At 29.2% G+C, this 71,727-nt stretch overlaps 4 protein-coding genes across 7 annotated transcripts; all 4 read right to left on the bottom strand.

The window, feature by feature from the left end:
• Positions 1-3,620: 3,620 nt before the first annotated feature.
• LOC107455493 (uncharacterized) lies at positions 3,621-8,942 on the bottom strand. Its single transcript, XM_043054220.3, has 3 exons — positions 8,791-8,942; positions 8,385-8,583; positions 3,621-3,888 (listed from the first exon to the last, which is right to left on the bottom strand). Exons 1-3 carry the CDS (start codon positions 8,797-8,799, stop codon positions 3,740-3,742), a joined length of 357 nt encoding a protein of 118 aa, XP_042910154.2. The 5' UTR covers positions 8,800-8,942; the 3' UTR covers positions 3,621-3,739.
• A 5,631-nt stretch (positions 8,943-14,573) lies between these two features.
• Positions 14,574-19,475, bottom strand: LOC107455496 (uncharacterized). 3 transcript variants are annotated; one of them, XM_043054219.3, is made up of 3 exons: positions 19,338-19,475; positions 17,955-18,131; positions 14,574-14,759 (listed from the first exon to the last, which is right to left on the bottom strand). In XM_043054219.3, the coding sequence occupies exons 2-3, from the start codon at positions 18,121-18,123 to the stop codon at positions 14,602-14,604; spliced, it is 327 nt and encodes a 108-aa protein (XP_042910153.2). In that variant the 5' UTR covers positions 18,124-18,131; positions 19,338-19,475; the 3' UTR covers positions 14,574-14,601. The 3 variants fall into 3 exon arrangements, with proteins under 3 accessions (XP_042910153.2, XP_015928565.2, XP_071036068.2); XM_016073079.4 differs by having other exon boundaries at positions 19,291-19,417; XM_071179967.2 differs by lacking the exon at positions 19,338-19,475 and adding an exon at positions 19,181-19,319.
• Positions 19,476-30,002: 10,527 nt separating this feature from the next.
• Positions 30,003-37,569, bottom strand: LOC107455501 (uncharacterized). Of its 2 annotated transcripts, XM_087162244.1 has the most exons (4): positions 37,425-37,569; positions 34,630-34,710; positions 31,433-31,623; positions 30,003-30,244 (listed from the first exon to the last, which is right to left on the bottom strand). In XM_087162244.1, exons 2-4 carry the CDS (start codon positions 34,677-34,679, stop codon positions 30,102-30,104), a joined length of 384 nt encoding a protein of 127 aa, XP_087018370.1. In that variant the 5' UTR covers positions 34,680-34,710; positions 37,425-37,569; the 3' UTR covers positions 30,003-30,101. The 2 variants fall into 2 exon arrangements, with proteins under 2 accessions (XP_087018370.1, XP_087018378.1); XM_087162252.1 differs by lacking the exon at positions 34,630-34,710.
• A 19,074-nt stretch (positions 37,570-56,643) lies between these two features.
• On the bottom strand, positions 56,644-62,110 carry LOC107448116 (astakine-like). Its single transcript, XM_087162235.1, has 3 exons — positions 62,061-62,110; positions 59,440-59,630; positions 56,644-56,892 (listed from the first exon to the last, which is right to left on the bottom strand). The coding sequence occupies exons 2-3, from the start codon at positions 59,627-59,629 to the stop codon at positions 56,744-56,746; spliced, it is 339 nt and encodes a 112-aa protein (XP_087018361.1). The 5' UTR covers position 59,630; positions 62,061-62,110; the 3' UTR covers positions 56,644-56,743.
• Between the last annotated feature and the right edge of the window lie 9,617 nt (positions 62,111-71,727).

Raw genomic sequence — 71,727 nt, 5'->3', positions numbered from 1 at the left:
TTCATACCATTAAAAAAAATTGTTTAAATGACGATTCTTAAAGGCATGAATTTTTGAAAAAGATATTGTTACTGAAAGGAATTTGTTAAACAGAATTCTCGATGCCAGCATAATTCTCGATGGAACGAACTTACTAAAAATGTAATTCAAGAAGAAATTGCTTTGGTGAAAATGCAGTACTTAAATCTAAGCAATAGAAGAAATTCTTGATGAAAATAATCTTTAGTGTTTCTAAATTTTTTAACACAAAAAGTTGCTTCATGTGGTGATTTAATTTGCAAATTCTATAATTCGATATAAAAATGAGTCGATTTATTACGATGTTTTTTGAGAAGTGGAAAATAACATGAAGGAAAAAAAAAAGGCAAACATGTTCAAATTAAAAATAGATTTATTTGTTGAATTCACATTAGGATAATTAATGCTTCATATTTACAGTCAATCTTCAAACGTTATTAAGCCTGTGAAACTGAAAATTTTTCAAAATACAATTTTAGGAGATCTTAAATGGTATTTAACTGAGAAATGTAATTATTTTTGTTAAATACATAATTTCCGAAATAAATAAAACTTACTATATGTTTGTTTCGAGGAATATTTTTTCTTTATTTCCTGACTCTAAGTTTATTTATTTAAAGAGTTTTATGCATATGTAATTATCCAGGAAAGTTAATTCTGTTGCGAAATTATTGGTTAGTACCTGTCAAGTAAAAGTCTAAATTTTTTTCTAAAATCAAATGCCAATTTGTTTTCTACCTTTCAACTATTACATTATTACATATGTAATTTTTAAATTACATGTGTAACCATTCACGACAGATGTAACTATTTGTACATATGTAGCGATCCAGGAAAACGATCTGTTGCTAAGTAAATTTTCTGTAATATCCAGGAATATTTTTGTCTTATTTATAGAAAAACAATGTTACATGTGCATTTTTTAAATTAGCTATGTAAAGATTTACGATATATGTAACGATTCATGCATTAGTCAAGATTCAGAAAGTGTAATTTTGCTGCAAAATTGTGGGTTAGTACAGCTCAAATAAAAACCTTATTTTTTTCCATAATCAAACGTCAATTCGTTTAATACATTTCAAATATAATCAGTATAAAGTGCAAATTAATTTTCTGTTATATCCTTGAATATCATATATTGCTCTTATTAACAGAGAGATAAGTCATCGTTACATGCGTAATTTCGAAATTACATATTTTACGATTTACGATTTATACATATTTAACGATCCAAGAAATTATCAAATTTCTTTTTCATCATCGTTTTTCATATTTATTCCTTTCTTGATTACTTTATGGAAAATAATATCCTATTTTTTCTCCTTTTTTGAGAAAAAGACTTGCTTTTCGAAGAGAAATTGTAAAGACAAAATTATATAACATTTGGTTCAATGTATTTAAAGGAAATCTTAACTAAACATAATCCACTATTTTATGTTACATTTTGTATTCGAAAATTTGCTCTAGAATTCACTTAAAATTAAAAAGAAATTTTTAAAAAAGTCAATTTGTATTGCAAAAAGTGGCAAAAAGTCCGTGGCAAAAAGTTTCCCTTTTAAATATTTTTGGTTAAAATCCGTCAGTTTATTACTTTGAATTTTACATTGGCACGCGTTTTTTAATATTTTAGGGAGCTTTTGAGTTAGATAAAAATGAAAAACGCTGAAAGTTAAAAAAAAAGAAAAAGAAATTGCTCAGGAGTGCAAAAAAAAGTTTTAAAAAATCTGACTTCTGGTGCTGACAGTATGTTTTATTTTTTTAGTTTCGCTGTAAAATTTTGCAACTTTACTGAAGTGATTTTAAATGGTGCTGTAGTGATAATGATTTTCAGTGTTGCAAACATACAATTTAACCTATAAGATTTAGATATTTACTACGATATAACTTACTCATTGGGCTGGTTTTTTATCGCATTCTGTGTATAATTACTTAATAATACTGTTTGTAAACATATATTTTTATCTTTTAACTTGCTTATAAATATCCCATATATATTGAAGTTTTATCCTTTATTTCCTATCATTTTTAGGTTAACCATTTCAAGCATTCTTAATTTTGTTAATCTGAGAATCAAAATACTTTTGTAAAAAAAATAACAATAAGTTATAAAAGAATGTTTCTTTGTTTTATTTGTTGCTGATATTTTTTGAGTTTTTAATTTTTACATAAAATAACAATATTTTTTCAATTACTGACATGTTCAAGATAATTGTCAGCAATTGGAAACTATTTCTATTTCTTGAATAGCTATTTCTTGTAAACAATTGAAAAATAAGTTATTTAAAATCGTGTTGGACTTGTATAAACTTTGGTAGTAACAGTATAAACAATGTGCACCACCAATTTAAAAAAATGACCTTTGTCCAAATGCGTAGATTACATTAGCAAATCTAAAAATTTTAATGAAAATGTATCATTAGAAATACACTAAATGTAATAATATTTTTAATACAAATGTGTAGACAATAATACCTTTGTTTTATCATTCCTTAGTCACATGCGATAAATACACGCAGACAAGTTTCCAAAAGGGCATAACAGAATTATTTATTTATTATTTTATATTTTAAACATTTAAGAAGCTCTTAAAATATTCTTAAAAATGTTTTACTCGAAACTAGAGAAATTATTAGTTTATTTTTATGCAGCTAACAAAGACATTTTTGTTTGTATGTCTCTGACACAGATTTAAAGCTATAGGAACAGTCTTTTAAAGCATAAACATTACTTTAAACCGCAATTAAATTTTTAAATTTTACTTCATAATTTTTAACCCCTTCCCTCCTCTCTCTCGTCAAAATCACGAGGTAAATTTTAGCTCCTCTTTTTCGTGCCTGTGATATTTTCGGGCTGGAGTGATCAATAGTAAGGCACCTAAAAGGTTTAAATATATACTTCTCTTGTACCCGGAATTTTTTTATTTCTCAGTTTACATGCTAGTTGGCTGTATCAGACATTTTTTAATGTAACTGGATATAGTTTACTTCAAACTTGTATCTCATGCTTTGAAATTTATCATACGCAAAAAAATTTACTAATATTTATTAATAATATGTGATTATTAAGTAAAATCTTAATGTTTAAAGCACGTATTTTTTAATTTTCCTTGCCTATTGGGAAACAAGCATTCAATTTCAATAATCCTGAATGTTGACTTCACCTAAAAAATTTAATTTTTCAAATTGCATGCTTAAAAAAATCTAAAAATAAAAAAAATTATACATATTTTGTGCATATACCTTTAAGTTATATGTTATAATGTTATATGATAAAGTCATATAAAAGTTTTTTGAGTTGAATTTTTTGGATAAAAAATAGATATTGCTTTGACTATTTTCTAGAAAACAATAAGATCGTTAAGGGGTTAATGTGCAATTATTATCATGGGGAGTTCAATTGATTCAAAGACGGGATTGAAAATTAAGCAGTATCCATTTTTTGGAAATATCAGTGCTTTAATGTACATCTCGGATGATTTTATTGATTTTAAATAAAAACAACGATTAGTAACAATAGACATTTAACTAGAGACAGTACAAGCTACAAACATTATAGTCTAAAATTATAGTACATACACTTATCATAGTACACTTATTTAACACTTTATATATATTTTAACACTTTATTTACATATTTTAACACTTTATATTCCAAATTTAGTGATCATGGGAAGTGAAAAGAAGTTTTTTGCAATTTTTATCAGTCTTTTTTTTATTATATGTTAGATAATACAGCAGACACAAGTATGTGTATTAGTATCACAAATCAGTGCTTGCCCACATTTAGGAAAACTTACATCAACCCTTGGTTCTGGGAGTGATTTTGTTCTTATTGGTTCAGATCTCTGAATTTCGCAGTGGTCTCCTATGCCTAAAACAAAAAATATTTTTTTACTCATTTTAGGTTTTTTTTCTGATAAGTTGCTAAAAACTAATATTCTATATTTGAGTAAAAAATTAAAGGAATTATTGCGTCTAAAACCCAATTACTTGTCATTTTGCAAGCGCACTCGTGCATTGAAACCCACTGTTTCGATATGGTGCTGTTAATAGTAAGAATATTAATGACATCATGCGTGTATCTCAATACTAAAAATGGATTCAAATACTTTATGCCAAAGTGGTGAGTGAAAACAAATGCATAACTTTTAAGTCTAGGATTTCCATTTCACAAAGAAGTGTTCTTTGACTTAACTTGGTGTATAGTAGCCGCCATCATTTTTGTTATTCAGTTACTCTAAAATTTATAATTTCAGTAAGATATGATACACATAACTGTCAGTAGAGTTATTTTTCCGATATAATATAAAGCAATAACTTATTCATTAATATAGGATGCATGTACTCAATGCTTCTTAAAATAAAAGCAGATTATTAATCGTACACACTTAATGTTGTTGCTGTTTCTAATGCCACGTGCCAATTAACCAGCAAGCCAGCTTGGAAAAACCAAGCGAATTTTAAGCATTTCAGGGGATGTGTTTCCTGTTTATCAGTTGCACCATGCATGGCCAAGAATACGTCTTCACCACTCATATGCGTCACAGTCAGTTTTAAAGAGCCGACCCATTCATACATCCATTTATTCATTCATCCAAAGTTCGTAATTCGGACCTGAGTCAGAGAATGATTAATCTCCAATGCAGTACCCCAGAGGTATTGATTTGGAAAGGGAAATTGAAAGACTTCCTGATCCAACATATTCAACTTGCACCAGTCACCATTTATTATGCGGGGAATCTTCAGCCGGTGGGGATCGAACTCACTACTTTTTTTTATTTATTTTGTGCACTGTATACCTTTTTAAAAAAAACATAATTATTTTTACTATACAACTAAAAACAGATAACTTATTACGACAATTAACTTCAGTATATTTTGAGCATCGTGGTGACCAACTCAAACTAGATTATAATCTTCTCTATTAGAAACAAACAATATCGATCACCTGCCCTCTGATGAAATTAAGACCAATAATGGTGAAAATAATTCATGAATTTAGTAAAAGTTTGGAGTTTAGTGTTAGCTTTATCATTTATTGGAGTTTTTTATGTAACTACACCCATAAGACTGAATTTAAGCTCTCTTTTCGTGTTTAAATTGAAACAAGCAAACAAAAACTCCCACAATTTTTGAATTTTTCAAAGCAAAATTTGGATTGATATTACAATACAGTTTTCTCTGTGGAAACACGCATAAGAATATGCACTATTTACATAATTAGACAGATTCCTGATAGAAAGTCGAGTATAATTACATTGCCCTCTAGTCATAATCTTTGTTGACTATAGGGCAATACAGTTACACCAACTTTACAGTTATATAGTTATACAATACTTTTACCAAAAATTTTATCTATTAATGAAAGGAAATTTAAGTTCCTTTTTAAAAATATTTAAAGTCTTCAATAAAATAATTCTGGAAAAAAATTTATTGTTTAATAGGGGAGATGAGCGCTAGTGTGGACAATTTATGTAAATTTTTGCCGAAACTCTAATTAATTAACACTAATAGAATTTTTCAATATCGTAAATGTTTATGCTCCTTTTAAAATATTGTTTTTTTTAACGGTAGGCATTGAACTCCCGTTCTTAGTCTTGGAGAAACCTGAAGTGCAGCTCATTTAACGTTACCTGATGGGCACCTAGAGGAGCAATATTACACAAACTGCACTGCCTTAGATACCCGTTCATAGGATGGGCCACATTCACACATCACACAACTGAGAACATACCGCAGAGACAAACGTTCATGACCTGAGCGAGATTCGAACCCGCATCCATTGCCTTCACTGTGAAGCACGATAACCAATCAGTCACCTGACCAGTCACTTTAAATAGTACATAAGCTACTTTAGATGTGTACATTTTTATTAATAATAAATTTTTAAGTTGTAAAACACTAGATCCATGTCTGAACATGTGAACAAGTCTTGAACCAAATTATTTATTCGATTGCCTGGATATTGCCGAGACAGCCAGCCTGGCTGATGTGGAGTCGGGCCCATGTCCTGGAGGTCGGGAGTTCAATCCCCACCAGATGAATTTTTCCCCTTTATAAAATGGTGACTGGTGCACGTTAAATCTCTCGTGGCTCTTCCAAGTTTAAACAAATTAATATATCTAGAGGTACTAGATCAGAGATTGATCGCTCTCTGATTCAGACCAAAATTATGATTTACGGATGGATGAATGGTATGTTAATTCTCTCTGTAAAACGGGATGTGACAAATGCATGTTGTCCCCGGATCGTCATCAGGAATGTTTCACAGACCGTCACCAATAGTTCGTTGCACAGCTTTAGTGGACGTAAATAAAAGTGCCAAGTATTATTGCTACTATTTGAAGAAGAAAAAATTAAAACCAAAATTACTAGTTTTGTCTAAAAATACATTCTTAAGTGAATATTCTTTGTGCAATCCTTATAACATTTAATTTCGAAACTTAATAATAAATAGAATACTGCTAGAATGAGAGATTTTTCTGGAATATTAAATGCATAGTACGTTTTAAGCTTTACTATTTAATTTTTGATGTGTTCAATTTGTCTGTCATGACTACTTCAATTTTCAGTTTTCCTTGCATTCGTATTTGAAATATTGGCACCACTAAAGCCCCACTGGTAGCTATACAAATATTGTGCCAAGCCTTCTATAGTTCTTAGAGAAATGCTCGTAAAGTCATTAACTTAAACTGAATAAATTGAAATTTTCGAAGGCGTCTCCTACCTATTATGATGAATATCTATTTAGGCTGACACTTATGAAATTTAAAAGAAAATGGTAACTGAAATAAAGCTATGATTAAAAAATAATTCCGAAGATGTTACTAAAGTATTATTCATGATTTAAATAAAATGTGGTTCAAAATATTTTTTTTTTATTATTTAAAGAGAAGCTACAAGGATTGAACAAAATAATGGAACCACACTTCTGAACTAACACATTTTTTTTCATTTTTCTCAATAAATGATTAGAGAATCATTTTATAACTTCAGAAATGTTTATATTATAGGATTTATCATACTTCTCAATGAGGTTTAATGCTTTAAGAGATTTAAAAGACCTACAATAAATGATCCAAGGAAAATAATATTGTTGAAAATCTTTTGCCTAAAAATGAAGAATGAATTTGAAACTTGTAACAATTGTTTTTGCTGTAACATAAGATAACTGTACAAAATTTCGTAGGCCTATCTTAAATATTTATAAAAATATTGAAATTTTTATAAATTAAAAAAACTAAGTTTTTTGTCTTACGTTTTATTGATATAAATTTAAAAATATTCAATAAAATTCGACAGAACTTTTAGAGAAGTGAAAAATTATTTACAAAATTATTGCTTTAAAATTTTAAAACAATGTTTAAAACTACGAGAGAAATGAGCAATTAAAGTAGCACTTTTATACTGTGCATGAGCGGAAAACATTAGATTTTTTTTCTCATAATCTTCTAGAAAATTTTATTATGAGATTTGAATATTTTAAAAATTTAAGAAGTTTCAAGCAATTTTCTAAGTAGTTTTCGCACTTTCTAAAGGAAAGCTCAAAATAATAAGGCGGGTTTCGACAAATTTCATTTTGAACAGTGAAACATGATTATCAAAAATGACACCGGCGTTGTTGGGGATTATTCCCGATAAAAGCCTATTTTCTTTCGCCTTTTTTCTTTCTTCATACAATCATATTTCGGTGTATAAACGCTTACTGTATAGAATTATCATGTTTTATTTAATTTTGTCTTTTGCTTTTAATTTTTAAGATATTCAAATCGAAATTTTCTCCTTAGTTGCCAAATGCGATTCTTCACAAGACTATGAGAAAAAAAATATAAAAAATGTTCTTCTCATGCGCAATATAAAAGAACTACTTTAACTATTAATATCTTAGGCAATTTTAAACAAAATTTTCTGAAATTTAAAAAAAAAAATCATTTAGTAATTAATTTTAAATTACTCCGAAAATTTTGCTTAATTTTAGGGAATATTTTAAATGTTATAGCAAAAGAAACTTAAGACAAAAAATATAAGTTTTCATAAAAATGTCAATATCTCCATAAATATCTAAGTAAGCTTGCGAAATTTTCTGCAATTTACGCTTACCGTAACCAAAATAATTGTTACAAGTTATTTTTACAATAATAATACATTGTTGCAATTATAATTATAATAAGTACACATGCGATCAAGCATGCAATTTTATGCTTATTGCTGATGAAGTTATTCTCTTGCAGCTTCACTAATATACATATTAAGCAACTCTAATTTGATAAGATATTCTTATTTTGGGGAGAGTTCTTGCCATTATTACTTAATTTAAGATTACAAGTGCATTTAAATTAATAGTTAAATCTTAAGATTAAACATTACCTAAAATCTTTTCACAAGTTGGACAGCAATCACATCCTACATATACTTTTTTAGTTCCTCTCGGACAGTCTTTTAGTTTACAAGTTGCACCAGAGCAGGTAACGCCTTCGCATTGCTCAAATTCATCGCTATTTGCATGAGTTATGGCCAATACAATAAGAACTATCTGAAACATTTTGGCTACACGAAAATAAACAACCTGATAAAAAAAATTTATATTATTCGAACATTTCAAGCACACCCACATATCAAAAATTCATAAAAATTTAGCATTTTTTAAAAATAATTTTGAGCAATTACTTTTCTGAGAAAATATTATGCTTAAAATTCAAAGAAAAATATCAAAATATGATATGATTTGCGTGTTTAAATTAGTAAACATTTTCTGTGAAATATGTTCACTTACCTGTCTCATCTCGTTCTGAGAGTTTAAAAGGAAACTCTTGTGTTTTACAAATACACTTTATAAACAAATATTAAGAACGATGAATTGCATAAAAATCCTACTTAAATTAAAATATGTCAAAAGGGAGGAGCAGGTGTATTAACATAATAAACAGGTTTCATACTCTTTGGGTATATAGAACAATTGTGCAAATACTAAGAAAGAAAAGTATCGTGTCATAAGAAATATGAAGCTGGTGAAAGTGAGGCGTATCAGACCATGGCTACAAATAAGTAAATAAATAAAAATAATTAAATGCGATATTAGAAATTATTAAAATAAAAAATATAGGAATTTGTATTGTTTCACACAAATAATGTTGATCTAGCTAATTGCGTGTACAGGGCGAAATGAAAGTTAAATAAATCAAAAGAGTTGCGTTAATTTAATTAACACGACGAAAACTTGCACAGAACTGAAATATATATACCAATACAAATAACAAAGCTAAATTTCAATTTTTTTTAACTAACTATTTTTTGACTAACGTATTTATTTTGGTTTTTGACTGTATGACTAGAAAGCTCGAAATACTTACCAAACCAACAGCGGATAAGCTGGTCATCGGAATAGACCTTCATAAAAATTAAAATAATTTTCTTCAATAAAAATTTTTTTCTGTGTAGATAAAGCACTTGAATTTTTTTGCAGTTGAAAATTGTTTCAGTAAGTAAAGCTTTTAAGATAAAAATTAAAAAACGATTTGTTGTTCTCTGAAAAAGGGCTTAGCATTTTAAACAGGAAAAAAAAGTTATTTGGCTGAATGGCGATGTTGAAGGATAGCAAAGCAAACGAGCTACTTTTTTGAACTGTGGACTTATTTACTATCATTAATTATCTTTGTGTTAGCAATTATTGTATTTTATTTGTATTGTATTGTATTGTATTTGTTTTGTATTGTATTTGTATTTGTATTGTATTGTATTGTATTGTATTGTATTGTATTGTATTGTATTGTATTGTATTGTATTGTATTGCATTGCATTGCATTGCATTGCATTGTATTGTATTGCATTGCATTGCATTGCATTGCATTGTATTTGTATTGTATTGTATTGTATTGTATTGTATTGTATTGTATTGTATTGTATTGTATTGTATTGTATTGTATTGTATTGTATTGTATTGTATTGTATTGTATTTGTATTGTATTTGTATTGTATTTGTATTGTATTTGTATTGTATTTGTATTGTATTTGTATTGTATTTGTATTGTATTTGTATTGCATTTGTATTCTATTTGTATTGTATTTGTATTGTATTTGTATTGTATTTGCACTGTATTTGCACTGTATTTGCACTGTGTTTGCACTGTGTTTGCATTGTGTTTCTATTGTATTTCTATTGCATTTCTATTGTATTTCTATTGTATTTCTATTGTATTTGTAATTTGAATTACTTTTTCGCCAAAGAGAAATGAATTTCTACTGTTATATATTTCTTTTAATTAAATGAGTGCACGAATCATAATCAGTAAAAAAAAAAATTTAGTTTAATGGCGCTGTTTAAAAACTGAGATACAGCGCAACGAAACTTACGTTAAAAAGTTAGTTTAAATTTGTCTTTACATTTATCTGACAAGCTCAATTGGTAATTTAAATGAACTTTTGCTTGCCGACTTGTTTTAACTTTTTATTGAGTCTATGTGAAAAATTTTTTGCTATTATATATTTTTTTTCTTTTCTTAATATTCATACCCAAAAAGTAAGACCTTATTGATTTAAGTCTTAAATATGAATTCTTTAATTTATATGCATTTTATCTATACGCTGTTGGTGCCCAATCTCTCGCAGTCAACATGTAGTTTACAAAGAAGTTGCTTTAGCGACTGATATTTAGGGTTGTCATAGTATCAGTGTTTAATAATAGTGTTAAATTATAGTGTTTAATAAATTTAAGTCCCTTGAAATTCTATGTGAATGGCCCTGTGAAGAGTAAACTATCATCACTACTTGGAAATAATCAGTCTACCAGTCACCGTTTGAATCTGCTTGTCGTCATCTGTGATCAACACGTGTGATTTTGCCTTTGTTTCGGGTTAGTTGTAACTCACTTCTTCTATGAGTTTTTCAAATAAGAAAATTTGCTTATAAGATTTGAGAGGGCAACAACAAGTTTTTTAAGAATGTTAATATTGTGAAGAATATTTTTTTTAAATTTTTTTATTTCCAATGAGCAGCACAATCGGTCTTGCCGATGAGCAGACCTAGTGCGTTCTCCAGAGGTGATATCCACTCTTTCAGGACCGCCACAATGGGTAAGATACCGTTGGTTATGTGAATTTGGACGTCTATTTGGATGCTAAAGTGCACTAGGAATTCAATTTTGCGGAAATGCCAAGAGCCAATAAAGCACTCCAGGGATCTTTTACAAGCCGCATAATCATACGACATGGCCGCTGAGGATTTTCTGCATCCCGAAAATCCGGTGTCTGGGCAGGGGATCAAACCCGCAAACATTGTGAAGAATATAAGCTCCAGTATAAATAACGAGACAACCAACCCCGTGACGCACACTTTCGACATTCACGCTTTTGCTAGTACGCTGTAATATTATTTTCTTGAAAAATTCTATCTTCTTCCACCTTTTTCCGCTATGATGAAAGCCAAAAATGGCGTTTTCAATAAGTATTTTCCTTCTCTTGCCGGACGGTTATTTGGTGTTATTTTTTTTTTCTTTTTTTTTTGTAACGTTGTGAAATCTTGCTGCGCATCCAATAATATTTTTAATAAAATAAAAAAAATAATTAAGATGATATTTTTTGATGAAACATCTCGAACAATCCTTGTTGAAGGTTGTGGTGAAAATGACATTTACAATTGTACTTCCCATTATACTGTTTTTTTTTCGCGCAATATATTCATTATTTTTCAATTGACTAAAATGCGGATATAATAATATAATTTCACTAATTAAACTTTTCTTATATTTATTGTTAATGTTTCAAATGTTTATTGATCATTTAATCTAAATCGTTGAAATGTTAAACTTTCATTGGCTCTTTGTTCTACTTCTTGCTCCCTTGTGATGCTGGAAATTTATATGGACTGATTCCCTAATAAAGCCATATGAAATAAACACACACACACACTTTTCTCAAGTTGTAAATCACGTCAAATGTTTTTTTTAAAAACACTAATTAATTTCTATTTTTATAATAATTTATTACCTTTTATTTACATTTTCTTTCGGCACAAAAATAATCATCACTTTATGTATATTAATGAAATAACTCAGTGTTGATTGAATACTACACGAAACATTAGTTGAAGCATACGAAGTTGAAGCATTATTTTACTTATTTTACTTTTGATTCCAAAACACTGTTTAGAAGTTCTGAGGGGGGATGAAATATATATATATATATATATATATATATATATATATATATATATATATATATATATATATATATATATATATATATATATATATATATATATATATATATATATATATATATATATATATATATATATATATATATATATCTGTATATATTTATTTATTTATTTTAAGTAAAAATATATTACCGTCGAAAAATGCTTGTTTTAGACTTTTTAATGTTACGTGAAAATGTTTACTTTGCACATTGACCACACTACAACATTAAATTCAAAAGAATAAGATTGAAATGGTTATTGTTTTGTAGACGTATATACATAAGAAATTCTTTCATTTTATTTTATTACCGTCATTGAACAGTCGAACTAATTTTAAGCTTACAACTACCAATGTTCAAATCCGTAGGTTTATAATTTTGAACTGAATCCAGAAGACAAAGGAACTCGTCTTCAGGAATTTATCTTCATGGAATTTATCTACAAAATAACTAATTATCAGAGGAGTTTATCTTCAAAGAGGATTTATTGATGGAACTAACGTTGCATGTTGAGAAAAACCGTGAAAACTCCTAAGTTACTTTGTTGACAAGGGATCTCTAACCCATGATTCGTCTACTACTGAGTATATTTTACTTCAGCACTGTGGTCAGGTATTCAACTCATTGGGTGGCGAGTGCTTAATCCCTTGAGCCACCTCGGCTCGTGAAATACTTTTTAAAAATAAACAAACAAAGAATTCTAAATTTTGGTTAATTTCTTTGAAAAGTGATAAAAATTATAAATGATGGAGTAAACAATTTAAATTTCCATACCAGCCAAATCATAAATAAAATGAAAATAAGTGAAAGTTAATCTCTTGAATTACAAGAAAAAGCGATGCTCTGATAACTTATAAAAGTAGATATAAGTGAAAAGCTTGAGTGCGTGAATACCTGCATAAACATGTATTACAAAAAAAAATGAAATAAAAAGCTTTAAAATTTACATTTTTAAAGTAGACTGAAAAGAATAAAATAATTAGTTTTTTGTAATCCTCAAAGCTAAAAGCATAATTTTTTTACTAAATTTTTGTCAATACCGGAACAGGAAGCTGATTAAAAAAACCTGCATTACCTCATTAAGAAGCGTAATTTTTAAAAAAAAAAATAGTTCTGTTAATAATAGAAATAGTCTTAGTTCTGTTTTGCTGTTTTTTTGGAACTCATACACAGACTCTAAGAGAACACTCATACATGTATTGCAGCATTGCCATCAAAGTTACCCATAGGATTGGCAAACATGCAGTAATAATTTAATTTAATGTCAACGAAGGAAAAAAAATTGACATTAACTTATAATCTCTGCGAACTAATTAACTTGGAATCTCTGCAAAGAGAAAGAAGAATTAAGTTAGTAGGCGAATTTTTCAACTTATCTGGCTGAAGGCTGAAATTGGTTCCCTCTCTTTCAATTTTGATCAATAATTAATTAATTCCTTTTGGCAAAATATATTTTTAGAAGACAAAATCGAAAAGCATTGGAGATATCTCTTTCATATTATACTTCTATCATCAGTGGAAATTCCCCATGCCTTTTGATAAAGCAAACTTACAAATATCTTTCAAAAATAAAATTACTTTCCTTTTTTTTTTTTTTGAAAATTGTAATTTTAATTCCAAAAATCTTCAGTTAGTTTTATCATTTACCTTTTCTGTTCTTTTAGTTTTGCTTGTTTACGATTATTGTTAGATGAGGTAAAGCATTCTAAGCTTTAATTTGCGGTAAACGGCAACAAAGTTTGCTTGCATTGTATAAAATTTATTGTTTTCAGACGTAGATCTCTAACTGAAATTTGAATACTTTAGCTAGGCAAAATTTGGTTTTGCCTCAGTAATTTCCTTTTGGTGATAATATAAAGATGTGTTCTGCCTGAAGAGGTTACAAAGAGACTAGAATCATTTCGTCATCTAGAATAAAGTTCCAGATAAAATGTTAGCTCACTATCTATTAAAATATTTGACGGCAACTTCAGTTTGGCTGTAAAGTGACAATACATTCAAATCGTAAAAGCACGGAAGCGATTGAACTTGAATTGTCGTAAGAATTATAGTTTTAAAATCGAATTTTAACTCAGTATTGTAATGTGCAATACATTCAAATCGTAACAGCTGGAAAGCGATTCAACATGAACTGTCGCAAGATTTCTTATAACTTTAATTCAGGATTTGTTCCTTTAAGAGATAAGTCTGCGAATTATGTTTAGAATCCTTGTAGTGCTCAGATGTTGAGTGAAGATTGTATCGCCATCCCGAAAAGAGCTTGAAATAAAAATTTGAGTACTCTAGAAAGTGATCTTTCCTCCTATTGACGTAAAAGTCAGTTAATGAAAACGTAACAAAATGGTAATGAGAATCACTTAAATAATCTTTGCAATATTTTTTATTTTTTCTTAATCATTTTTTTGACATTTTTTAACACAAGGGTCGCAAGTAAGTCCTTTACCACATTGAGGAAAACTCTCCGATACTCTTGGTGTCAATCTATTGTCAGCTTCAGCAGAGATTTCTTCTTCCGGTTTAGGTCGAGGATCGCAATCATCCCCTTCATCTGAAACAATGCATGGTATTTAAACTGAGAAGTAACAAAAGTAACTCAACAGTGAAAAAATTTGGCATGTATAGTAACTCAAAATGTTGAAATGGAATAAAATCAACCTTGAATTAATAAAGTTGGATAAAATTTCAGAAGAACGAAAATAACTTAAGGTGATAAAATGGATGCCTCATTACAACTCCCCGAATGGCAACACTAGAAAATCGACCAGTGATTGCCGCTAAAAATGTCACATGCCAAATCTAGCTGAAATGGCTCAACATAGAGCGCTTTTAAGAACGGAAACTGAAATAACCAGAGAGAGCATTCTCACCAAATGTAATCTCTTCCGAAATTCACCCTATCAGCTGCGGCAATCTCATACTATTAAGCTAGGCAGAAGTGAGTAGTCTTTGTGGAAAGATCTCCATTTTAGTATTTTGTCGAAAGCGCTTTTTTTTTTCACGAACTTATATGTTAGATATCAGTTTTAGAAATTTTATCTTAATATTTTATACTAAAGCACATTTCTAATAAGTTTAACGAATTACATGTCATTTATTTGAATTCAAATTTATTTTAATGACTTAGTATTTACTAAAAAGATATAATTTTTTTAAAAAGAAAAGTTGTTATATGGATTTGAATGATTGTTTTGAATTCTTAGAATTTTCTGCGTTTGCAATGTACCCAAGTTAGTAGCGAGCGAAGCGAGCTTGGTTTGCGAAGCAAACCATATAAGATTGCGTAGCAATTTTCGGGGTTGGCGAGCGTTAGCGCGCAGGGGGCGCAGCCTAGTAAGATAATAATATTTTAAAACGAAAAAAGATAATAAATACAACCTAAAAACTGTACAATATAAATGCATTAAGATAAAGGATTCGAATAAAGTACAGGGTGCTTATAAAGTCCCGGACCCATTTCGATGTTTAATAACTCATAAAATAATAAAGATAGATTAAAATTAATAACATAAATGGTTAGAAAGACTCAAAAAGTTTCATGACTCTTGTCAATGAACGTCCACGTGTGCCCCCTTCGTCGCACGGAGAATATCAAGTCGATAGTCAATTTCACGCCAGGTAGCGGCCAGCATGCCGGCATCCATAGAGGCTATTGCGGTTTTAATTCTGGCATTTAGGTCATCAATGTTCGACACGATCCTCCTGTAAACATTGTCCTTTATAAATCCCCATAGAAAAAAGTCCAGCGGCGTTATATCAGGTGATCTGGGTGGCCAAGGAGTTGGACCTCCTCGCCCAATCCCTCTTCCTGGAAAATGGTCATTCAAAGAACTACGAACGATGATACCCCAATGAGGTGGTGCGCCATCTTGTTGCAAAAAGACATGTGGCCGAAGCTCTTCTAGTTGTGGAAATAAGAAGTTTTCCAACATGTCTAAGTATATAACTGATGAGACCGTTTTTTCTGTTAAAAAGGAAGGCTCAATGACTCGGTCATGCATTAGTCCACACCACACATTAACCTTTGGGGAATCCTTTTGTGTCTCACGGTATTCATGGGAATTTTCAGATCCCCATATGCTCACATTATGGTGATTAACAATGGCAGAAACATGAAAGAATGCTTCGTCGGAGAACATTATGTGCTTCAGAAAGCCTCAATAGCCTCTGTGGATGCCGACATGCTGGCCGCTACCTGGCGTGAAATTGACTATCAACTTGATATTTTCCGTGCGACGAAGGGGGCACACGTGGAAGTTCATTGACAAGAGTCATGAAACTTTTTGAGTCTATCTAACCATTTATGTTATTAATTTTAATCTATCTTTATTATTTTATGAGTTATTAAACATCAAAATGGGTCCGGGACTTTATAAACACCCTGTATTTTACAATTCTAAAATGAAATAAGAATACCTGAAAAAGATACAAAATAAAAAGGTCTAAAAATGTTAAAATACAAGTGTTGTAATTGAAATAGTGCTAAAGTGGCCCACAAGTACGAAGATTATTGACATACTCAAACAGAGCATTAGGGCAATTGTAGATGTCCCTATGTGCAGAGTATATAGAACTATTTTTTTATAACCGACGTTGAACAGTCGACCAGATTTTTGGTTTACGACTACTAATGTTCAACTCCGTAGCCTTGTAATTTTTAACCAAACTGACGACTTTTCAAAAATCAATATTGTTTTAAACGTTTTCCTAAATTATAATGACGCTCTTTAAACTTTTTTTAACAGGAAAACAGTTAGGGTTGAGAAAATAAATGCGAAAAGACATATTTTTTCCAAGAAATTAGTTCAAAATTTGGCAAAGAATGACACTGGAAGTCAGTTGTACCTTATTTTTCTTTTACGTCTTGATGCATAAATTCATGCATACTGATGAATATTCATTGTCGTTTGATTATGGGTAATAGTGGTCAGTTCGAAAATATAGTAATGTGATATTCATTTATTGAAAAAGTTTGAAAAAATTAAAAGCTGACTTTCTTTTATTTACGATTTCTATTATTAACAATTTGAAGCACCATCTCTTGAAGCATTTTTGAACTAAATACAAAATTTTAAGAAATATTTATACTCTGTATATATTATCTTTTTTAACCTTATTCCTACTATTTTAAATAGTTAAAAAAATCAGTATAATTTAGAACACCCTGTATGGGAAGGGTCACAAAACCACAAAATCAATTAAATGTATGATGAAACAAACTGAGCTATAAGTTGAGCAGAAATGATAAATTGAAAAACTATTGTTCATTTTAGCAAACATACTGTTTTGAATTATTATTTTAACTATGCCTATATATCTAAGTAACATTCACCATAATTTACGCTGGTAAGATAATAATTCAGACCATATTCTTTTCTTATTCTTTCTTATCTGGTGCCACCCATGAATGTAATAAACGCATTTGAATTAGTCTAAGCTTTGTTAAGATTTATTTTAGTTGTTTTTGATTTAACTACACCCTTTAAAATGTGTATGGATGTTCGATTCGGTACTAACCTGAAATAATACATAATTTTTAGACATTTTCAACACTGAATTCGGATGAGTATTATGCAAAACTTTTTACTGTGTACCGTAAGCAAATACTAAAAGGTTATGTTAGACTTGAGTAAAAATGATTAAACTTTCAGTCATTTCGTATCTTTAGTAAAAACTACATAAAAAAGGATGGTTATTACTTCTAGCACATATAATGCATTTTATTTTATGGTAATTCATAACTTACCTAAAACTTCTTCGCAGCTCCCACAGCATGCACAGCCTTCTAAAACACGCCTTGTATCAGCCGGGCATACAGCTGGGGGGCATTCTTTTACCACCTTACATTTGGGCTTACAAAGAGCAGCATGCCCTACATAGGCAATGAGAAGAACTAAAAACAATTCCTTATACATTCTTCTGTCTGTAAGTAAAAATAAAATTAGTTGTATATTATTAATAAATAAATCATTATTAACAATCCAATGTATGTTATTGGATTCTACTTAACAGAATAAGTAAGTGCGTGAGTATTATAGCTTGTAGATAACTATATTATAATAAAAGAAGAAAAGTAATAATTTTCTGCCTTACAAAGTTAATGATTATTTTTAATATTTTTACTCTTTCATAAAATTCTAATAAACTAAAAATGTTTTCTCAATTTCAGTATTGTTGATAAAGCTTGTGATTTTTAATTTTTTGAAATTTAAGAAGAGGAAAATACCGACTAAAAACTTAAGGAATCAAAAAATTTTTACATTTAATTTTGAAAAGCAGAACACTTATTTTAATGAATTTCAAAGATATTGTTTTCCTTAAAATGTCTAAAACTTTCGATTTCTGCAAGTTAATATAAAATAATGCGAACTGAAAATGATACTCCTTGCATAATGTTTTTATCTCCCTGTTTGTTTTTCGCATAAATGCTAAAATTTATAATTATTGAAATTATAAATTATGCAAAGAGAGAAAATTATCAAATAAAACATTTAGCTTACTCGAATAGAGCAAACATTTTCCTCGTAAAAACTAAATTAATTTTTAATATCTGAACCAAAGTGCTTCCAAATACATTGTTTGAATAAGTTAATATTTGAAAAAATGCTACGCGCAGAACACATTTTTCTTTTGAGGATTCAAGACCTCCTGGGCATAGACTAGCTTGCAGCTGGATTTTCTTTCTAAACTTAGCTTTTAAATATGCTTTTTAAACCTTGAGGAATAAGCCGCAACATTAACAACATATATGAAGATTAATTTATGTGCCATAATGAGATTATCAGTTCTTAAAATTGCAAAATTCTTAAGATAAAACACACAAATATCATTTAAAAATTAAAACCATATTAAATTTCTTTCTTTAAAAATATAAGTCAATAATTCCAATAATATATTAATCATCTTAAAGTACTTTAAAAAGTTTTATTTAACAATAATTTTCAAACAGCAATATTTTTTAATATTGTTTACATTTTTATGGGCAAAACAGCCTAATTTCGAAACTCTTAATTATAACAAAAGAAAGACCAAATAAACGCATAAGCAAGCAAATAAAAAAGATAATAAATTAGATACGATACGTTTTAGAAGAGCTGAAATTTGTTAGATATTGAAGTATTATACTAACTCGTATCTGGTCTCAAATTTATTGAGTCAGTCTAGTGGAAATCGTGACCAAAATAAATTGTACAAAGAATTAATCAAAAATAATGACATTTAAGATGAAATCATGAGACAGGTGAACTCACTTACGAGAATTTAGATACTTAAATACGACAAAACTGAAATTTCATATAATCATGAATATTTTGTTTATCTAAAGCTACTTATTTCCTTTTTGAGTTAAAAACTAAGGAGCTTTGAGTTAAAAAAATTTTATTGCTTCGTGATCTTTTTTCGTGTGTTGCTTACTTAACTTCGAAGGATCTTTTCCTTGTTGTCAGTTTTTTTAATGTTTATTTTTCAGTTAAAAAAAATAAAAGGTAACTGTATTAAAGGTAACTGTATAAAGGTAAAAAATAGAAACTTCATTTCTTCTTTTAGAAATTCACAAATTGTTAGATTTTTTTTTATATTTTTCAATTATAATGTGAAATTTCAATTCTAGGCTTTCTGTAAAGTGTAATTAAATATTCTGTAGGATTTTAAAGTTTGGAAAGTTTTAATTAAACTTTTTTAATATTATATTGAAGCAAAAATTCTCAATTTAGATCAAAAATTAAAAGCATTTATTGTTTCTTTTTAAACTTAAGAATGACTTATTGAATATTGTGATCATTTTCTTTACTATTTTTAAGATAAAAGAATGCGTATAAATTAAAACATTACGTGATTTTTTTAAAAAGTTTTAAAAATGATTTCTGGACCACATTAATTTAATAAAATATGCTCGTCACCCACAATTAGCACTACAATACTTAGAAACTTAAAATTAACGCTATAATTATGAAATTATTGATCTGGATATACAATGCTTTGTTAACAAAAACGCATTTTCTTTATTACCTGAAACAACGGTCAGAACTGGTTAGAAAGTTTTAGGTGTAAATTAAAATTAAACAATGTTAATTCTTAATATTTTCCATCGGTTTGCCAGTGTTAGTCACATAAATATTGATTTATGACCAGTTATGTGTAAACTATTTTAACTTAATTTATGACAAGAATTTTAAAAACTATATATTATAGGAGGTAGTAATGAAATGCTTACAGAAATGTAAGAAATTTTTGAGGTTTATTTGAGGAGATTTTGAAGTGCCAAGTTTGATTTGAGGCTTATTCGAAGTTGATTTCAAAAACAACCTCAAAACATGAACCTCCCAAGGTGTATAATCAACCTATATGATGTTGTCTTATTCTCACTTGAGGTTGTTTTGAGGTAGGAGAAAATCTACGTCGGAGCAGCCAGCTTATGGTGGTTGATTTTGAGTTATAAGGATTATTTTTTCTACACTTCAAGCAAATTCGTATATTTAAGGAGCGAATAATTTCATAGGATCTAAATTAAAATTATTTCTGAGTTATATATGAGGTTGATTTTGTGAGATGCAAGTGAAGTTGAAATTGAGGTTTATTAATGAGGTTATTTTTGGGTTAAAACATAAGCTAATTTTCTATTTCAAATGTATTTTGCTACACCTGTCAACCTCAAAACAAGCTCAAAAACACCTTATATTTTTGTTAGGGCACCTACATATAAAAAAATAAAATCAGTTGTAAGCTCTATGAAAATTTCAGTTGTAAGAGAATCTCTCTGTTAAAAATTGAAAATAAATCTCATTCAATACACATTTTAATATTATAGAATAAAGGTTAATTAAAACAAACGCTTACAATTCTAAGGTACACTAATGGATACAAAATTGATTTATTCATTGGAAAATGCAATGTTATGCTCATATGAAATACTTTTTCATACAAAACATATTCATTTATATTAAATAAATGCTAAATGTTTAATCACAAATTCAATTTGTCTACATAAATAATATATAAGGTTAATATAAATGTGTCTAAAAATTTCTTATTAACAAAGCAAATGGTTTTTGCTTTATTAATTTGAAATGCGTTATAAAAATTTAATTTGATTTGATGGTGCATGCAATCTCAAAAATATACATTTTGGAAAAAAATCAAGTTAATGACAAAACTTTGCTAATAAAGTATGAAAATTAACACAGGATAATTCCGGAAGGGATAACTGTTTTTGGACGATAACTCCAGAAGTTTTTTTAGTATTAACAAAAACTTCGTCTAAAACTGTTCAGAACAAATAGGAACATTTAGTAATATTAAAAAACTTGTTCACATCTAATTGACCGCTGTACATTGTTAAAATTTTCATTCTAAATTTATGATAAAATGACTGGCAGTAGTCTGGTCATCCAATTAACCGCAAAGTTTACGGCATAGAGCATGTTTTATTTTTACAGTTTTGAAGCTTTAAAAAAGAAATTTAACTGTACACAGGAGCTAGGCTAGACTTTAGGTACTGGGCATTGGAGAGAGAAAGGCTCAAATTTAATAACACTGGAAACTCTTCAAGTTTTGAAGGATATTTAAGATATATTGTGGTATTAATGATGGTACTCAAACCCAAATTCTGTCTATCATAAGACTGACAGATTTACCTTTTCAGCTATAACTCTTGCAAGGAAAAAAAAAACGGCTGCATTAGGGTGGCTTAGTTGGTACGATAAAATTATGATTATTTTACCGTATTAAGAAAAGGCAGTTAATGAAGGGTTTTCTCCCTATTAACACTTTAATTAGCATCTTGTTTGTGCTTGACTATTTTGTTTGAATATGGTAACATAATAATTAAATTAATTGTCATTTAATCATTATCTCCGAGAAATTTCCAAAAATGTGACATACAAACTAAAATTACTGAAAATTCAATTCTTGAGTTTTTTTTCTTTCAAATTTTGAATTTCGAGAAACTCAAAATTTTAAATAATCCTTCAGAGACTGTCACTATTTTGGAAACAAATTAAAATATATCACAGAAAACATTCAATTTCATTACTACCATAACATTAAATTTTAAATACAGCATCGCAGTAACATTTCAAAGTGCATGTAAGAATTATAATACATTTTAAGGATATTAAAATTTTAAAACGGAAATTTAACTTTTTGTGCTTAGCATACCGAAAAACAATTAATAAAGCTCATGTTTCAGCATACACGCATGTATTAAATTCATGTTGTTGAGTTATACAAAGACAACTACTAAATTTGTAATGAAATTCCTCTTTTATGATTTATTGTGTTATAAATCATATATAAGCCAAAATACTTTTTTTGAAATGATTGTTTAATACATGAAAATTAATTAATCAAAAATGATGGTGGATGGAGTAAAAAATGTTTTATTTCATTCTTCTTCTTTAATAGCCCCGTATGGCCCGCTTTCTCAAGCGTTTTCCTAAAGGATTCCATATTTTTGGCCATGTTCTTCCAATTAATTCCTCATAAATTGGCGGCGTCTTTTTTTAGGCAGTCGACCATCTGAGGTTTCGTCGACCCCAAGCTCCTGCTTCAGAGGAATTGGCCAATGAATATTTTCAATGTATGGCATTCTTTGTTCTCTCTAATAACATGACCAGCCCATTTAACTTTTTGGATTTTTATGTATTTGAAGACGTCGAGCTCTTTGAAGGCACGATAAAGTTGTAAATTGAGCGTCTGTCTTATAAAACCATCAGTAAGGAATAAAATATTTAATCAATTTTGAATTTTTATATATATTATATATATATATATATATATATATATATATATATATATATATATATATATATATATATATATATATATATATATATATATATATATATATATATATATATATATATATATATATATATATATATATATATATATATATATATATACACTAAAGAGCCAAAAAAACTGGTATACCTGCCTAATATCGTGTAGGGTACCCGCGAGCCCGCGAGTAGGGTACCCGGGATATCTTCTGAACATCACTCTTCGGAATTTAGATACTTCCGCTGGCCACCAAAATCCTCAGACATGAACATTATTGAATACATTTGGGATGCCTTGCAACGTGATATTCAGAAGATATCCCCACCCTCTCTTACTCCCACTTATGGACAGCCCTGCAGGATTCATGGTGTCAATTATCTCCAGCACTACTTCACACATAGATCGAATCCATGCCACGTCGTGTTGCGGCACTTCTGCGTGCTCGCGGGTACCCTACACGATATTAGGCAGGTATACCAGTTTTTTACCAGTTTATGTTTGGGGATTTTGGTGGCCAGCGGAAGTGTCTAAATTCAGAAGAGTGCCGCTGGCCACCAAAATCTCCAGACATGAACATTATTGAATATATTTGGGATGCCTTGAAACGTGATATTCAGAAGATATCCCCACCCTCTCTTACTCCCACTTATGGACAGCCCTGCAGGATTCATGGTGTCAATTATCTCCAGCACTACTTCACACATTGACCGAATCCATGCCACGTCATGTTGCGGCACTTCTGCGTGCTCGCGGGAACCCTACACGATATTAGGCAGGTATACCAGTTTTTTCGGCTCTTCAGTGTATATATATATATATATATATATATATATATATATATATATATATATATATATATATATATATATATATATATATATACACTACCGGTCAAAAGTTTGCGAAAATTTTGAATTCTGCAAAGAAAAGGTCTTAATTCAAATGCTCATAGAGCTGCGAAAAATCACTCAAATTGCATGAAAATTTGGTATGTTTTAAAGTGAACCCTCTACATTTAGTTACATATGATCAAATTGCAATACTTTGTTTTTTGCGAACTGAATTTAGCTTTTCATCATGGATTGTTTTTATGGTGAAAAATTTGTTTAGTTTGAACACTTGCCAAACTTGCACAAATTTTTTTTTGAACTTTTTGTTAATGGAAAATAGTTATTTTAACCGTTCTATGTAAGCCTTCAAAATTTCATATCTATTTGATTCTTTTTGACGAAGTTATGGAATTTTTAAAAACATGTGTACTTTTCTCGATTTTTGAGCATTCCACATATGCAGTCTTTTGGTCTATACATCTTCTACCAAAGAACTTTTTAATTTTAATGTTTTCTATATTTTCAAGTAATTAATATTTATTAGAAAAAAAATATTCTTAATCATTATTGTAATTATTGTTATTACAAAGAATTTATTATGAATATAACTAAAACAATATCTTATAGATGTCACATTTCATCTAAAATTTGTTTGTTCTTGCAACGATTAGTTATAACTTGTAGTTATGGGACATTTTACAACAGGAATGGAACTCTATATCACTTGAAGCGATTAATGGTTTGTTTGAACGAATGCCTCGCATATGTAAGGCTATAATAATATCAAAAGGTGGATGGTTTGAGGAAACTAAGATTTAAATGTTAATTTATTTAATTACAAAATACGAATAAGAATATGTTAAATATTTGACCTGTTGTAAATGAAATAATTTAGAAAAAATGCAAATTTTTTATACTAATGTTTTTTTTTTTTTTAGAATTATTTATGTAATTATTGTTATAACTTTTTATTTTAATTTAATGTAAAGTAAAAATATCATAACAAAACTAATACATATAAGCAATAAATATAAACAATAAGTATAAACACTAATAATTACAATAATGAATAAGAATATTTGTATTATAATAAATATTAATTACTTGAAAATATAGAAAACATTAAAATTAAAAAGTCCTTTGGTAGAAGATGTATAAACCAAAAGACTGCATATGTGGAATGCTCAAAAATCGAGAAAAGTACACATGTTTTTCAAAATTCCATAACTTCGTCAAAAAAAATCAAATCGATCTGAAACTTTGAGGGCTCACATAGAACGGTTCAAATAACTATTTTCCATTAACAGAAAGTACAAAAAATATTGTTTGAAAGTTTGGCAAGTGTTCAAACTTAACAAATGTTTTCACCATAAAAACAACCCATGATAAAAAGCTAGATTCAGTTCGCATAAAACGAGGTATTGCAATTTGATAATATGTAAATAACTGTAGAGGGTTCACTTTAGAACATATCAAATTTTCATCCAATATGAATGATTTTTCGCAGTTCTATGAACATTTGAATTTAGACCTTTTCTTTGCAGATTTCAAAATTTTCGCAAACTTTTGACCGGTAGTGTATATATATATATATATATATATATATATATATATATATATATATATATATATATATATATATATATATATATATATATATATATATATATATATATATATATATATATATATATATATATATATATATATATATATATATATATATATATACTCACTTGAAATGAAAGAGTGAAAATCACTCAAACTTGAGAGATTTTCAGTCGAGTTTGAGTGATTATATGTATCACTTGATTGGGTCCTTTTAACTTGAATTTGTGTGAATTTCAATCATTTTTTATTCTTAATTAGCAACATTTAAGTGAATATATTTTAATCATGCTATCATTATTTATTCATTTTACTTGAATGTCATTTAAATCATATTTGAATTAAATTAATTCCTTTTCCGACTATTCACTGAATTTTTTAATGCCTGTCATAAATAAGATGAAAAGAAGAATATTTTTAGAATGTGTAATAGGAATAATTTATGAGCATTCATTTCTTTTAAATTTCATCTATGGTTTGTTAGGTAATTAGTAAGTTTTCCTTTATTTTTAAAACTAAATAGTGATAGTTGATAAAGAAGTGAAAGCATAGTAATCCATCTGTATTTAATAATATGCTGAATATAATTGCAAGATAATTCTCTTCGGAGATCGAATGCCTTGTAACCGACGTAGGTACAAAATTTTAAGGATTTTTAACTTTTTGTAATGAAATTTTTTTTTATTAAGTGTTTACATATTTTTTCATTTTATTTAGGTATTTAAATAGTAGTTAAGGTTACTTCATTAGTACATTGAATCGTATTTTACCATTTCCATCCCAGTTCTTGGGAACATAACTTTGATAATTCTTCTACATTTCATTTTATTTGGATGGTAACTTTTCCAGTTATTACTTTATTTATAAAAGATTCGCTATAATATATACTTAGAAAAATATTTTTAGATATGGATTGAAGGCAAGAGCATAACGTCTTTTTAACAGGGTATCTTAATTTCAGAAAAAAATTCCCTAATTTTTTCAGGTAAATTACAGCTAAAATCAATACCATATTTTATCTACATCATTCAATTTTTCTTCAGAAAAATTTGATTATTTTATTTGTTTTGGCAAATATTAGATTTTCTATGTAAAAAAATATATCATTAAATGAGGATGGGAACATTTCAGTTTGACTAAAGTGTAAAATTTTTGCAACAAATAATAGTAATAGATTTAGAATGGTTTAACTCGATTCTCTTTAACTAACTACTGTTACTGAAAATTTTAAGACTGGTTACTTTCCAGGTATAAAATACGAATTCTCCAGGATTTTGTGAAAAAAAATTGCACCTTCCTCTGACTATTCCCTGATTTTTGGAGCTAAAATAAAATTCCCTGACCATGCCAGGTTTTCCCTGTTTTAATCGCTCATTTGTTTAATTTTAATTTACAAATGAATTGAACGCAAATTAATTGTAAAAAAAAACATAATAGCATCTTTGGTAATTTTTAAATTGCTTTTATATAATGTTATATGCATGCGTAACACAACTCTAAAAATCACATTAAGTCATCAATGATAATTATTAAAACTATGTAGCTTTCATGGCAGCAAAATTATGCAGGTCTTAGTTTTTATTTTTTACCACTTTATAACATATCTTCTCGGAGTGGATCAGTCAACATCCTTGCAAAAAGAATTGGTGCCTGAAAGCTATTATACAACTTTTTAACATAAAATGTGAGAATGCATTAGTGAATAAGACAACTTAATTACAGAAAAAAAAGATATTTTACTGTATTTGCTTTCTTACACTTATATTCTTTATGTGTTTTTTCTAAATAGTAGAATATTTAAGTTTTCTATACCGTTTTTAGAAGCACCTTTTTCAACTCATAGAGCATAAACTGAAGAGACGAGAAGAACATAGAGCTTGATTTACTGAGCATTACATTGAAAGCAAAGTGACTCCAAAGCAAAATGTCAATTGCTCTTATGGTGCAACTGCTACATCTACAATCATCTTATCCAATATAAGAAAAAACTTCAAATCCTCAGTTTTCTTTTCCATTTCACAGATGAGCGCACCAGTCAATTTTATTTAGCTCCTCATCAAAATTCACATTTTCTTAAAAAAAAAACATTTACACATTTTGTAGACAATTTTTAAAACATGAATACTAAGTTTGGTACATTCTTTTTCTAACAAACTGACAAATTAATGTTTTTCCACCTTTTCGCACAGGTAAAATACAAACTGTTTAAGTTAAAAATTCGAAATACTTTAAAAATCTTAATCATTTTTGTAAAAAACGTTTATAGCATATCTTTTATTCAAGAAATAAATTATGAAATAAAATTTACATCGTTATTAAAATTCAACAACCAAACAAGACAATAAGCCAGAAAAATGCATTTTATATACATCACGTTATTTACTCCTTTTCCTTTAGTACATAAAACACACTATTATTTATTCATTTATTTCTGTTTAACTCACTGAGCCCCTCCCGTTACTGAGAGGGAAAACAGATTATAATATGCCATTGAAATACACACATTTCAAAAAACTTGACTCAGTTGTGTTGCGCATGCATATAACATTATATAAAAGCAATTTAAAAATTACCAAAGATGCTATTATGTTTTTTTTTACAATTAATTTGCATTCAATTCATTTGTAAATTAAAATTAAACAAATGAGCGATTAAAACAGGGAAAACCTGGCATGGTCAGGGAATTTTATTTTAGCTTCAAAAATCAGGGAATAGTCAGAGGAAGGTGCAATTTTTTTTCTCAAAATCCTGGAGAATTCGTATTTTATACCTGGAAAGTAACCAGTCTTAAAATTGTCAGTAACAGTAGTTAGTTATAGAGAATCGAGTTAAACCATTCTAAATCTATTACTATTATTTGTTGCAAAAATTTTACACTTTAGTCAAACTGAAATGTTCCCATCCTCATTTAATCATATATTTTTTTACATAGAAAATCTAATATTTGCCAATACAAATAAAATAATCAAATTTTTCTGAAGAAAAATTGAATGATGTAGATAAAATATGGTATTGATTTTAGCTGTAATTTACCTGAAAAAATTAGGGAATTTTTTTCTGAAATTAAGATACCCTGTTAAAAAGACGTTATGCTCTTGCCTTCAATCCATATCTAAAAATATTTTTCTAAGTATATATTATAGCGAATCTTTTATAAATAAAGTAATAACTGGAAAAGTTACCATCCAAATAAAATGAAATGTAGAAGAATTATCAAAGTTATGTTCCCAAGAACTGGGATGGAAATGATTAAATAAAAAATAAAAAGTTGTCTTACTTTTCTTAGCTGTAACTTTTAAAATATTCAATAAAATTCTGAAAAAAATTTGTTTTAAAACAAATTGTTTTAAAAAATTTTGTTTTAAAATTTGAAAAATAAATTGCTTAAAACTGAGCAAAATATAAGTAATTGAAGCCGTTCTCTTATACAGGGCATGCGCGGAAAAAATTTTAGAACAATTTTCATAATTTTAGAGGGAATCGTCTAAATATTTCTATTTAATGAGGAAGAGAATACTCTTTGATTTGACAAAAATTCATTTATCATGCTACAAATTTTAAAGTTAATTTCATCAACATTCAGGTTTTTTTTTTAATTCGCCTTGAATTTCAAACCTTTTTCAGTTATCGAAATAAATTTAAAAAAGGAAGACTCTGTTGTCTCAATCATATGTAGCATATGATTTAACCGTAGTGGTAATCCTTCGGTCACGAAATATTTCATACTATGTATAGTCGTAATAACTATACTATTAACCCTTTGCACTCGAGAGTCACTTTGCACTGATAGTCACTATCAGTCACCACTGCCGCCCGTAAATTACCCACCACTCTAATTGTGAATTTTTTTTCCTCTTAATATTTAGTTACCTTTTCATTCAGTGATCACCGGGTATTATGAAGTAAGTTTGTGAAAACTATTTCAAAATGCTAGAGGTTGCGTCCATTTCTTTTTACTGTTAAAAGGACTTCGCGTGCAAAGGGTTAAAAACCTAAAGAAGTGGCACATTTACAGTTTCGCTCCTTCACTTTTATATAATTAATAAGAAAATCTATTAAATATGCTTACACCAGGAAATCTTACCACATTCTGAAGAGAACTTGTTCTGAATCTGAATACTATGTGAGAACTGGAATGTAAAAACAAAATTATTTTTAATGAACTAGTGGGTTGCGCCCCCTGCTCGCTAACGCTCACCAACCCCCGAAAATTGCTACGCAATCTTTTATGATTTGCTTCGTAAAACAAGCTCGCTTCGCTAGGTACTAACTTAGGTACATTGAAAATGCACAAATCTTGAGGGCGAAAGATAAATAAATATTACAGACAAATCGTAAGTTTCTTGGAACAGGCGATTAAGAAAATCCTACACAGGCTATCTTTATAACTTTCGGTTATTTTATACTGATTACAATCAAAGATATCCGGATCTTTGACGTTAATTTAACCCTTCATTAAGTATCATAGTTCAGGACAGTATCATAGACAGTATCATGACAGTATCATAGTTCAAGATATGGTTTAAGGATGAATATATTATTTTCTGATTGTGTAAAGCGAGAAAGGAAACAACATGGAGTTTTTGAAACATTACTTTAATCCAATCAATGGAGGGGAAATTTTAAATTTCCAGTAATCTTAGAAATCCAAATTAGATTGGAACAATGTAAAATAATTAAAAGTTTCTTCTTTGACATGTTCTGGAATAACTGCAATATAGACCTTGGGCACAATGGGGGTAGGTAAAGTTTTCATAGACTACTCCTCCTCTAAGCACTTCGTATTGAGATCGTCTTACTTCGCATTGTTCTCCTTGTTCTGAATAGAAAAAGGAAGAAAATCATAAATGTAATTCATAAAAAGATTATATGGGCAGAAAAATTATTAAAATCTTTATTATTTTTTTTTTAGAGTTTTTAAAAAAAAATTTCTTCAGTGCTAAGAACAGGATGCAATTTGAATGATAATATATACAGGGAGTGGACAAAATAATGGAAAAGCTGCTATACTAATACCTTTTTTCGTATTACTCAATAATTAATAAATGATTTATTTCTTAACTCCAGAAGTTTTTAGATCATGCGATTTCTCAAACATATCACTGAAGTTTAAAACTTTTTGAAGTTTAAGAGACCAACAATAAAACACAAACTAAAAATAGTGTTTTTCAACACCCTAAAAAATTCAGCTGTAATCCCGTTTTATCCCGTAACTTTAAAACTATTCAATAAAATTTAACAACATTTTTAGAGCATATTAAAATTCACTAAGAATTCTGATTTCTTATCTGACATGCCTTTTAACAAGCCAGAAAACTGCTAAAAAAATGCCTCAAACTCTATAAATTGTTTAGACAATTTTTTTTTTAGTTGCCAATTATGATTAACTTATAACTATTTAGATGAAGAAATTATATTATGTAACTGCGAGGAGCGTAATATCGACATATATATATATATATATATATATATATATATATATATATATATATATATATATATATATATATATATATATATAATATATATATATATATATATATATATATATATATATATATATATATATATATATATATATATATATATATATATATATATATATATATATATATATATATATATATATATATATATATATATATTTATATATATATATATATATATATATATATATAGTTTCCATTTCTTTTTCTTACTTCTTTCTTTCCTTTTTTTGTTATTAGCCGGGAGAAATGCACTTACTTCAACGGATTTTCGAGCTCTATTTTGAGAAAAAAAACTACTGTTCTATGTTAATGGTATAAGGAGTTCATACCACGTCCTGGTCACCAGTGTGGGGAGCGTGATATCGACTCCGAAGCTACCACGAAATAGAATCAAGTTTACATGCCTTATATACCAGGGAATTGATATTTAATTATATTAGTGGTAGTTTAGGTCACATAACTATTTCAATTATGTAATAATTAATTTAATGATCTCTTTCCAGAAAGAGATAACTTACGTAGAACTCTTTCACAAGTAAGACAGCAACTACAGGTTGCAAAGACTGCTCTGTAGCCTCTATTACAATTGATTCTAGAGTCCCTTATGCCGCACACGCTAGGATCGCACTCGGCTGCTGAGCTAAGTTGCGAAATTGCAAGAACTAAGAAAATAGTCATATACATGCTAGTCTTTACTGATGGTTTCATCCTGTAAAAATATAATACATAAAGAATGAAAGAATTTATTAGATTAAGCAGGAAAGAATTTGTTCTATAGGAGCAGAAATTCTCTACAGATTTCGGATTGACATTTTTAACTTTAAAAACTTTGTTTTCACTGTGAATGTGTCCAAGTATTTTTAGCTATAATATATTTTACGATAAAAACTGTCTAAAATAAACAACTGGAAATTTTTAAAAAAAAAAAGAAATTTATTTAAAGAATATTTTTGCTTGAAACAGTTAATAAAAAGCAATGTATGCATCTTCGAACAATCTTGTCATTGGCGAATTTCTTTTAAACTATCCGAATACTTTTGTTGTAAACATTTACCATGATAGAGTCAGAGAGTACATAGCTTTGGGAGCTTTTTGAATGAGTTCATGGACTTGATTTAATGCTTCTGTTGGTCAAGTGGGCATAAGCAACAACAACAACATTTACCACATTTATTTTAAAATACAGGTTAATTTATTACCAATGCAAAAACCAAACGTGATATGTGTGTCGATCATTGTATGAAATTTTAATTTTTTAATTCCTTCCGAACTAAAATCTTTCCTTGCCAGTATTTTCATGTAGGATATAAAAAAAATTCTAAATGCCAACAGATTTAGTAAAACAAATTGTTGACAAAAACCATAAAAAATAAAATACTTTTATTACTAAAAAAATCATAAAAACGTTAAGGTCAAGCTAAATATACATCGCGAATGTGTTTATTTTTTCAGGTACTATTCATTAGCATGCATTCCCAGAAATTCGTTGTTCAAAGCTGGTATTATGGAATTTTGAACGAAACTATCTAAGAAAAATGACTTGATGATTTTTGAAGATTTTAGAATTACTTTTGACCTGCGATACAGAGAGTGTAAACACTGAGTATGTATGTACTGCACACACTGCAGTATTTTAATCTGTATACATTGAAAGTATTTTTGTCTTAATATTTAGTATGAACGTAGTAGAAAAAAAAGTAATGGCCAGATTTACAATTCATTTGTTCCACGAAAAAATGTAAAATATTGTGTTTTTCTCAAACTTTCACAGGATTAGTTTTGTTATCACAATACATCGAAAAAAAATTTATTTTGAAAAATTTAAAAAGCAAGTAATAAGTAGGGGAGAGTGGGGTCAATTGTAACAGGGTACGATTTCGAGTGTCGAGTTCTAGATTTGGTTCCTATGTGGCGCACAAGGTGTATTTAATAAATATACATGTACACCCCTGCTGGCAACCATTTTTATGTATTTTTGAAAGAGTTACATCACAAAAGATATTTTCAAGCTACGTAAGTACTTTTTTTGGTATTATTATATTATATTGTAACAAAGTAATTTTGTTTAAACAAATAAAAATTATTAACCGAATATGTAAGTGGACACCTTAATTAACATTTCAATAAAACAGAATTAGTTTTGTTAATTAACTAGCAATGTTTTTAACAAATGAAACTGAAATGGCGTCTTGGGGACGATTGTAACAATAAGTAAAGGGACGATTGTAACAGCTGAAAATAAGTAATCTTATGTTTATAAACCATTACTTAACTCTTTAAGAACCACCAATAGTTTCCTATATCATTTATATTATGTTGCATGTGCATTATTTTATTTGTCACCTTTCACAGCATAAATTAAAATTTTTAACCCCTTAAAGTTAAAAGTTTAACCTTTAGGTCTCTGCTCATTATTATTTTTACTCCTAAAATATCACTACTATTTTGATCAGTAAAAAAATATATCACAACTATCATAATATGTATAATTAACTATGTTTTATTTGAATTTATGAACTGTTACAATTGACCCCGTAAGTGGGGACAATTGTAACAAGTGCACGACTGTCAAAAATTGTTAATAACTAATATAATAACATTTAAAATAAGGTATTTATTTTTTTCTAGTAGAGGATAGTCTACTTTACTCGTCTGTCAATGAATACTAATAATATATTGGATTTTTTGATAGTTAAAAATAGTTAAGTTAAAAATGTTACAATTGAACCCAGTCTCCCCTACTTTAAACGAAGAAAATATCCTAAAAATTTAAACAGAATTAAAAATATTATATCATTAGACAGCAATAGGGCATAGTAATGCAACAAAGTAGTAATTAAACAAATTTCTCTGTATCAGAATTGTAAAAAAGTATATACATCATACGTAATATGTAATTAAAGGACTTACATCAATATTTAAGGAGCATACGTAAAAATATGAAATTGCTATTCAGTATTAACCATAATTCAGATTCAAAGCTAACAGACCACAATCCAAACAATGGAAAACTAAATTTTCAAAATGCTGTGGATATTTTTAGAATAATGCAATATTTATCTATTACAGTTAAATATTTATTTAATAAATATTTTAAAATGCAGTAGACTTAAAAGGGATTAATGAATTGGAGAGAGGCAGACTAAATTTAAAATTAATATTTAATATCCTCCCATTTTCTTTTCGTCTGACATCTATTCGTTTATCAAAGGATAAAAGCAATATTTTTTAGTATTAAAATTGTAATTAGATTTTAGAATTTGAAATTTCGATCATTGCATCTATAAAATCTAAAAATAATAAACCTAATTTTGAAAAAAAAATTTATATTCTTACAATAATTCTGTTAAATCTGATAGGATTGTTTCGTTAGCGGGGAACTGGCCTCACAATAGAGAGGTCCTGGGTTTGAATACCCGATAAGGCATCGGTGTTATTGTTATATTTTTCTTTGTACTATCTGTTCTTACTGTGAGAGCGACGTTGGCACATCTAATATGGTGCCCCTGAAAGAGTGGCTCGCAAATATGCCCTACAGATACCTAAATGACGAGTGTCAATTCGGTGGGCATTGGAAAAAACATTTCTGTTAGTTTTCTCTCTTAACTAACTACGAAAGCACAAAAAAAACTGAACTTCGTAAGTTAATAAGTGGAACTTATACATTCAATACTTAACTAGTTACTTTCATTAATAATATTATAAGTATACTACCATCAACACCATAATCTGTTCCCTGTAATATCTGAAACATGTAACTTTCATCCATAATTATTTACCGTGTTACGTACATGATCTATGAATGAAAAATAAGATTCTGTATGAAAGGAAAATCTGTGCAGAAACATACTGACAGAGCAATTCACAAAAATATTAGAGTTAATGACTTAAATTGGAACAAGCTACATTATTGCGTTATACATTTAGTTTATTTTTTAACAGTATTAACGTACCTATTTAAAACACACACACACATAAATATATATATATATATATATATATATATATATATATATATATATACCTAGAAACTTATAAAAAACTTCTTTAAAAATGATCAAAAATGCTTCTGCTTTAACTCATTTTGAAGCTTAAAATCTCTACTTTTATGTATTCTAATTGTTTCTAATTCATATATTTTGCAACTATGTACAATTACACTCTAAACAATCATAGAAAATTGTATTAATTTGCGAAGTTTGACACGATGTACGGGCACAAAGGGGTTATATATTGTTATTTTTTATTATACCATTGAAAAGTTTGGACTTTTAGCTTTCATTTTAAAAAAAAAATTCCAATAAAACATGTTTTTTGACGAAGTTATTGTCAAATAAAAAAAAGGGTTTTTTTCAGAATTTAATGATTTTTCAGCAATTATAATGAATTCCGCACAGGAACTATTTAGGTTCGTCCTCCTACCTTCGGTCTTCGATCCATTAACCAGCATAAATCATATGTGGAAAGTCCTTCAAGAGCAGTGGCGAAAAATAGACAAGATAACATTAAAAAAGCTGATTGATCGGATGCCTCGAGTGTGTGCTGCAATTATAAAAGCGCGGGGAGGATATTTTGAAGAAAACAAAATATGATGTAAAATATTTTTTCATTATTACATTTTTGTTTTCAAATTTTTTCTGAGAAAAATACGAAAAAATAAATTTCAAAATATTAAATTGTAAACGTTGATTCTTATTTCATTATTATATTTTCCCAAAAAACAGTTAAAATTGTTATAATGAATTATGAAATAATATTATCGAGATTTATTAAATTTTAATTTATTTTAATTAAAAAATTTTCACATCATATTATAATTACACTAAAATTCAATATAATTGCTGAAAAATCATTAAATTCAGAAAAAAAAACTTTTTTTTAATTTGACAATAACTTCGTCAAAAAACATGTTTTTTTGGAATTTTTTATTTAAATGAAAGTTAAAAGTCCAAATTTTTCAATGGTATAGTAAAAATTAACAATATCTAACCCCTTTGTGCCCGTACATCACGTCAAACTTCACAAAAAATTAATACAATTTTCTATGATTGTTTACAGTGTAATTGTACATAATTGCAAAATATATTAATTAAAAACAATTAGAATGCATAAAAGTAGAGATTTTAAGCTTCAAAATTAGCTGAATCAGAAGCATTTTTGATCATTTTTAAAGAAGTTATGACACTTTGAATTTTGCCATTTTTTATAAGTTTCTAGGTGTACTGATACTTTTGAGCGGTACTGTATATATATAGATAATTAATAAGTAAATACAAGAAAACACGAAGAAAGTTAAGAAAAACAATAAGTTTCATTTATTGGGCTTAAGCTGCAAGTAAACAGAACTCATTAGATAAGTTCAAAATGAAGAATAAAACAAAGAAAAATTATAGACATATGGAAAAAAAAGGGGGGGTGGAATAATAAGTAAAAAATAACAAACAGTTTATATAATAAAAAAACATGTTTTATTTACATATTTTATTTGTTGTTATTTTTATAAAAAAAAATTTTGAGTGCTCCTCACACTATTGTATTAATATATTCTACTTTGGCTTTATTGATACAATATCAGAAAGCATTCTGTTTTGCGGATATAATCGTGTGGGCAGAAGAAAAGATTATATCTTTTTTTTCCGGTTTTATTTTTCCGGTTTTTTAAATAAAATTTCATCCTTTTTTTTTCTTTTTTTTTATTATATAAACTGTTGTTTGTTATTTTTTACTTATTATTCCCCCCCCCCTTTTTTTTCATATGCCTATAATTTTTTTTGTTTTATTCTTCATTTAGAACTTATATATATATATATACATATATATATATATATATATATACATATATATATATATATATATATATATACATATATATATATATATATATATATATATATATATATATATATATATATATATATATATATATATATATATATATATATATATATATATATATATATATATATATATATATATATATATATATATATATATATATATACCGTTTGAACGTATCTTTTGCAATATTTAAAAACTAATTTAGAAGCATGCTTGGAAATTTGGGTTCGTTTATTGGATTATTAATATTAATCTTTTATAAGCAAGACAATCTTTTCTTTCAAAATTTTTGAAAATATTAATCCATATGTATATGGTTTTAACATCAGTTAGTTGTATTAGTTGGAATCTATATGGGTACCTAGAAAAAAATATGAACCTAATCTAATCATAAAAGTGTTATTTTTCTTTCCTTAAAGAAACATTACAATATGCTAGTTAGACAGGTTAAAGGTTAATTGACCGACTACGAAAAATATCACTTTGTCTAGTGTTTTCTTTGCTAGAAAACCATTTTAAATCTATATTATTAAGTTAGTCAAGGAATAAGGCATTGGTTAAGGAATAATTAGCTTGTTTTCCAAGTAATTTCTTAGTTCATGAAAAATGATATAGTTACAAAGATAAAAACATTTCATTTTTTTAAAGCAAAATTTCAGAAAATAATCTTACTCTTATCTTATCCGTCTTATCTAGAAAATAATCTATAAGATCTTTTTCAAGTTTTCTTGTAATTTTAAAATTTATCTCAAAACGATATATTTATATATAAACCGTTTTATGCAAAAAGAACTGTTGATTAAATAAATGTTTTTCTTTGATTTTTATGTCACGAACGAACAGTATGAGCAAAGTTTCCTAAGTGCGAATTAGCATACATCAATTCAGTAGCAGTCATTTGTTCAAATTGAAAAGATTATGTTATATATTTGATTAGTGTTATTTATAGAATGCAGAAATAGGAATAAAACAGATTCTAATTTTAATGCGTGATCTACTTCATTTTTCTGATTGCTAAGCTCACGTTTTCGTGAGAATCTATAGCTTTGTTTCATCATATTACAAAAAAATTATATTGAAACATCAATTTGTTATTGAGTTGACCTTCATTGTGCATTGGAAAATTTAAAACGATTCAGTTAGTTTGTAAAAAAATATTTCTTATTTCAAAGTATTGCATAATTATTATGTATGTTCACTAAGCTGTGGCAATAATCCCCCAACAGAGCTATTGATGCTATTTTGTTTACAAGGCAGCTTTGTATTACATGTAAAACTATGATGGATTTAAAAATATCTTTCTTCTAGGGGACTAAACCCAGGGCTCGAAAACCCGCCCGTCCGCCAGTTCTCGGGGTGGTCAAAAATTCCCCGCGGACAACGAATTTCTCGAATCCGACGTCCGCGCGGTCGGACATTTTCCCGTTAATATTCGTGATACATTTTCGATTTTTGTTATTAGAATTGATGTTTTCTCTGTCTGGGAGTACTTCAGTGGTTGAAAGGGACTTTTCAGCCATGAACTTACACAAAAACACATTACGTACTGGTCTTAAACAATAAGTGTTAAACGCAATAATGAACATGTACCTAAATGAAAAAACCTTTTCAGATTTCCGTGCAGAAACCTCTGTAAATCATTGGCTTGATTGTGGAACTGGCAAACGTCATATTTGATTCATTTAAAAAACGCAATACCCTCGGATAAATTGACGTCCTAGATAACTTGACTTTTGTCATTTAAATTATTTCATAAAAGAAATACGAGGTTACTATTAGTAACCTAGTATTTATTTTACTACTGTATAATGTAATCCTAGTAACAATTCATTGTGCAATTTATATAAATGTTTGTAATAAATAAAAGAAAATTATATTTTTATTTATTTAGAAGCTACGGGTTAGTTTCAAAGGAGGACGGGTACATCGTGGAACAAGCGTCCTCGTGGACGGGTAAAATTTCTGAGTTTTTTCGAGCCCTTGAATTAGATGAAAGCGGTTCATAAACTTTTTTCTCACAGGTAATAGTTTGAATACCTTGTTTTTTATTGTTATTTGACTCTTTTATTCAAATATGGTAAAATATCAAATAAATAAAATAATTATTATTTTAACCATTTTTCCCTAGAAATTTTTAATAGTGTGGACTCAAAGGAATTAAATTTTTAAAAAAATTGTGCTTTTTGAATATAATAATCTATAATTTTTAAGTATTTTGTATTAAGTTTTAAGAGACATTTCCAGGCCATAGCTGTCTGAAAATGTACGTAACACTTTCTCAGTCAAAGCCGAAATCTTTTTTTAATTTTTTAACTGCCGATTCTGACCAAACCGTTCATTCAAATTTAATGTCCAGTTGGTGCAAAATTAAATATTCTTTAAATTTTCTTACAAAACAGTGTCTGAAGCATCATTCAGAAGTTTTTAAACAAAAGTGCAAAAAATCCGTAAAATTTTGCATCTTTTGGCTCTGAAACTCACATCATAAAACTCTTATCAGAAATCATCAGGAAATAATATTATTCTTACTTACTATTATATTATTATTATTATAATATATATATATATATATATATATATATATATATATATATTTTCTTTTTTTTTTTTCTTTTTTTTTTTTAAACGGCAGATATAGAATTTTTACGTCCTACACCTGGGAAGATGCCGGCAGTGTTGAGTTGTGCATTTAACGTTACCCAGTGGGCATCGGTGAACCTAAGTCACTGAGGCGAGCAACATTACCCACTCCACACTGCGACAGATATCAGCTCATAGGGTGGGCCACATTCACACATCACACAAAACAAAGGACAACACATAGAGAGAAACATCCATGCGCAGAGCGGGATTCAATCCCGCATCCGTAGGCTTCGCAGTCAGGCACGCTAGCCGGTTGGCTACCAGGAAGGCATATTATTCTATCTTATTATTATATGCCCTACGCCTGCATATAAAGCCTGCTGTTATCGAGGCAAGGTGTTTTTTGGTCTAATTTTACTGGGCTATTTTTTAAACAAGGGAATTTTGCATAAGTTGGAATAGACAAGGAACTAACTTTGCGCCGCACTTCTGCATAAATTATTGGGACCTTATTTTCGAGATTGATGGTACCCCTCGTAATTGATACATCAGGAAATTATTTTTCGTCTACCATATTTAGCAATCTAAAATATCTACTGCACAAACAAATTAAATTAATGTTAAGCCACCGCACCAGAATTAAGATCAAGTCCTAGCTCACTAAAATCCAATAAATAGAAAAAAAAGCTATTAAGGTGTTTTGTGAGCCCTCCACAATGTAGAAATATTCAAAAAGGCAATTTAAAATTGTCTTTCAACATTTTTTTTTAATATGTTGCTGTATCTATGAATCTTTCAGAAAAATAATTGTTAAAAACTTTACATTTCAAAAATAACTTTTAATTGCGAAACCAAATTAATAAATACATTATCATTATTAAGTTCTTCGTGAATTAAAAAAAAAATAGATGCATATTATTCTCTTTTCCAGGCTTTATTTATCCTAAATAAACTCTAAAAGCTTATTTGTTTTTTGTTCTAATTCATGAAATGTTTCTAAAAAAAGACAGATCATTATTGGTAAAATAGCATTTCATCATTTTACTAAATTAAATCAAAATAATAAGTGTTTCAACATCTGAACTTTTATAATTTTTTAAATCAATTAAAAAGGCGTGCTTGATCCATATTTTATACATCATTCCATTATACATTATGCTGGATGACCTAGGTAGCTTTTTCTTTTAACATGGATTTCTTTGGAAAGTAAAACTCAGATGCTCCTCTTGATGTGTTAGGAAGCTCCAACAGGCTGTTAAACTGTTTCTGGGCTCGAAAATTTCCTCGTTGTTTTTAATGTATTTATTACCTCTTCAAAATGCATCTTTTCTACACGATGAAAAAACCTCAAACGAATTAAAAACATTTACCCGTTGTCGTCTTCATTTTACTGGTTTTGTTTTTTCATATAACTCGGATTTCCTTGGAAAGTAAAATTAAACTGCCATTCTTGCTGTGTTAAGAAGTTCCAACAGGCTGTAAGCTTCTTTTTGGACAGAAAAGTTTCGACGTTGTTTTCAATGTATCGATTGCGAATACAATAGCCACTTATTTGCAAAATGAAACAACGGCTCAAACTATTTTTAAACCTATTCTCGTTTGCCGACTTCTTTTTACTCGTTTCAGTCTTGATATACACTCAAGAGCCAAAACATTATGACCACCCCTACATTTTGCAATGAACTCTCCTGGATGACGTGGAAGGCACGTGATCAAGTGGAAGTGGTATTTAACTGTTGCTGGAGAGTTTGAAGAATCATTCTGTCACTTACTTCTGTGTGTGATGGGAAAGGCTGAGGATCTGAACGACTTTGATAGAGGGCAGATTGTAATGGCTCGAAGGCTCGGAACAAGTATTTCCGAAACTGCACGACTCGTGGGTTGTTCGCGATCTATAGTTGTTAGTACTTATGCAAAGTGGATGAATACGGTGAAACCAAGAGTAAACGACATGGTGTTAGACGTCCACACGCTATCAAAGAAAAAGGTCGTTGGAGATTGTCTCGCTTGGTGAAGCAAAACCGGAGCCAGACAGTGGCTCAGCTGACAGCCTAATACAATGCAGGGTCAAGTAGAATAGTATCAGAGCACACTGTTCAGCTGACACTGTTGGATATGGGGCTACGCAGCAAACGTCCTTCTCGTGTGCCTTTGCTGACCAAGCGTCATCGCCAACAACGCCTGCGCTGCACCCGGGAACATCGCGACTGGTCCATGGATCAGTGGGAGAGAGTTGCCTGGTCAGATGAATCACGGTTTGTCATTCATCACGCCGATGGACGTGTCAGGACACACTGTCTTCCAGGTGAACAGTTGCTCCCTCAATGTTCATTAGGTCATACACAGGCCGGTGGTGGCGGTATTATGCTTCGGGGGACGTTCTCTTGGTCATCTCTGGGACCCGTGGTTGTGGTAGAGCAGACCATGAAAGCTGCTCTACCACAACTAGGGTATCTGAACATCATTGCGGACCTGTTGCACCCTTATATGGCCTCTGTTTTTCCAACTGGAAATGGAATTTTCCAACAGGACAACGCCCCGTGTCACAAGGTTCAAATTGTGTTGGAGTGGTTCCAGGAACATGATGCTGAATTCCAGTTAATGTCCTGGCCGCCCAACTCACCGGATCTCAATCTGATAGAACATATTTGGGATGTCATGGAACGGCAGCTTAGAGTTCAAAGGCCACTAAGTCGCAATATCTTAAATTTGTGTGACCGTTGCTTAAACATCTGGTACAATCTGTCTCCGGCCATCTACCAAGGACTTGCGCCATCTACCTAGGCGGGTTGCAGCTGTGTTGCGGGCTAAAGGTGGATCAACTCGTTATTAAGAGGTGATCATAATGTTTCGGCTCTTTTCTATCATTTGCTAAAGCTTAGGAATCATTATCACGATTGTAAACTTAATACTCAACATTTTGCATTGTGTTATGGTTCTTAGATTAAGAAATGTCTTTAGACATATTTCTAAATCAAGCAATTTTATTTTATTTTTATAACCGCCGTTGAACAGCCGACTTAATTCTGAGTTTACGGTTATCAATATTAAACCCCACAGAATTGTAATTTTGAACCCAATCCAGAAAATAAGAGAACTCCTAGTTCAAGTATTCGAAGGAATTTTGCCTTCACGCAAGACTTTTTCGAATCTGAAATCTAATCCGCATTTTGCGTTACATATGGAGAAGAAAAACACGAAAACCTCTGGCAGTCATCCTGTCGACGAGGGGACTCGAACCCATGATTCGTCTACCACTGAGGATATTTTACGTTAGCACTGTGATCAGTGCGAGTCTGGTGCAGAATTCCAAGCAGCTATTACTGGGATTCGAACCTGGGTAACCTCAGTGGTTGGTAAGCTTTCTAATCCCCTGAGACAGCAAGGGGTCAAATAAAGCAATTTAACTTTATTTTTCAATAATAAATGGTGGTTAAAGGCCGAATTAATTTGAGTTTACGGCTGCCAATGATCAACTCCACATCTTTGTAATTTTGAACCCTTCCCAGAAAGCAAGGGAGCTAATGGAAGAAATGATAGAAATTTGTTTTTGTGGTGGACTTTTTGATAGAACTAACCCGCAAACCAAACTCTAACCCCTGATCCGTCTACCAAAGAAAATATTTTACGTCAGCATTGTTGCCGGTGAGCGCCAGGTGCAGAATTCCAGTCGACCAGGGATTTGAACCAGGATCACTTCATGGGGGGACAAGAGCTTTTTCCCTTGAGCCATCACGTCTAAATAAAACAATTGTCTGAATTAAAGTCAGGGGCGAACTATGGATTTATTCCCTAGTTATTAAAATTATAACAAGAAATTGCTGTTATGTAAACCCGCTAAAAAACTAATAAATTTTATATTATGAAGAAATTTACAATTATTATTCAACATTCAATTTCTAGAATTAGAGGTTAATGTGTTATAGAGAACTTTTGTGTCAAATTAGCTTAATTTAAAGAAGTCTTAAAATCCTTTTAGAGGTCAATTGGAGATTATTATGGGATTATAATTAATTAATTATAATTCCGCAATATTAAGAGACTGCAATTAATTTTTTGTAATCAGAGAATAATTTTTAAGTTGCACAAGGGAAAAATTTGTGGCAAAATTACGAATTTTATGGTAATGATAATTTTCAAAAGTCATAATTCTGGTAATAAAACCACAAAAAAAAATTAATTAGTTAAGAAGTAAGAAATACAGAACTTAAACCATTTATTTGGCGTTTCTTCTCTTCGTATGGTAATTTTTTACCAGACATTTTGGTTTCAAAATCGAATTCTTGTTACTACACATTTAGTAAAAATTACAAAATTGAAAAGTGAATTTAACCGTATAAAAGGTTTTTGTTTTTTTTACCACTTAAAAAAATTTTTAAATTATATTTCTAATTACATTATAGTCTGGTTAGTATAAGCTAGTTTAATTTGCTTAATAACGCATAATAATAAGAACACTACATAACAAAAGTTATGGAAAAGCCCCGAACATTTATAGATTTTTTTAAAAAAGTGCAAAAACAGCTTAAAAAATTTCACGAATGTTTTTAAGTTTTTAGCCTGATACGATTACCATTAGTTGCCAAATACGATTCACTATAAAACAACGAACAAATAATTTTAAAAAATTTTCGCGCTTGCGCAGTGTAAAGGAAATATTTCCAAAATTCTTACCTTGCACATTTTCTAGCAACTTTTCTTGAAAATTTAAAAACAATAAGTTTGCACTTAATTTAAATTCCTTCAAAAATTTCGCTTAATTTTACTGAATATTTTCAAAGTGTAGCAAAAAGAAACTTGAAATAAAAGAGTTAGTCTTTTAAAAAAATGTTCCATGCAGTTATTGCAAATAATAATCAAAGTCATCAATATATTTTTATTGCGTGGTTTTCTGGCATAAGGCGTTAAAAAGATTAATTTTTTCTTTCGTAATTTATTGTCAGTACCCTCAAACCTCTGAAAGCTTTAAACTTTGAAGAAAATATTAAAAAATCGCATGAACTGAACTCTTCTTAAGTTACAAAATAGTCTTTCAAGTATCCGTTTGGAAATTCAAAAAAATATCAAAAAATGAAAGTGTCTCTAAATTATTGTATAAAAAACGGAAAATAGTGTTTTTGAAAATCCTATGGCAAAAAATGTAGCCATAAATTTGTAACTCATTTCAGTTATTTTGTTAATTATAAGAAGTAATTGTACTTTCGTAAGCCTAGTTTAAGTATTTACTGGGATATGGACATTTTTATAAAAAAAAAAAAATTATTTTGGTTGTACGTTTTGTTTTGCGATGACGCTAAATATATTTCATAGAATTAGGCATACTTATTAGAACAATCTAAAGAAATTTATAAAATTTTTCTTTAAAACTTGAAAAAAAAATAGTCATAACGGTGCAAGATATAATTAATTAAAGTAGAACTTCCATTCTGTCCATGAGTGGAAAAAGCAAAACATTTTTTTTCTTCATAATTTCGTAGTGAATCGTATTTGGCAGCAAATAATAAAGGTTCGATTTGAATATTTCAAAAATTAAAAGAGTTTCGAACAATTTTCTAAGAAGTTTTTGTACTTTCTAAAAGAAACTCAAAAAGATACGGGATTTCATACAAATATTATCTTATAACAAGAAACAAAGCTAAACAACAAACATATTACTCTACAGCAAACGTTTATACGCAAAACAAAAAGACAGATCTGACAAAAAGATAAAATAAACCCATTCCTGGAGCGGGATTCAAACATTGGATGATCCTGCTGATTCCAACTCCATAACCTTCATACAGGAAGGTCGGGTTGTTTCGTTACTTTACTCTCATTTGTCAAGTTTTCATTCGAGCTAGCAATCTAGCACAATGCACTAGAATGACGTTTGGAGTAGAAGAAACATCAGAAACATCTTTGATTTGAGAGTTCACGTTATCTCACAAATCACTTGATTTCATGATGAGAAGATTATTAAAATTATCGAAATGCTGCTCAAGAATTGCTAAATCGTCAAATGCGAGAGTTTTATTTCTGAGAGTGGTTCATTAAAAAAAGCTACGTATCAGGAAAAAGCAACGTTAACTAATTAAGTGTTCAACTATTTAATTTAATTATATGTCTTAATGTGAAGGAAGCTATCAATGATCAGATAGAGGTGTAAACTTAGTCTAAATCAAAAAACTATTTATTTTTGAAAATTAGATAAAAATGTGAAACAATATTTAAAAATTAATTTTCAAAATTACTCATGATTGTTCTTTTTTAAATATATTGCTTGCAAAATACGTCATCTTTTTAAGGTCTCTTATAAATTATGTCTTTGCAAACCCCTCTCTCCATAAAGAAGAGAAAAAAAAAGGTGTTTTGTGTATAAGTATAAATAAATGTAGCTTAAAATTAAACTTTTCTCAATTATTAAAAATTAAAAAAAATGCCAAAACACATCTCAAAACAAAACCTAAACCTCGTGTGTCACACCTTGTCGCACATACTCTAAAAAAGCGTCAAACTTTGTATTATTACATGATATAAGAAGCTGAAGAGGCGATATTATAAAAAAAGACTCTTGCAATAAACCAACAAAATTTTAACAGAATTTTTTTTAAGTAATATTTATAAAATATTTGTTTAATTCCAGATATACAAACCAGAGGATACGCTACATCCTTAACTAGAAGAAATCAATCGCTAGTTGTGGTTGTGAATGACAACAAGCTGTTTGCAATAATTTTACATTCTGTACTATATTGGAAATTTTTCTGTTTTCTTTTTTGTTCATATTAGTATAAATTCATTAAGTTGTATTTTATTTTTCCTCTCCAGTTCATAGAATAATTTGTGAGTTAAAAATTGTTTAGCAGTTTCTTTTTTTCAAACTACTTTTATAAAAAAAAATATTAATTATAATTTATTCATCGTGATGAAGTTAAGGATTGGATGATTTCAAGATAGTTCTTTGGTTTGTAGTTCCATTTTCTAGATCTCATGATTGAATAATGTAAAACAAATTGCATATATTTAAGTTTTCGAGTGATTCTCTTATATTATGTAAGTATTTTTAATTGTATATCTGCATAATTAGTAACAATTTAGAATCAAAATATTTCTAATGCCTAATTTCTAATGCATTATATTAAAAATTAAACATTGAGCAATTTTACGAGACATATTGTAGTAATAAACCAACGTATACTGCTGACAGCTCTACACGGTTAAAAATGTTTTCGATAAAAAGGCTTAAATAGCAATTTATTTAACTGCTATTGTAGTTGTTGTTATTTGACAAGTGCAGAAAATTACAAGTTAAATGGGACCAAAGGCATGGAGAACAGCCCTTGCCACTTCCCCTACAGCATGGCAGCAGTTGAGGTCGATGTTGAAGAGGGTCGAGGCAACAGACACAAAGCTTAAGAGATGCCTCGGATCCAGCTGAGCACCTGGGCAGTGCCTGCTATCTGCGCAGGTTCTAGAGCCGTCGGGTATGATCTTCATACCTCTCACGTCCGCAATCTGCTGATGGTAGTGGTGATTTCACGGTCAAGATTAAGCTCCGGAAGGCACCATTTCTTCCGAAATCTGCCGCAGAGCTGATGTTTTTGACATGAGCGGGGACCCAATGGATGGTGCTGGTTTTCTCTCTGGAGACAATGGTGGACAGAAGGGCGTTGATGTCTTGGACGATTTTCGTTTTACCCCCTTTAATGGCCCTCAGGGCAGATTTGCAGTCAGAGAAGACGATGATGCCTGACGAGGGGACTGACTGTGAGAGGTAAGGGCATACATGGCAGTACTTTTACTTTCGTTACTTGTACCGCCGGTACAAGTAAAAAGTACGTACTTTTACTTGTACTTCGTTACTTTTTAAATTTAGTACTTTTACTTGTACTTTCGTTACTTTTTTGCGGGAAAAAGTAAAAGTATTTGTAACGGAAATATCGAATGAAATCGTTACTTTTTTCTAAAACTCGGTAAGCTTTCTTAAAAAAAAATAATAAATAAATAAAAAAAAAAGCTGTGAATGCAATATATATGCATTCACAGCTAACTTCGTTTTTAAATACCTTCTGTTTCAACTTATACTGCACATTCAATTATTTTTTACTAGCTCAAAGATCACAAAGCTATATGAAACCCCGTGTTTGCTTTGTTTATGTTTGTGTTTTTAAAACGCGTTTCTAAAGAGTAAAACAATTTTAAATCAATGGTAATTTAATTAAACAAAAATAATAAACTAAAAATTAAAGTCAATAGATAAAATTTCTTTTTCGTGCAAATCCATAAAAAGTTTGATATTAAAATTACATTTGATTTTAAAATTATATTATACGATTATATTATAAAACTATATTATAATATTCCTCCGAATTTAAAAATAAATTAATATCCATAACTTTCAAAATTAAAAATAATTAAATAAATAACAACAATCTTGCAAAAACATTAAAGAACATAAGAATATTATTCAATAAAATTTTAAGTTACTTTGAATTTTCGATTTCCTAAAAATGTACTTTTAAATCGTTACTTTTTTTGTTTAGTACTTGTACTTTTACTTGTACTTTTTACTCGTTACTTTTTAAAATAAGAACTTTTTACTTTTACTCATTACTTTTTTTAAAAATACTAGTACTTTTACTCGTTACTTTTTAAAAGTAACGTTGCCATATATGGGTAAGGGACAAGAGCGGATTTAATGGCGATCAGTTCTCCAGTGAAGTTGGAGGCGACTTTTCCAGCTGCGACCCTATGTTTGAGGGATGTTTGATCTGGGAGGTGAAGGAAGATGCCAGAACCACCTCTATTGCATTCTGAGTTGGAAGAGCCGTCAGTGTATGCGGAGACAAGATCAGGTTTAGAAAGCTTGGCAATAGTTTCCATGCCCTTTCTCTTAGCGATTTCTTGTGGTTCTTTTTTCGAACACGGTTCGAGCAGGTCTAAATTGATCTTAACGGTAGACGGTGGTTTTACAGCTAAAAATGGTTCTTCAATAATATCAAGGCATGAGTGGTTCAGACTGATGTTCTTTCTAATATCTTTGTCGTATTGGAGTGTGGAGGATCTCTTCAACCTTTCCCTGTTGGTCCAGGCCCGAAAAGTAACATTTGAAATGTGTTCCACACTGCTGCTCCTGATCTTATTGGTAAATTTAACCGTGGCCAGTTTTCGCCTGCTTTCAAGTGGTGTGAGACCGCATTCAACCTCAGGACTCAGGTTGTTAGTTGAGGAAACTGCACCAATAATAATTTTTGAAGCTCTGTATTGGACAATATCTATCTTCTTTTTTGATGAGGAGGATGCTGGAAACCCATGTTAGTGCTGCATATTCGAGAACTGGTCTTATGAGTGTAGTGTAAGTATTGAGGAGAGTCTTCGGTTTGGAACTCCATGCAGAGCCACATAATTTCCTGTGAATATTGAGCTTTTTTTAATGCTCTGAGTGAGGTGGTTTCAATGTGCTTGGTGAATCTGAGCACGGTGTCCAACGTGAGACCAATGTATTTGGGGTTAAAAATTTGATTAATGATCGAGTTGAAGATTTTGATGCTAGGACGGAATGATTTCCTGTTTTTTCTGTCAGTGGTAAGGACGCAGAGATTAGATTTATCCGGGTTAATGAGAGCTAGTATTCCAGATGGCAATATCATCTACATAGCAGACTATCTTGGCCTCTCCATTAATGAATTCATGGATGGTATTCATGTAGAGGAGAAACAGCAAGTGACTGAGGATCGAGTCCTGGGGTCTCCTGCCCAAGTGCGGTGCGTCTTTGAGTAGTTTCCATTGAACTTCACGACAAACTTTCTATTTCTGAGGAAGTCGATAATCCAGAGCAGAGAATTTCCAACTATACCAGCACGGTTAATGATCTCAATGAGTTTCTGTTTCCAGACACGGTCAAAAGCCGCAGATTTAACTGCTAATTTACCAGATTGAATCAAATCATTTGATTCAATGTGTCAATCTTATTATTTGATTCAATATGGTAAATTAAACTGCTAATTTACCATATTGAATCAAATTAGTCAAATAACCATAAGAAAAGATGATATTCACACCGTTAAGAGAGAGAAAAAATTTTCATTGATTGTGTTTTCAACTACGGTTAAATAACTAGAATTCTATCCCATCCAACTAGACCCACATTTTAAAGCCATTTTGTTCGGTGCAGTAAGGTAGTACATACTGTAGCTGAGAGGGCTAATCGACCAATCGCATGATGATTGAACAGAGTTTCGAATCCCAGCGTTGATAATACAATATTTCTTTTATTCGTTCAATACAGGAACATATACTAGTGTCCCTTCTGCCACACATTTAGTAAAAATATGAAACTAAAAGTAAATTTACCTTATAAATGGTTTTATACTATGCTCTTTGGTTTCCTGATGAAATTTCTAGATTTTACTACCTTTACAAGCATTCAGCATGGTAATAAAACCCTATTTTCGTATGTTATACCAAAAGTAAGTACCGAAGCTCTTCTGTATAAATCAGAATTTTTTGGTGTTCCCATAGAGTCAAAAACAAAGTTAATCTTACTATATTCTGGTAGCTTTGGCCATACTTAATTTTTCGGTGAACCAATGTCCAAATTCATTAAAATTATCACCTTTAAATAAAACACGTTTTTATGAATGCAAATTTTTTATACATTTTCTTTTTCGTTTCTTCACAATTATATTAGAAAAACTGAATACTGTTTCATAAAACGTCGAAAAAAAGTATATAATGGTTATTAGAAGTATGCCCCAGGATTTCTAACCAGGTGTTCACCTACCTCTTCGGCTGGGTTTAAAAATGAGTTAAAAATTCTTTTGCCTCAAATCTGATCTGGACGAAATATTTAACAACTGCCACACATAGACATTCTCTGACAAATTATTTTATTATCAAAAATACATTGATGACTTATTTTTTAATGTAGTAGAGCGTAATCTAATGGAACGATTACTCCAAACATTCAGTCCAAAATAGTGGTAAAATATTCGCGGGTAGTCAGTCCATTCGATTAGCCATAAAGTTTATTGTAATAAACATTTTTTCACCTTTATAGTTTTGAAAGCATTATCGATTAACCATAAAGTTTATTGTAATGAACATTTTTTCACCTTTATAGTTTTGAAACCATTTATAACTAAGACGGTTAAATAACTATGAAAACAAAACTGAGCGATTTTGTAAACGTTGACTCTTCGTTTAGTTTCTAAAACAATAAAATTGTGCCATTGAGCTAGGCTAGTATTGTGCCATTTTTACGTGAATGGAATTTTCGTATTCTAATGGTCCGAAGACACTGATTGAAAAGTGATGAACTCTGGAAAATCTTTTTCTATTGAAGGAAGGAGAGAAATGTTTTCGTATTGTAGCAAATCAAGCTATATTAAAGAAGCAGTTCTTTTTTATAAGAGCACATTTATTTGCCAACCACACATAGACTGAACAAAATTAAATTAAAATACCCATATCGGATTGCTCATAACCTTGTAAAATAAATGGAAAACTCGTAACGGGTTAACACGAACCTTAAATTCAGAACAAAAACTATATTCTCTTCAAAATTCAACAACTCCCTGATGTTCCATAAATTGTTCAGTACTTTTATTTTCAATTAATCTCTCTATTTGTTTTTTTTATTCATGCTATTGTTGGACAAAAATTTTTATACTTTATAGTATCAATACTGTTTTTTAACCTCTGTTTAACCTTTCATAAGAATGTCCGATTAGCCCCTCTTAGCCACAATATGTACCCAACTAAAAAATTGATTCAAGTCTTGGCATAGATATTTTGGTTGAATATGGTAAAATAACAGTTAAATAAATCGTTATATAACCATTTTTAACTGGAAATTCATAACAGTGTGAGATATAGAAACATAGATCTGGTGTCTTGGATTAAACTCTGATTCGTTATTTAAATATAATTTTAATGTAATAATTTTTCTTGATAACCATTAAGACTTCATCTACAGGTTTATTCTTATAGAATTTGCATTTAATTATTGCTGTTCCTGTTTAAAGTAGTTTTAAAAATAAAATATAGATGGCAGCACAAAGTCACGTGATTAGCAAATGTTTATTTTTTTGTTTTATGTGATTTGTCTCAATAAAGTTGTGTAATTAAAACCGGCATGGTAATTTCTAAGTGATTATTTCCCCGTGAAGAATACCTTTTGCATTTTGTGGAGCCATTACGTGGAGCCTTGATGACTCATGTAAGTGACTTTCACTTTGATTTTGAATTAATATAGTGACTTTTCTTGAAATTTGAACTAATATAGAACGTCACTTATTATTTTTGAAACATGAATAGAATTGAATTTGAATAATCATGTCGGTCAGTGATATTAATGAAACAGTTGAAATTGATGAAACTTGAAGAGAAAATCCATTCAAAAGCGAACGACTTATACATCATTAACAACTAAACTTCTTAATAAAATAGAAGCATGTTTTAAAGACGAAAACTTAGATGATGAGAATAAAACTTGATGTGATCAATTAATTGAAAAGGAAAATGATCTTCTAAAACTTAACGTAGAGATAGAGGCATTTATTTCTGTTGACGGAATTGAAAGGGAAATAATTTCGGTTGATGAATATTCGGAGAAAATTCTAAAATGGAAAGATAAACGTTAAGAACTCAGATGGTGATTTGAATGCTAATTTAAGGAAACTTTTGGAAATAGATGATTTGTTTATTGGGAAAGATGATAATAGCATTTTAACTAGTGATATGGAAATTTTGCGACCCTTTTTGAAAGTGAAATAAAATTTGAAAATTGAAAATATGAGATTAGGTTGCCTTGCAAAGAAAACCTTTATCTTTCTGATTATATGTTTAATGTTAAAAGGAGGCTTTGGAGTTTGACAAAGATGAGGCTCTCTTTTAGAATTTAAATAAAGTGTTTAGAGAACAGTTAAAATGAACCTATTACTATTGAGAAAGGGGTTTCGTCAGACCGTATGTGTTACATGCCTCATCACCCAGTTATCAGAAGGGATAAAGAAGAATTGCGTACTAAACGACGCATTGTATTCGATGCATCTTCTAAAGAAAATTTTTTTTATTCTTTGAATGATAATTTGGAGGCAGGTCCAAATCTTAACCCTAATTTGTTAAATCTTCTTTTGCGGTTTCCACAGAACTTTATTTGGATTATAGCCATTTTTATTAGCCGCTACGGTTAAGCGCCATATTAAGAAATTTAAAGGGTCACACGAGTTAGCATACGCTGCTTTAAGCGATTGCCTTTATGTTGATGACTTAATTACAGGTGTGAATAATGTGGAAGACCCTATTGAACTGTTTAAAGACACAAAGAACGTTGTTATACCCGCTAACATTAGCTTACGTGCTTTTAAAACTAACATCGTAATATTGGTAAGAAACGAAATTCGAAGAACTTTCCAGAAATAGTTTGATTCCTATAAAGGTACTAGGTGTCATATCGGACACAGTGAAAGATGAACTAAAACTGGATTTATCTTCCATATACTGCTCTCTCTGAAGCCCTATTTGCGTGCGATTTTGCAGCTATCATGTATGAATTTTGACCCTATCGCGCTTATAGCTGCATTCACGATTCCAGCAAAGATATTGTGGCAACTTACCGGGCAAAGAGGACTTGGATGCGATGATGAGTGACCTAATGATTTAAGAAGAAAATGGACATTTGATGTTGCGAAACTGAAGGACATTATTATACCTCGTTGGTATTTTCCGAGGTCTAGTCGAGAAAACATCGAATTTCAGATACATATTTTCTGCGATGCCAGGGAATTAGCTTTCGGTACTATAGCTTACCTCAGATACATCAATAAGTCAAAACAGCATGAAGTTAGTTTTGTCCTTGCAAAGGCTAGAGTTGCACCTGTTAAGAGAATTACGTTACCCAGATTAAAGCTTTTATCCACTGTCCTTGGTGCAAGAGTGCTAGACTCACTGCGAAGTGTTTTCCACATAACGAACAATTATTATTTATTGAGTGATTCCGCGGTGACTTTACATTGGATCAAGAAGTGTGCTAACAATTGGAAATCCTTTGAAGGGAACAGAGTAATGGAAGTTCGAACGAAAATTGGAGACATTGCTGTGGTATCAATAATCCTGCTGATTTGCTGACACGTGGGTGGAATGCAAGAGAATTGAAAGAAAGAGATAAATGGTGGCATGGACCACCTTGGATAAGACTTGAAGAGTCAGAATGGAATAATGGTAAAAGTTTTAGCTCTTTGAATAGCGAAAACTTAGACAATGAAATTCTTATTAAGAAACGAATCAAGTCCATGAACATCAATATGAATGTTTGCGAAGAAGAAAGCCAGTCTGATATTATGAACGTCATAAGTTAAATTTCATCATGGAATAACTTGCAAAGAGTATTTACCTGCTGTTACCTGGTGTGATTTATTCTAAATTTCATTCTTTGGAACCTTTACAGCCAGATCTACGTTCCACTTTCAACGAGGTCTTTGCAGAGTGCAAAAAAATGTTTATGGACCTCTGGAGGGTTCCTCCTCCGCATAGTTGGTATTTCAGAAAACGACCTGGAAGTGCCTTGCTTTTTGAGGGACCTAGAAGCCAGCAGACTTGTTTATCTCGCTTTACAAGTGGTCACTTGAGGTGTCTCTCGTATGCTCAGGGGCAAAAGACTTTTGGACTTTGCACTAAATGTAGGACTGTTCAGGCTTCTCCCGAGCATATTCTAAACTGTATCGATTTTAAGATCTACGAGGTTTTTTCAAAACCTTATCTGTTTTTAGACTTCCTGGACATTTTTGGATTTATGGAATTGGTCTAATTGGGATGGACCTCTTGGGGATTAGAAACAACAATTCTAAATTTCAAGTTCCCAGCTACAAAGGTTTTTAGTTGTTTAACTACTACAGAGATTCAAAATAATAGAAATTATCTTTTGAAGATAGTTCAAGAGTATGCTTTTGGTACTGAAATAGAATATCTGTAGAAAGGAAAGACACTCCCAAAAAATAGCAATATGTTGCCTTTGGCACCCTTTCTTGACTCATCGGGACTGCTCCGAGTTGGTGGAAGGTTGAAGAATTCCAATCTTTCTGACCGGCGAAAACATTCAATCCTTCTCTGAAAAGGCCATCGTTTATCAACGATAATAGTGACATATTTTCATGAAAGTGACTATTAATGACATATTTTCTACTCAAAAGACATTATCAGCATTAATACAAGAGTATTGGATAATTGGTGTCAAGAATCTTGTTAAAAAAGACTATCTCCAGTTGTGTAAAATGTCATCTACAAAATTCTAGATTTTTGACACAATTTATATCTGATTTATCGCCAGTAGGAGTCACACCTTCCTGAGTTTTCTCCACTGTTGGCACTGAGTATGCCGGACCTATCCAAATGAAATCCAGAAAAGGAAGAGGTGTAAAGACTATGAAATGCTAGGTTTGTTTATTTGTGCGTCTATCCACAATAGCAGTTCACTTAGAACTCGTAAATCATCTGACTTGTGATGCCTTCCTTGCCTCTGTAAGAAGATTTATATCTTGACGTGAAAAACCTGATCAGATGCACAGTGACTGTGGGACAAACTATGTTGGTGCATATAGAGAGTTAAAACCCCTGATTGCATCACTCTCTTCAGATGAAAGTTTTCAAGGCTATTTTGCAAATAATAATATCATTTGGAATATTCAATCCACCTGCGGCACCTCATCATGGAGGAATGTGAAAATGCACTGTTAAATCTATAAAGTCACATCTTAAAAAAACTGTCGGCGAACAGATCCTCACGTACGAAGAATTACTAACCCTGATTGCAAAAGTAGAAGCTTGCTTAAATTATCAGCTACTTACCCCTCTCTCGGATGATCCTGCTGACTATGAGCCTGGTCATTTCCTCATTGGTACTTCATTGACAGAAGTACCAAATTCTGATCTTTCAAAGGAAGTTATTACACATTTGAAACGATGGAAATTAATGCAAAGAATGATCCAAGAATTCTGGAAACGGTTGTCAACTGACTATCTTTCCTCTCTTCAAAGACGACCCAAATGGCTCAAAGTAAAGAAAAATCTTGCTGTAAATGAACTGGTACTAATCAAAGAAGATGATTTACCACCATTGAAGTGGAAGTTAGGACGTGTGCTTGAGATTTTTCCTGAATCAGACGGTAAAATCAGTGTGATAAGGTTAAAAACTGCAAATTGTGAGTTAATGCGTCCTATTCTTAAACATTGCACACTAACAACAGACTACAAACTTTGAACTCATACTAACTTTGAACTCTAAATTTCAATTTTCAGTCAAATTTAATATTTATTTTAAATCAAACATTTTATGATGATTGCTGTCAGTCCTTGTGTGCATTTTATTTGCTTAATTTTGTTTAATGTTAGTTTACAATTCACATATATTTCATTTAAAGTTGTTTTAATTTTTGTGTAAAGATTCTTAAACTTAAAACTTTCTGTAATTGAGTTATTGCTGCTTTACCTTTGAAATTAAAGTTTGAATGAATGTAATAACATTTTATGAATCCCCTAAGGTTTCATGGCGGGGGAGGAGGTTTCTGTTTAAAGTATTTTTTAAAATGAAATACATGGCAGCACAAAGTCACGTGATTAGTAAATATTTATTTTTTATTTTATGTATTACGTAGTTTAGTTCTCTACGTGATTTTCTCAATAAAGTTGTGTAATTAAAGCCACCATGGTAATTTCAAAGTGATTATTTCCTTGAAAAGAATAATTTTTACAACTGATTTCTCTAAAATATCGTTAAATGTTTGTATTAAAGAGACTATACATGAACAGTAAAGTGCGGAAAGTAAATTATTAATGTAGTTTTACAGTTTTAAATGTTTACTATTTAATTCTTAATTTGATCGCTTATGTTAATTGACTACTTCTTTGCATAAATTTTATTATAATATTAAACATAGCTCTTTTGCTTTTTTTATTAATTTTAAACGTATTTGTCATGAAATGTTGTATAATCAGGTAAATTCACAGCAATACTTTATAATAAATAAAGTTCATTTTTAATTTCAAATACTTTCATTTTGAATGATCATTAAAATTAAAAACGTATTAATAGCAGAGAATAATATTATGGACGGAATATTATAGATAAATGGTAAATCCCATTGAGCAGGGGATAAAGAAAAACCTATACAGGATGTCTTTATAACTCTCGGTAATTTTATGTTAATCAAAATCAAAGATATCCGGATCTTTGAAATTAATTTAACCCTTTATTAAGATTATATGCAATTTTGACTATATTCTAGTTCGATTTTTTTTTCTGACAGTGTAAAAGAAGATACGAAACAACATGGAGTTTTTTAAAACACTAATTTAATTCAACCAACTTTGGAATAATTTTACATTTATAGGATTCTAAGTCATCCAAATCAAATAGAAACAATGTATAATAATTAGCCAGTTCTGCGTTGGCATGTCTTGGTAGCCGAACTGCAAACCAGACCTGGTCCACAATGGGGATAGCTAAAATTTTCGTAGATTATTCCGTTTCCATTGTCATATTCATTTTGAGGCGCTCTAACTTGGCAACTGTCTCCTAGTTCTAAAAAAAGCATAAATGTAATTGGTAAAAATATTATCTGGACAAAAATTATAAGAAAAATATGACATTTCTTATGTTCCTCTTTCCGTACATTCGTTTTGAGGCGGTGTTACATCGCAACGTTGATCTAGACCAGAATGGAAAACGAAAGAAAGTCATGAAGGTAATTGATAAAAGCATTATCTGGACCAAAAAATTAGCAAAATCTTGCTATATTTTTATATTTTTTAAAACAAAATATTTCTTCAATATTAAAAACATAATACAATTTGAAGGATAATATATACAGGGGATGCACAAAATAATAAAGCGATTTTATACTAATACCTTTTTTCGTATTTCTCAAAAAATAATTAATGATTTATTTTACAATTTCAGAATTTTTTGAATCATGTGATTTCTCATACATGTCCATGAAGTTTAAAACTTTTAGATGTTTAAGTGACCAATAGTGTTTTCAAATACCCTAAAATATGTAGCAAAAACATTTTTTTTTGCTATAACTGCAAAACTTTTTAAGAAAACTTAAAAAAAATTAGACCATATTAAAATTAATTAAGAATTCTTTTTTCTTATCTGAAATTTGAAAAAAAAATCGTTAAAAAGTGGTATGTAAACTAGTACTTTTATTCTGCGTAAAAAGTATAACAATATTTTTTCATAATCTCTAGTGAATCATATTAAAAATGAAAAAGAAATCCGATTTGAATATCATGAAAATTTAAAAAATTTTAAAAGTAGTTTTTTTTTTTTTTTAAATAGCTCAAAATGATAGTAGAACAGTACAGAAAACTTAAAATGATAAATGCATTTTTAAAAAAAGAGTGAAAAAAATATCCCCTGCCATAGCAACCACGATATTGCGGTACTATATTTTCCATTTTACCTTTTGTAACATCCTAGTTTTTGTGAAGAATAATATTTTTGTGGAATTTTCATATTTAATATGTGTTAGATGATGAAATCATGTATCTATGGCATCAACTATGCCTACCTCCATCTATCAAAAGGTACCTCTATATAAAATCAAGCTAATATGTTTTATGCACTTTTTATTAATCTTCTTAATTGGTATTTAATAATCTTAGTGGTCGTTACACCACATTACTTCCCCTTCAGAATTTTATGTGTTATAGAATTCGATGAACGATCACCACTAGCTGATTAATGCTGTTAATTTTTTTCGCTTATTATGTATATCGTTATATTTTATTTTGTTTCTATTTCTTTTTTTCTCTTTCTTTCCTCTGACTTTCTCTCTTTTTTGTTGTTATAGGCCACGAGAATTGTATTTCACTTAACCGGTATTTTGAGCACTATTTTGAGCAATTCAACTGCTCAATGCGGACAATCCATCGATGGAGACGAGTTCATACCACGTCCGAGTCACCAATGTGAGAAGCGTAATATCGACTATGTCAGCCTTCATTTATCAAAAGGAACTAGGAATTAGAATCAAGTTAACATTTCTTATAATTATTTTTGGTAGTAACGCAACTTAACTATTTCAATTATGTAAGAATTAGTTTAATAATCTCTTTCCAGAAGCAAATAAATTTACCTAGAACTTCTTCACAAGTAGGACCGCAACTACATATATATATATATATATATATATTATAATATATATATATATATATATATATATATATATATATATATATATATATTATAATATATATATATATATATATATATATATATATATATATATATATATATATATTATAATATATATATATATATATATATATATATATATATATATATATATATATATATATATATATATATATATATATATATATATATATATATATATATATATATATATATATATATATATATATATATATATTATATATATATATATATGTGCGTGCGTGTGTGTGTGATATTTCGGAAAATCTAATTTCATGAAATGTGAAAAATATTGTTATTTACAAATTTTTACTTTATTATGAGCTCAGAAAATTATTAAATTCTTTTTCAACTTTGCATTCCATTTTTTTAAAATTTAATTTCAGAAGGAAGAAATATGCAAGTTTTATTCTGATACCTTTCATCTTAAACTTTGCTGTTTAATACTTCAAACTAACCATGATTAGACAAAAATAAAGAGTAATTTTTGCTATACATTTTAAACAAAATAAACTTAAATTACTACTTAAGAAAGAAACATAATATTTTCAGTTTTGAAGCTAATATTAAATTCAATAATTGCTTAATTTTGAAATTAAATAAAATTTGTTTAGGTGTCTAATATACTATTCATAAATCTAGTTTGTTTTCTCATTGTATAGTTGAACAGAACGAAAGATTTACAGGCATTTTAAAGAAAATTGCCAAAAATATTTCCTGCATAAACGACATACATTTTTATCCCTTTGTGATATCTCAGTTTTTCCGAAAGTAAATATTTTTGTATAATTTATGTATTTTTAATGTGTTAAGTACCTTGAGAAGCTCATATCATGACATAATGTCAACATTACAATTAAGTTAGAATTAATTTAAGAATCTAACTCATAAAGGAAATTAACTTACCTAAAACTTGTTCACATTTAATGCAGCAAGTGCACCGTTCATAGACTGCTCTATAGCCTTGATAACATAGGATTGAATAGCCGTTATCTCCACACTGATCAGTAGAGCAGTCCGCTGCTGAGCTAAGTTGCGAAATTGCAAGAACTAAGAAAATAGTCATATACATGCTTGTCCTTACTGATGGTTTCATCCTGTAAAAAATATGATATATAATAGAATGAAAGAATTTATTTGATTAAGTAGCAAAAAATTTGTACTATTGAAGCGGATATTCACTGCAGATTTCTGATTGACATTTTTAACTTTAAAAAACTCAGTCTTCACTCTGAATGAGTTCAAGCATTTTTAACTCTAATATATTTTTCTATGATAAAAAAATGTCTGGAATGAAAAATTTTAAAAATTTCAAAAAAAAAAGAAATTTAGTTAATGAATATTTTTGCTCAAAATAGTTTTTTAAAAAAAGCAGAGTATGCATCTTCGAACAATCTTTTCATTGGCGAATTTCTTTTAAACTATCCCAACACTTTCGTTGTAAACATTTGCCACTTTTATTTTGAAAAACACATTATTTTATTACCAATACAAAAAAACTTGATGTATGTGTAGATTATTGTATGAAATTTTCATTTTTTAGTTCTTCCTATACTTAAATTTTTCCTTGCCAATCTCTTCATTTAGGACATAAAAAAAACAAATTGGTGACCAAAACCATACAAAATAAAATACTTTTATTACTAAAAAATATAAAAATGTTAGGGACAAGATAAATATATACCGCGAATGGATTTATTTTAAGTACTATTCATTAGCTTGCATTCGCAGAAATTTGTTGTCCAATGCTGGTATTAAGGAATTTTGAGCGAAACTATCTCAGAAAGTTGCCTTTTTTTGAAGATATTAGAATTACTTTTGACCTACCATACAGAGAGTGTAAACACTGAGTATGTATGTACTGCACACACTACAGTAGTATTTTGATCTGTACACATTGAAAGTATTTTTATCTTAATATTTAGTATGAACGTAGTAGAACATAAATGATGGTCAATTTCAAAATTCATTTGCTCCACAAAAGAATTTAAAATGTTATGTTTTTCTCAAAATTTCAGAGGATCTTTAGTTTTGTCTTCACAATACTTCGAAAAATTTTTTTTTGAAAAATTGGAAAAAAAGCGCAATTAGTACTATAAATGAAGGAAATATCCTAAAAACTTAAACAAAATTAAAAATGTCAATTTGCTAACCTTAATTCTTAAAAGGTTTTTAAGGAAAATACGAGTTGATAAATCCCCTCAATATCATAGTATTACGTAGCAATAGAGCAAAGTAATGCAACCATGTAGTACTTAAACGAATTTCTCTGTATCAGAATTGTAAGAAAGGACATACATTAACATTTAAAGAGCATGCACAAAAATATGAAATTGCAATATAATATTCACCATAATTCAGATAAAAAAGCTAACAGATCACTACCCAAATAATGGAAAGCTAAATTTCCCAAATGCTGTAGATATTTATAGAATAATACAATATTTATTTATTACAGTTTATTTAATAAATATTTCAAAATGCAGTATACTTAAAAGAGTTTAAAGAATTAGAGAATAGCCGACTAAATTTGAAATTAATTATTAATTCATTTTCGTCTGACATCTATAGGTTTGACAATACAGAGGATAAAAACAATACTTTTTAGTATTAAAATTATAATTAGATTTTAGAATTTGAAATTTCGATCATTGCATCGATAAAATCTAATAAATAAAAACCAAATTTAGAAAAAAAATAATATTCTTACAATATTTCTGTTAATTCCGACAGGACTGTGTAGTTGTTGGGGAACTGGTCTCACACCAGAAAGGCCCTGGGTTTAAATCCCGGACAAGGCATTGGTGTTATATTATTATCTGTGCTATCTGTCCTTACTGTGAGAGTGACGTTGGCACATCTAATATGGTGCCTCTGAAAAAGTGACCAACAAATATGCCCTACAGATACCTGAATGACGAGTGTCAATTGGGTGGACATCGGGAAAAATATTTCTGTTAAAAAAAAGCTTTCTCTCTTAACTAAATACGAAAGTACAAATAAAAACACTGAACTTCGCAAGTAAATAAGTGCAACTTGCATATTCAATGCTTAACTAGTAACTTTCATTAGCAAAATTATAAGTATATTATCATCAAGACCATAATTTGTTCCTTATAATACCTAAAACATGTAACTTTCATTAATAATTTACTATGTTACGTGCATAATCTATGAACGAATAATAAGATTCCGTATAAAAGGAAAATCTGCGCAAAAACATATTGACAAAGCATTTCTTAAAACTAAATTAGAACAAGCCACAAGAAACATTACAATATGCTAGTTAGACAGGTTAAAGGTTAATTGACCGAAGCCTGAAAATATCACTTTGTCTAATGTTTTATTTACTAGAAAACCATGTCTTATCCATGTTATTAAGTAAATCGATGAATAAGGAATTTGTCAATGAATAATTAGCTTGTTTACTAAGTAATGTCCTAGTTTATGAAAAATGCTATAGTTACAAAGATTATTATAATTTCATTTCTTTAAAACAAAATATCAGAAAATATTCTTACTCTTACCTTATCTATCTTATCTTGAAAATTATCTATAAGATTATTGTTCAAGTTTTCTTGTAATTTTAAAATTTATCTCAAAACGATATATTTATATACAAACCGTTTCATGCAAAAAGAACTGTTGATTAAATAAATGTTTTTCTTTGATTTTTATGACACGAACGAAAAGTATGAGTAAAGTTTCTCACGTTTGAATTAGCATACATCAATTCAGTCTCAGCCATTTGTTCAAATTGAAGAGCTATGATATATATTTGATTAAAGCTATTTATAGAATGCAGAAAAATGAACAAGACAGGTTCCAATTTTAATGCGTGGTCTGTTTCATTTTTCTGATTGCTAAGCTCACGTTTTCGTTAGAATCCATAGCTTTGTTTCATCATATTACAGAAATTTAAATATTGAAACATCAATTTGTTATTGAGTTGACCTTCATTGCGCATCGGAAAATTTAAAAGTATTCAGTACGCTTATAAAAATTATTTCTTATTTCAATGTATTACGTAAATTATTAGGTATGAACACTAAGCTGTGGCAATAATCCCCCAACAGAGAAGTGATGCTATTTCGTTTACAAGGCAGCTAGGTATTACATGTAAAACTATGCTGGATTTAAAAATATCTTTCTACTAGGGGGCTAAGCCCTTTTTTCTCTGCCGCTGATAAACCTAGTCGATTGCTTTGCAGAAATTGTTTTTTCTTGGAAAAAAACTTTTTCTCTACTAAAGTTGACTTAACATATATGTACTAAAATGAATTCTTTTTGCTTACTCTTGCGCCTCCACTTCTCACGCCAAAATATTATTTTATATCAGTATTATAAATATTCAAATCTATTGGTGCACGGAGGTAATTTTTCGAAGTAATCAATTTTTAAAATAACTTCTATATTGTTATAACATTATTTTGTTCAAACAAATTCGGGGAATTTAAAACCGTAATTTAATATTTTCGCTTACCAAACGGGCGGAAATATAAAATACTATTTTTGCTTGCATCTCCTTGTGCTTGTACCTGGTCGTTAAGTTCTATATCATTTAACAGATCTCTTTAATTTTAATTTATAACAGTATATTAATATTATTTGTGCAAAAATATTAATGGTAAAATTGATAATGAGATTAGACCTCCTTTCTAAATTACTTTATCTTAAAATGTAGTGTAGGGTCGCATCGTAATAATAATTAACAAACTACAATCCTCTTAGATTTAAACTCTTGAATTAAAAGCGTGATAATAGCAGTGCAGGTTGGTACAGGTAAGTAACTTTAAATTAGAGATGAAAAAATATTTATAGAATAACAATACCTTCATGACTTTTGTTAATTTTATGCTTATGACAACCAAAACAATATGGAAATGAAGGAGGAAAACCTCGATCCAACAAGTGATTTTCCGGCCAATGAAAATGCACAAACAACAATGGGAAACTGCGGTACCATCATTAGAATTTTATCGATAGTAAGAAATTGCTTAAAATATGAATCTTTGTGAAAGAGATTTAAGCAATAAAAGAATATAAGTTTACGACCGAAGGACTTTCCGAAAATATATTCATTTTTTTAAAAAAACTATTATTTTGGAATGGTAATTAAGTGAATAAATAGTTTTAAGTTCATAATTAAAGCGTAGATAATATAGTATTAGGTTGCTGCATTATGAAAGTTATTTATATTTCAAAAAATGGTTCAAATTTATAAATGCATTTACGAAAAATTAATAATTCATTTGCCTTGCTCATTCCTTTAGAAAAATACTTGCCTTTGATAAAGTTATTCAAATAATAAACTATTTTTTTTAATAAAATTTGATAATCTATTCATTTTTGGGGTATTTAATTATTTAAGAATAAAAATTACCTTTGTGAAATTAATTAAAATATCAGAAGATTACTTTTTTTAATTACGGAGTTGATATTCTATTACTCTGTCTTAGTAATGAATTTTTGTGAAATGGATTAAAATAAAATTTTATATAATTTAAAAATACAGAAATTTATATTTAAAAATTATCTTTTTCGCTTTTATAAAGGCAGATTTTACCATCTATTGCAATATAAAGCATTTTTTTTAACATTTATTCTTGAAGGGCAACTTTTTATTCCATTTATAACAATTTATTTGAAAAACATGGATAAATAATAGATAAATAAACAGATATAGATAAATAAAAGAAATTTAAACTTTATTAGTAGTACAAAATGTAATTAGTATTTCTTAAGCAAATAGATCATTTATATTATTAAATATAATGAAATGATGTAAAAATTTAAGCAATTATGTTTTTCATGCGGCTTATGTTTTTTGTGAAAAATAAAGAAATATTTTTTTACGCTTTAGTTCACTTGGGTAAACGTAGATTTTCTTTTTTTTTAATTCTATATTTTATCTAATAGTTTATTTATTTCGAAAATCTGTTAAAAATGTCCATCGGCAATTAAGGTACAAATGTAATTAATATGATAAAGTGAGAATTCAGGCTCTAATTTCCAATTAAAGTTTTAAATCTGTATACTGTTAGAAATTTCATCGTGAAAACGATTGAACGTGAAATAAATCGCTAATTAAATAAATCGCTATTCGTGCAACGAATAGCGATTTATTTAATTGTTATTTTACTGTACTCAAGCGAAACAACCAACTAACCATAGAAAAAATAATAGTCATACTGTTATGTGAGAGAAAAAACGTTTATGAAATGTTTTTTGTCCAATACAGATTCATAACCAGAATTCTTAGACCATCTAGGTCCAACTTATGAAACCCTTTTTTTCCATGAAGATGGGTACATTCTTTAACTGACAGGTTAATCGGTCGGTCTAATGAACGACTTAATAGGTGTTAGAATTCCAGCGTTAATACTGCAATATTATTTCAACAAACAAAATTTTCCTTCTGCTCTGCCCTCTTCAATCGGCGACCCCGGACTATTAGAATACCAAAATATAATTCACCTCACTCATTGAGCTCCAATTTCCATTTAAATTCTATTTTTATGGTTTTATAATAGTTTTAAGTCGTTAGAAAACCTTAGAGGTTTGTATTCTCGGTTTCTTTAACCGTGGCAGTTGTAAACGGTTTTAAAACCGTAAATGTAAAGAATTGCTTCGAACTATGATCTTTATGGTTAATCAGATGGACAGACTGATGCTGGTTATTTCACCATAATTTCAGAATGAAAATTCTAACAATTTGGCTAGTTCTGAAATTGTCGACATTTTTGTTTGTATATAAAATTCTATGGACAAAGCTAACAATAATTATGCAATCTTATGAAAAAAACTCTATGATGACCTTTTAAATACGGAGTTAAATAGTGAAAATTTTAAACTTAGTAATGTAAAGCATAATATTGTCATTAAAAGAATTTTAGCTTTAAGTAAGAGCTTAAAAATAAAAATTAGCACTATACAATTTCCTCACTTAATTTTTAACCGTAAATTTCATTAAATTCCTATTAAATTTATAGCAATCACTTGTGGGTTAAACACTTACCTAACATACTCTGGCACTATTTTCTCTAACAACTTAAATGAAATTATTAACAATATTTTTAAAGAAGGTTTTTCTTAGCTTATCACTAATAATCAGCTCATTTTAGAATTTATTAAGCATAATAAAATTAATTCTATTGCGACTTTTGATTTCCAGGATCTTTTCAACAGTATTCCCCTTTCTAAGCAAAACGATGTTCTTTTGAGTTATTACTATTATTTTAAAAATATTCTTAATTTCGATTTTTATTATGAGGAAATTCTAATTAATTTTTGTCTTTTTAATAGTTATCTGTACAATGTTAAAGACATTTTTCTTCAAATTGATGGAATACCACATGAATCTAAATTTTCATCTCTCTTAGCTAACTACTTTTTGCACAATTATGAGGAAATTATACTCTTAGTATTAAATTTGTTTTTAAATTTATTGATGATTTAATTATCTTTAATTTTCAGGATTATACAATTCTATTAAATAATATCTAACCCGAGGAATTAATCTTGCTTCGGAATCATGATGACAATATTAATTTTAATTTTTTGGATTTGGGTATTATAAAGGAAGAAAATATCTGCTCTGTTGATTTATACGATTAAAAAAATGATTCTAATTTTAATATAAATAAACTAATTACTCGGAATTCTGATATAACCGAAAACATCCATTTAATTACCATTTTTAAACAGATGAATCGAATTAAAAGAATGTCTAGTAATGTTTATTTATCCAAAAAACAAGTAGACAAACTCTTTCAAAATTGATTGAAAAAATGGATACCCAAATAAAATAATTAAAATCTATACAAAAACATTGAGTTTATAGTACATTATTGTAGATAAATTTACTAAAAAACTTCTTTGTTAATTTATAGTATAATTTTTACCATGTGCAAATCCCTTCAGGTCAAATCCATGGCTAAAAGTATGTGCAAAACAGGCAATTCATGTCTCTTTTCCCCTGTCTCTCTCTCACTTTTTTTCTTAAATAAAAATTAATTTTCTAAAATTATTAATTGTAAACTTCTTTAAAATATCCAGTATAATATTACCTTGCACACATCCATTTTCGGCCCCACCCTTGGTAACTAACGAAACAAAGGCGCTTCAGCACTGCAGTAAGAACGGCACTTTAAAACAAAACTCCTCAAGTTACGCTCAATTTGCGCTTTTGTTTTCATATTTTGCAATCTGGCAATCTTGTTACGAAAATATTTTAAATCATTCTTGAAAAAATTCATGTTCATGTAAGTTCATTTGAATTTGCTGCTCGCTTTTTAGATTTTGTTTCATGCTTCGTTCTGTTTTTTCCTTACATTTTATTTTGTGCTTTTACGTGATATTTTCGCTTAATGTGTTCTATTCTATTTCATTTCAAAATTGTTTTTATTAAATGTTTGTGCAGTGCTTATAAATGTCTTAATAAGCATTACACAAAAACTTTTTTAACTTTGTAAATAATTGGAGTACCAGCAAAATGGATTCTAAATTAATAGTGAACTCAATTTTTCGAAACTTTTGCCCAAAATCATGTTTTTGTACTAGATTTTGAACAAGGCACCTTAACAAGTAAGTAAGGATATTTTGATATTCTACCCCTAAGGAGGTTAAATAGGGGTAATATGTAATCTTTAGTAAAAAAAATTAAGATTTCGTGTCTCTCTCTATCTCTAGAACTGATCATGTTATCCAACTGAATTTTGGAACAGTGGCTGAAAGGAAATATTTTAACACCCAATCCTAAATGTTTTTTTATTAAAAATAACAAATAGATCATCTCACCAATTAGACATCGATACATTCCAGCGTGGTGTTAGCTCATGAGTTTATCCACTTTCAATGATCAAGAAGAAGCAAGAAAACACAAATCCAGATAAGCATTGGATCTTACACTATTGAACACCATAATTGAACAAGCCTCATTCCAGCGCGGTGTTAGCTCATGAGTTTGTCCACTTTCCATGGTCAAGAAGAAACAAGAAAACACAAATCTAGATTAGCATTGGATCTTAGACTATTGAACACCATAATTGAGCAAGCCTCATTCCAGCGTGGTGTTAGTTCATGAGTTTGTCCACTTTCCTTGGTCAAGAAGAAACAAGAAAACACAAATCCAGATTAGCATTGGATCTTACACTATTGAACACCATAATTGAACAAGCCTCATTTCAGCGCGGTGTTAGCTCATGAGTTTGTCCACTTTCCATGGTCAAGAAGAAACAAGAAAACACAAATCCAGATTAGCATTGGATCCTAGACTATTGAAAACCATAATTGAGCAAGCCTCATTCCAGCGTGGTGTTAGCTCATGAGTTTGTCCACTTTCCATGGTCAAGAAGAAACAAGAAAACACAAATCTAGATTAGCATTGGATCTTAGACTATTGAACACCATAATTGAGCAAGCCTCATTCCAGCGTGGTGTTAGTTCATGAGTTTGTCCACTTTCCTTGGTCAAGAAGAAACAAGAAAACACAAATCCAGATTAGCATTGGATCTTACACTATTGAACACCATAATTGAACAAGCCTCATTTCAGCGCGGTGTTAGCTCATGAGTTTGTCCACTTTCCATGGTCAAGAAGAAACAAGAAAACACAAATCCAGATTAGCATTGGATCCTAGACTATTGAAAACCATAATTGAGCAAGCCTCATTCCAGCGTGGTGTTAGCTCATGAGTTTGTCTACTTTCCATGGTCAAGAAGAAACAAGAAAACACAAATCCTGATTAGCATTGGATCCTAGACTATTGAAAACCATAATTGAGCAAGCCTCATTCCAGCGTGGTGTTAGCTCATGAGTTTGTCCACTTTCCTTGGTCAAGAAGAAACAAGAAAACACAAATCCAGATTAGCATTGGATCTTAGACTATTGAACACCATAATTGAACAAGCAACACATTCTCTTATCCTCTTTCTAATTCACAGCAATTAATTACCAAACTTGATTAGTACTCTAAAAACTGATTAATGTTTCTATCTTTTGCTTATATTCGAATTTCCCTCACAGAAAACCTCCGAGATATCCTAACGTGTGTTACACACGTCAGTACTTCTAAAAATAAAACATTAGTATTTGGTCTGAAAACAGCCGTTTCAACTTTTTAAGCTTCCCTTACGAAAATTTAAGGTATATTTAAGGTTGATTTGAGGTACTTTTGAGGTATTAAGGTTGTTTTGAGGTATATTTGAGGTATATTTAAGGTTGCAGAGAAAACAGCAATAAAAATTATACCTTGTAAAGGTTGTAATTAAGGTGTACGAGGTTGATTTACATATACTTCAGCTTATTTTGAAGTTGTTACAATTCACTTCAAATCATCCAGACTGATAACGTGATTTTTAAGGTATGCCAGGCTTATTTTCTTATACTTGTAACAAAAGAGGTATTTTTGAGGTATAAAATTTTTTACCTTATTTCAACTAACGAGAGTGAGGTATTTATTGAGGTATATGAAGTCATTTTATTTATACCTAAGCTTATTTTGAGATTGTTTTAAATTCACTTCAAATCATCCAGACTGATAAGGTGATTTTTAAGGTATACGAGGTTGTTTTTTTTACACTTGTAACAAAAGAGGTATTTATGAGGTATAAAAAAATCAACCTTATTTCAACTAAAGAGAGTGAGGTATTTATTGAGGTGTATGAAGTCATTTTATTTATACCTAAGCTTGTTTTAAGGTTGTTTAAAGTACACTTCATATTAACTAGCTCACTACCCAGAGTTCCATGCGAACCGGTAAATGGCGTGTGTGTTGACAATCGAAAGTCTATTTGAAATTCGGTAAGTGTGCTTGGCATTTATTAATTTAGTTTTATCACTTTTAATCAAATGTGTTTCAATTTTCAAACTTAAATTTTATTATTTTTGTTTTAACCACGCGTCCTGATTTTAAATAATTTAAGTTGGAAGGATATTCTTAGAGACTATCTTCTGTACGCTTAGCAATAAGAGAGAATAACCGAAATATTTTTCGTCGCTGTTTTGGGTAACATTACTGGTGAATCGTTACAGCAGGTTATGCACAGTATATTTTATTGTTTGTAATTTATTCAAATAGAATTATTCTTTTTATTTTGCTTAAATGTATATGTTTTAACGTAGCAGTATGCACGCTGAATAATTGAGAAAAATGTTCATAATTTCTCTTATAAATAAGTCATTGAAAATTGAAAGATTTTTAAAATAGCAATTTTGCTCTGAAATTCTACTATAGCTGTATGCTTATCGTTTGGATATTTGTTGCAAAATTTATATTGTTTATATATATACAAAGTTTATATATATATATATATATAAATATATATATATATATATATATATATATATATATATATATATATATATATATATATATATATATATATATATATATATATATATATATATATATATATATATATATATATATATATATATATATATATATATATATATATATATATATATATATATATATATATATATATATATATATATATATATATATATATATATATATATATATATATATATATATATATATATATATATATATATATATAAATATATATATATATATATAATATATATATATATATATATATATATATATATATATATATAAATATATATATATATATAATATATATATATATATATAAATATATATATATATATATATATAATATATATATGTATATATAATATATATATATATATATATATATATATACATATATATATATATATATATATATATATAAATATATATATATATATATATCCTGAATTGAATAAAATCAATTGCAAATAAAAACATTTATGGTTGAAAGTAATATGCATTGTTTTGAATTTCATCCTATGTGATCTGTATTTATATTTAAACAAGTGTTTGTATCAACTAACTATTAGTTTTATTCTGCTCGGTATTATAAGTTATATAGGAGATATTATACACAACTAAATTTAAAAGTATTATTTCAAATCATTCTCTCTTAGACATTTTCTTCACATAAAATTACTCACAACTTTAAAATAAATGCTCCTTATCAGCTTGTAATTTGTTTTATTTGATTGAGTGCAAAAAGAGAATAAAAATTGGTACATAACTTTAAAATTTTAATTTATTAAACGATTGTTGATTCTTGATTACATAAATTAAAAAATATTAAAATAACTATTTTTTACGAAACTCTGATGTGATTGACAATAAAGTCCTTTTCAGAATCAACGTCAAAAATTTAAAAAAAAGCTATTAGTTTCATGAAGTCTGACGAAAAGTTTAAAAATATAGACTAGGTTTATTGAGTTTAAAGATTTTTAAAAAAAGAAAATCGAATTATTAAACTTACAAGTACCATAATGTTACAGATGTATCAAAAAGTAAAAAGTGTTAAAATTGCATAGTAAGATTGGAATTATACAGGGTGTTTATAAAGTCCCGGACCCATTTTGATGTTTAATAACTCATTAAGTAATAAAGATAGATAAAAATTAATAACATAAATGGTTGGATAGACTCAAAAAGTTTCATGACCCTTGTCAATGAACTTCCACGTTTGCCCCCTTCGTCGCACGGAGAATATCAAGTCGATAGTCAATTTCACGCCAGGTACCTTTCTTTTTTACAGAAAAGACGGTCTTATCAGTCGTATACTTAGACATGTTGGAAAACTTCGTATTTCCACAACTAGAAGGGCGTCAGCCACATGTTTTTTTTCCAACTAGATGGTGCACCACCTCATTGGGGTATCATCGTTCGTAGTTCTTTGAATGACCATTTTCCAGGAAGATGGAATGGGCGAGGAGGTCCAATCCCTTGGCCACCCAGATCAACTGACATAACGCCACTGGACTTTTTTCTTTGGGGATTTATAAAGGACAATGTTTACAGGAGGATCGTGTCGAACATTGATGACCTAAAAGCCAGAATTACAACCGCAATACCCTCTGTGGATGCCGACATGTTTGCCGCTACCTGGCGTGAAATTGACTATCGACTTGATATTCTCCGTGCGACGAAGGGGGCACACGTGGAAGTTCATTGACAAGGGTCATGAAACTTTTTGAGTCTATCTAACCATGTATGTTATTAATTTTTATCTATCTTTATTATTTTATGAGTTATTAAGCATCAGAATGGGTCCGGGACTTTATAAACACCCTGTATATTTGAATTTCTGTAAATGTTGT

Source organism: Parasteatoda tepidariorum, chromosome 1, assembly GCF_982258835.1.
Source record: "Parasteatoda tepidariorum strain Cologne lab strain chromosome 1, Ptep-v5.0, whole genome shotgun sequence".
NCBI classification, from domain to species: domain Eukaryota; kingdom Metazoa; phylum Arthropoda; class Arachnida; order Araneae; family Theridiidae; genus Parasteatoda; species Parasteatoda tepidariorum.
This window is presented reverse-complemented; position numbering and strand designations above follow the sequence as displayed.

Coding starts and splice junctions, on each gene's coding strand:
- LOC107455493 (XM_043054220.3), bottom strand. Junction 3,889..8,384: donor AACTTGTGAAAAGATTTTAG/GTAATGTTTAAT, acceptor TTTTTGTTTTAG/GCATAGGAGACCACTGCGAA.
- LOC107455496 (XM_043054219.3), bottom strand. CDS start 18,123: ATGTATAAGGAATTGTTTTTAGTTCTTCTCATTGCCTATGTAGGGCAT. Junction 14,760..17,954: donor GAGCTGCGAAGAAGTTTTAG/GTAAGTTATGAA, acceptor GCATTGTTTCAG/ATGAAGGGGATGATTGCGAT.
- LOC107455501 (XM_087162244.1), bottom strand. CDS start 34,679: ATGAAAGTTACATGTTTCAGATATTACAGGGAACAGATTATGGTGTTG. Junction 31,624..34,629: donor GAACAGATTATGGTGTTGAT/GGTAGTATACTT, acceptor ATATTTTTACAG/GATGAAACCATCAGTAAAGA. Junction 30,245..31,432: donor TACTTGTGAAAGAGTTCTAC/GTAAGTTATCTC, acceptor TTTTCTATTCAG/AACAAGGAGAACAATGCGAA.
- LOC107448116 (XM_087162235.1), bottom strand. CDS start 59,629: ATGAAACCATCAGTAAGGACAAGCATGTATATGACTATTTTCTTAGTT. Junction 56,893..59,439: donor TAAATGTGAACAAGTTTTAG/GTAAGTTAATTT, acceptor TGCTTTTTTTAG/AACTAGGAGACAGTTGCCAA.